At 38.0% G+C, this 72,089-nt stretch overlaps 3 protein-coding genes and 1 long non-coding RNA gene across 5 annotated transcripts; 1 reads left to right on the top strand and 3 right to left on the bottom strand.

The window, feature by feature from the left end:
• Positions 1–17,268: 17,268 nt before the first annotated feature.
• LOC148977530 (uncharacterized) lies at positions 17,269–18,206 on the bottom strand. Its single transcript, XR_016169787.1, has 2 exons — positions 17,704–18,206; positions 17,269–17,620 (listed from the first exon to the last, which is right to left on the bottom strand). It is a non-coding gene; the product is annotated as an uncharacterized LOC148977530 (long non-coding RNA).
• A 7,177-nt stretch (positions 18,207–25,383) lies between these two features.
• On the top strand, positions 25,384–27,064 carry il4 (interleukin 4). Its single transcript, XM_039649181.2, has 4 exons — positions 25,384–25,612; positions 25,689–25,733; positions 25,823–25,921; positions 26,863–27,064. Exons 1-4 carry the CDS (start codon positions 25,472–25,474, stop codon positions 26,977–26,979), a joined length of 402 nt encoding a protein of 133 aa, XP_039505115.2. The 5' UTR covers positions 25,384–25,471; the 3' UTR covers positions 26,980–27,064.
• Positions 27,065–27,105: 41 nt separating this feature from the next.
• kif3a (kinesin family member 3A) lies at positions 27,106–49,706 on the bottom strand. The gene is made up of 17 exons (XM_039648992.2): positions 49,566–49,706; positions 47,435–47,717; positions 47,180–47,324; positions 46,957–47,041; positions 46,404–46,509; positions 45,054–45,193; positions 44,779–44,976; positions 44,480–44,654; positions 43,710–43,808; positions 35,878–36,034; positions 33,943–34,123; positions 33,732–33,842; positions 33,532–33,657; positions 31,827–31,880; positions 31,651–31,719; positions 31,421–31,548; positions 27,106–27,775 (listed from the first exon to the last, which is right to left on the bottom strand). Exons 1-17 carry the CDS (start codon positions 49,569–49,571, stop codon positions 27,727–27,729), a joined length of 2,112 nt encoding a protein of 703 aa, XP_039504926.2. The 5' UTR covers positions 49,572–49,706; the 3' UTR covers positions 27,106–27,726.
• A 379-nt stretch (positions 49,707–50,085) lies between these two features.
• sh3rf2 (SH3 domain containing ring finger 2) lies at positions 50,086–66,609 on the bottom strand. Of its 2 annotated transcripts, none has more exons than XM_089134794.1 (11): positions 66,492–66,609; positions 65,647–66,028; positions 62,862–63,122; positions 62,222–62,317; positions 59,468–59,767; positions 55,261–55,382; positions 54,790–54,960; positions 53,522–53,763; positions 51,671–51,960; positions 51,271–51,554; positions 50,086–51,015 (listed from the first exon to the last, which is right to left on the bottom strand). In XM_089134794.1, the coding sequence occupies exons 2-11, from the start codon at positions 66,004–66,006 to the stop codon at positions 50,835–50,837; spliced, it is 2,307 nt and encodes a 768-aa protein (XP_088990920.1). In that variant the 5' UTR covers positions 66,007–66,028; positions 66,492–66,609; the 3' UTR covers positions 50,086–50,834. The 2 variants fall into 2 exon arrangements, with proteins under 2 accessions (XP_088990920.1, XP_039504883.2); XM_039648949.2 differs by lacking the exon at positions 66,492–66,609 and adding an exon at positions 66,297–66,368.
• Between the last annotated feature and the right edge of the window lie 5,480 nt (positions 66,610–72,089).

The following is a 72,089-nucleotide window of genomic DNA, read 5'->3' as shown; positions in this document are numbered from 1 at the left end:
CCCCTTCCAGAGCTGAGATATCGAAACTCAAAAATTCGGCCCGAAAAAAAAAACGACAGTGGTACCCCTTACGTTTTTTTTTTGGGGCGAAAAATTAAGTTTCTCCAATCTTCCCAAAACTCTGGATTCTGATAGAGGGCCATGAGACTTAGACCTGAGTGCAAAAATGGAGGCTCTAGCCCCTACCAGAGCTGAGATATCGAAACTCAAAAATTCGGCCCGAAAAAAAAAACGACAGTGGTACCCCTTATGTTTTTTTTTTTTGGGCGAAAAATTAAGTTTCTCCAATCTTCCCAGAACTCTGGATTCTGATAGAGGGCCATGAGACTTAGACCTGAGTGCAAAAATGGAGGCTCTAGCCCCTTCCGGAGCTGAGATATCGAAACTCAAAAATTCGGCCCGAAAAAAAAACGACAGTGGTACCCCTTACGGTTTTTTTTTTTTTTGGGCGAAAAATTAAGTTTCTCCAATCTTCCCAAAACTCTGGATTCTGATAGAGGGCCATGAGACTTACACCTGAGTGCAAAAATGGAGGCTCTAGCCCCTTCCAGAGCTGAGATATCGAAACTCAAAAATTCGGCCCGAAAAAAAAACGACAGTGGTACCCCTTACGTTTTTTTTTTGGGGGCGAAAAATTAAGTTTCTCCAATCTTCCCAAAACTCTGGATTCTGATAGAGGGCCATGAGACTTAGAACTGAGTGCAAAAATGGAGGCTCTAGCCCCTTCCAGAGCTGAGATATCGAAACTCAAAAATTCGGCCCGAAAAAAAAAAAACGACTGTGGTACCCCTTATGTTTTTTTTTTTGGGCGAAAAATTAAGTTTCTCCAATCTTCCCAAAACTCTGGATTCTGATAGAGGGCCATGAGACTTACACCTGAGTGCAAAAATGGAGGCTCTAGCCCCTTCCGGAGCTGAGATATCGAAACTCAAAATTTCGGCCCGAAAAAAAAACGACAGTGGTACCCCTTACGTTTTTTTTTTTTGGGCGAAAAATTAAGTTTCTCCAATCTTCCCAAAACTCTGGATTCTGATAGAGGGCCATGAGACTTACACCTGAGTGCAAAAATGGAGGCTCTAGCCCCTTCCGGAGCTGAGATATCGAAACTCAAAAATTCGGCCCGAAAAAAAAACGACAGTGGTACCCCTTACGTTTTTTTTTTTTTTGGCGAAAAATTAAGTTTCTCCAATCTTCCCAAAACTCTGGATTCTGATAGAGGGCCATGAGACTTACACCTGAGTGCAAAAATGGAGGCTCTAGCCCCTTCCAGAGCTGAGATATCGAAACTCAAAAATTCGGCCCGAAAAAAAAAAACGACTGTGGTACCCCTTATGTTTTTTTTTTTGGGCGAAAAATTAAGTTTCTCCAATCTTCCCAAAACTCTGGATTCTGATAGAGGGCCATGAGACTTACACCTGAGTGCAAAAATGGAGGCTCTAGCCCCTTCCGGAGCTGAGATATCGAAACTCAAAAATTCGGCCCGAAAAAAAACGACAGTGGTACCCCTTACGTTTTTTTTTTTTTGGGCGAAAAATTAAGTTTCTCCAATCTTCCCAAAACTCTGGATTCTGATAGAGGGCCATGAGACTTACACCTGAGTGCAAAAATGGAGGCTCTAGCCCCTTCCGGAGCTGAGATATCGAAACTCAAAAATTCGGCCCGAAAAAAAAACGACAGTGGTACCCCTTACGTTTTTTTTTTTTGGCGAAAAATTAAGTTTCTCCAATCTTCCCAAAACTCTGGATTCTGATAGAGGGCCATGAGACTTACACCTGAGTGCAAAAATGGAGGCTCTAGCCCCTTCCAGAGCTGAGATATCGAAACTCAAAAATTCGGCCCGAAAAAAAAAACGACAGTGGTACCCCTTACGTTTTTTTTTGGGGGCGAAAAATTAAGTTTCTCCAATCTTCCCAAAACTCTGGATTCTGATAGAGGGCCATGAGACTTAGACCTGAGTGCAAAAATGGAGGCTCTAGCCCCTACCAGAGCTGAGATATCGAAACTCAAAAATTCGGCCCGAAAAAAAAAAACGACAGTGGTACCCCTTATGTTTTTTTTTTTGGGCGAAAAATTAAGTTTCTCCAATCTTCCCAGAACTCTGGATTCTGATAGAGGGCCATGAGACTTAGACCTGAGTGCAAAAATGGAGGCTCTAGCCCCCTCCGGAGCTGAGATATCGAAACTCAAAAATTCGGCCCGAAAAAAAAACGACAGTGGTACCCCTTACGTTTTTTTTTTTGGGGCGAAAAATTAAGTTTCTCCAATCTTCCCAAAACTCTGGATTCTGATAGAGGGCCATGAGACTTACACCTGAGTGCAAAAATGGAGGCTCTAGCCCCTTCCGGAGCTGAGATATCGAAACTCAAAAATTCGGCCCGAAAAAAAAAAACGACAGTGGTACCCCTTACGTTTTTTTTTTTTTTTGGGTGAAAAATTAAGTTTCTCCAATCTTCCCAAAACTCTGGATTCTGATAGAGGGCCATGAGACTTAGACCTGAGTGCAAAAATGGAGGCTCTAGCCCCTTCCGGAGCTGAGATATCGAAACTCAAAAATTCGGCCCGAAAAAAAAAAACGACAGTGGTACCCCTTACGTTTTTTTTTGTTTTGGGTGAAAAATTAAGTTTCTCCAATCTTCCCAAAACTCTGGATTCTGATAAAGGGCCATGAGACTTACATCTGAGTGCAAAAATGGAGGCTCTAGCCCCTTCCAGAGCTGAGATATCGAAACTCAAAAATTCGGCCCGAAAAAAAAACGACAGTGGTACCCCTTATGTTTTTTTTTTTGGGCGAAAAATTAAGTTTCTCCAATCTTCCCAAAACTCTGAATTCTGATAGAGGACCATGAGACTTAGACCTGAGTGCAAAAATGGAGGCTCTAGCCCCTTCCAGAGCTGAGATATCGAAACTCAAAAATTTGGCCCGAAAAAAAAAACGACAGTGGTACCCCTTACGTTTTTTTTTTTTGGCGAAAAATTAAGTTTCTCCAATCTTCCCAAAACTCTGGATTCTGATAGAGGGCCATGAGACTTACACCTGAGTGCAAAAATGGAGGCTCTAGCCCCTTCCAGAGCTGAGATATCGAAACTCAAAAATTCGGCCCGAAAAAAAAAACGACAGTGGTACCCCTTACGTTTTTTTTTTGGGGCGAAAAATTAAGTTTCTCCAATCTTCCCAAAACTCTGGATTCTGATAGAGGGCCATGAGACTTAGACCTGAGTGCAAAAATGGAGGCTCTAGCCCCTACCAGAGCTGAGATATCGAAACTCAAAAATTCGGCCCGAAAAAAAAAAAACGACAGTGGTACCCCTTATGTTTTTTTTTTTGGGCGAAAAATTAAGTTTCTCCAATCTTCCCAAAACTCTGGATTCTGATAGAGGGCCATGAGACTTAGACCTGAGTGCAAAAATAGAGGCTCTAGCCCCTTCCGGAGCTGAGATATCGAAACTCAAAAATTCGGCCCGAAAAAAAAACGACAGTGGTACCCCTTACGTTTTTTTTTTTTTGGGCGAAAAATTAAGTTTCTCCAATCTTCCCAAAACTCTGGATTCTGATAGAGGGCCATGAGACTTACACCTGAGTGCAAAAATGGAGGCTCTAGCCCCTTCCAGAGCTGAGATATCGAAACTCAAAAATTCGGCCCGAAAAAAAAACGACAGTGGTACCCCTTACGTTTTTTTTTTTTGGGTGAAAAATTAAGTTTCTCCAATCTTCCCAAAACTCTGAATTCTAATAGAGGGCCATGAGACTTAGACCTGAGTGCAAAAATGGAGGCTCTAGCCCCTTCCAGAGCTGAGATATCGAAACTCAAAAATTCGGCCCGAAAAAAAAAACGACAGTGGTACCCCTTATGTTTTTTTTTTTGGGCGAAAAATTTAGTTTCTCCAATCTTCCCAAAACTCTGGATTCTGATAGAGGGCCATGAGACTTACACCTGAGTGCAAAAATGGAGGCTCTAGCCCCTTCCAGAGCTGAGATATCGAAACTCAAAAATTCGGCCCGAAAAAAAAACGACAGTGGTACCCCTTACGTTTTTTTTTTGGGGGCGAAAAATTAAGTTTCTCCAATCTTCCCAAAACTCTGGATTCTGATAGAGGGCCATGAGACTTAGACCTGAGTGCAAAAATGGAGGCTCTAGCCCCTTCCGGAGCTGAGATATCGAAACTCAAAAATTCGGCCCGAAAAAAAAAAACGACAGTGGTACCCCTTACGTTTTTTTTTTTTTTTTGGGTGAAAAATTAAGTTTCTCCAATCTTCCCAAAACTCTGGATTCTGATAGAGGGCCATGAGACTTAGACCTGAGTGCAAAAATGGAGGCTCTAGCCCCTTCCGGAGCTGAGATATCGAAACTCAAAAATTCGGCCCGAAAAAAAAAAACGAGAGTGGTACCCCTTACGTTTTTTTTTTTTTTTTGGGTGAAAAATTAAGTTTCTCCAATCTTCCCAAAACTCTGGATTCTGATAGAGGGCAATGAGACTTAGACCTGAGTGCAAAAATGGAGGCTCTAGCCCCTTCCGGAGCTGAGATATCGAAACTCAAAAATTTGGCCCGAAAAAAAAAAACGACAGTGGTACCCCTTACGTTTTTTTTTGGGGGGCGAAAAATTAAGTTTCTCCAATCTTCCCAAAACTCTGGATTCTGATAGAGGGCCATGAGACTTACACCTGAGTGCAAAAATGGAGGCTCTAGCCCCTTCCGGAGCTGAGATATCGAAACTCAAAAATTCGGCCCGAAAAAAAAAAACGACAGTGGTACCCCTTACGTTTTTTTTTTTTTGGCGAAAAATTAAGTTTCTCCAATCTTCCTAAAACTCTGGATTCTGATAGAGGGCCATGAGACTTACACCTGAGTGCAAAAATGGAGGCTCTAGCCCCTTCCAGAGCTGAGATATCGAAACTCAAAAATTCGGCCCGAAAAAAAAAACGACAGTGGTACCCCTTACGGTTTTTTTTTGGGGCGAAAAATTAAGTTTCTCCAATCTTCCCAAAACTCTGGATTCTGATAGAGGGCCATGAGACTTAGACCTGAGTGCAAAAATGGAGGCTCTAGCCCCTACCAGAGCTGAGATATCGAAACTCAAAAATTCGGCCCGAAAAAAAAAAAACGACAGTGGTACCCCTTATGTTTTTTTTTTTTGGGCGAAAAATTAAGTTTCTCCAATCTTCCCAAAACTCTGGATTCTGATAGAGGGCCATGAGACTTAGACCTGAGTGCAAAAATGGAGGCTCTAGCCCCTTCCGGAGCTGAGATATCGAAACTCAAAAATTCGGCCCGAAAAAAAAAACGACAGTGGTACCCCTTACGTTTTTTTTTTTTGGGGCGAAAAATTAAGTTTCTCCAATCTTCCCAAAACTCTGGATTCTGATAGAGGGCCATGAGACTTACACCTGAGTGCAAAAATGGAGGCTCTAGCTCCTTCCAGAGCTGAGATATCGAAACTCAAAAATTCGGCCCGAAAAAAAAACGACAGTGGTACCCCTTACGTTTTTTTTTTTTTTGGGCGAAAAATTAAGTTTCTCCAATCTTCCCAAAACTCTGAATTCTGATAGAAGACCATGAGACTTAGACCTGAGTGCAAAAATGGAGGCTCTAGCCCCTTCCAGAGCTGAGATATCGAAACTCAAAAATTTGGCCCGAAAAAAAAACGACAGTGGTACCCCTTACGTTTTTTTTTGGGGGGCGAAAAATTAAGTTTCTCCAATCTTCCCAAAACTCTGGATTCTGATAGAGGGCCATGAGACTTACACCAGAGTGCAAAAATGGAGGCTCTAGCCCCTTCCGGAGCTGAGATATCGAAACTCAAAAATTCGGCCCGAAAAAAAAACGACAGTGGTACCCCTTACGTTTTTTTTTTTTTTGGCGAAAAATTAAGTTTCTCCAATCTTCCCAAAACTCTGGATTCTGATAGAGGGCCATGAGACTTACACCTGAGTGCAAAAATGGAGGCTCTAGCCCCTACCAGAGCTGAGATATCGAAACTCAAAAATTCGGCCCGAAAAAAAAAAACGACAGTGGTACCCCTTATGTTTTTTTTTTTGGGCGAAAAATTAAGTTTCTCCAATCTTCCCAAAACTCTGGATTCTGATAGAGGGCCATGAGACTTACATCTGAGTGCAAAATGGAGGCTCTAGCCCCTACCAGAGCTGAGATATCGAAACTCAAAAATTCGGCCCGAAAAAAAAAAACGACAGTGGTACCCCTTATGTTTTTTTTTTTTTGGGCGAAAAATTAAGTTTCTCCAATCTTCCCAAAACTCTGGATTCTGATAGAGGGCCATGAGACTTAGACCTGAGTGCAAAAATGGAGGCTCTAGCCCCTTCCGGAGCTGAGATATCGAAACTCAAAAATTCGGCCCGAAAAAAAAAACGACAGTGGTACCCCTTACGTTTTTTTTTTTTTGGGCGAAAAATTAAGTTTCTCCAATCTTCCCAAAACTCTGGATTCTGATAGAGGGCCATGAGACTTACACCTGACTGCAAAAATGGAGGCTCTAGCCCCTTCCAGAGCTGAGATATCGAAACTCAAAAATTCGGCCCGAAAAAAAAACGACAGTGGTACCCCTTACGTTTTTTTTTTTTTTTTGGGCGAAAAATTAAGTTTCTCCAATCTTCCCAAAACTCTGGATTCTGATAGAGGGCCATGAGACTTAGACCTGAGTGCAAAAATGGAGGCTCTAGCCCCTTCCAGAGCTGATATATCGAAACTCAAAAATTCGGCCCGAAAAAAAAACGACAGTGGTACCCCTTACGTTTTTTTTGTTTTGGGCGAAAAATTAAGTTTCTCCAATCTTCCCAAAACTCTGGATTCTGATAGAGGGCCATGAGACTTACACCTGAGTGCAAAAATGGAGGCTCTAGCCCCTTCCAGAGCTGAGATATCGAAACTCAAAAATTCGGCCCGAAAAAAAAACGACAGTGGTACCCCTTACGTTTTTTTTTTTGGGGCGAAAAATTAAGTTTCTCCAATCTTCCCAAAACTCTGGATTCTGATAGAGGGCCATGAGACTTAGACCTGAGTGCAAAAATGGAGGCTCTAGCCCCTTCCAGAGCTGAGATATCGAAACTCAAATATTTGGCCCGAAAAAAAAACGACAGTGGTACCCCTTACGTTTTTTTTGGGGGGGCGAAAAATTAAGTTTCTCCAATCTTCCCAAAACTCTGGATTCTGATAGAGGGCCATGAGACTTACACCTGAGTGCAAAAATGGAGGCTCTAGCCCCTTCCGGAGCTGAGATATCGAAACTCAAAAATTCGGCCCGAAAAAAAAAAACGACAGTGGTACCCCTTACGTTTTTTTTTTTTGGCGAAAAATTAAGTTTCTCCAATCTTCCCAAAACTCTGGATTCTGATAGAGGGCCATGAGACTTACACCTGAGTGCAAAAATGGAGGCTCTAGCCCCTTCCAGAGCTGAGATATCGAAACTCAAAAATTCGGCCCGAAAAAAAAACGACAGTGGTACCCCTTACGTTTTTTTTTTTTTTTTGGGCGAAAAATTAAGTTTCTCCAATCTTCCCAAAACTCTGGATTCTGATAGAGGGCCATGAGACTTAGACCTGAGTGCAAAAATGGAGGCTCTAGCCCCTTCCAGAGCTGATATATCGAAACTCAAAAATTCGGCCCGAAAAAAAAACGACAGTGGTACCCCTTACGTTTTTTTGGTTTTGGGCGAAAAATTAAGTTTCTCCAATCTTCCCAAAACTCTGGATTCTGATAGAGGGCCATGAGACTTACACCTGAATGCAAAAGTGGAGGCTCTAGCCCCTTCCGGAGCTGAGATATCGAAACTCAAAAATTCGGCCCGAAAAAAAAAAACGACAGTGGTACCCCTTACGTTTTTTTTTTTGGGCGAAAAATTAAGTTTCTCCAATCTTCCCAAAACTCTAGATTCTGATAGAGGGCCATGAGACTTACACCTGAGTGCAAAAATGGAGGCTCTAGCCCCTTCCAGAGCTGAGATATCGAAACTCAAAAATTCGGCCCGAAAAAAAAACGACAGTGGTACCCCTTACGTTTTTTTTTTGGGGGCGAAAAATTAAGTTTCTCCAATCTTCCCAAAACTCTGGATTCTGATAGAGGGCCATGAGACTTAGAACTGAGTGCAAAAATGGAGGCTCTAGCCCCTTCCAGAGCTGAGATATCGAAACTCAAAAATTCGGCCCGAAAAAAAAAAACGACTGTGGTACCCCTTATGTTTTTTTTTTTGGGCGAAAAATTAAGTTTCTCCAATCTTCCCAAAACTCTGGATTCTGATAGAGGGCCATGAGACTTACACCTGAGTGCAAAAATGGAGGCTCTAGCCCCTTCCGGAGCTGAGATATCGAAACTCAAAATTTCGGCCCGAAAAAAAAACGACAGTGGTACCCCTTACGTTTTTTTTTTTTGGGCGAAAAATTAAGTTTCTCCAATCTTCCCAAAACTCTGGATTCTGATAGAGGGCCATGAGACTTACACCTGAGTGCAAAAATGGAGGCTCTAGCCCCTTCCGGAGCTGAGATATCGAAACTCAAAAATTCGGCCCGAAAAAAAAACGACAGTGGTACCCCTTACGTTTTTTTTTTTTTTGGCGAAAAATTAAGTTTCTCCAATCTTCCCAAAACTCTGGATTCTGATAGAGGGCCATGAGACTTACACCTGAGTGCAAAAATGGAGGCTCTAGCCCCTTCCAGAGCTGAGATATCGAAACTCAAAAATTCGGCCCGAAAAAAAAAAAACGACTGTGGTACCCCTTATGTTTTTTTTTTTGGGCGAAAAATTAAGTTTCTCCAATCTTCCCAAAACTCTGGATTCTGATAGAGGGCCATGAGACTTACACCTGAGTGCAAAAATGGAGGCTCTAGCCCCTTCCGGAGCTGAGATATCGAAACTCAAAAATTCGGCCCGAAAAAAAACGACAGTGGTACCCCTTACGTTTTTTTTTTTTTGGGCGAAAAATTAAGTTTCTCCAATCTTCCCAAAACTCTGGATTCTGATAGAGGGCCATGAGACTTACACCTGAGTGCAAAAATGGAGGCTCTAGCCCCTTCCGGAGCTGAGATATCGAAACTCAAAAATTCGGCCCGAAAAAAAAACGACAGTGGTACCCCTTACGTTTTTTTTTTTTGGCGAAAAATTAAGTTTCTCCAATCTTCCCAAAACTCTGGATTCTGATAGAGGGCCATGAGACTTACACCTGAGTGCAAAAATGGAGGCTCTAGCCCCTTCCAGAGCTGAGATATCGAAACTCAAAAATTCGGCCCGAAAAAAAAAACGACAGTGGTACCCCTTACGTTTTTTTTTGGGGGCGAAAAATTAAGTTTCTCCAATCTTCCCAAAACTCTGGATTCTGATAGAGGGCCATGAGACTTAGACCTGAGTGCAAAAATGGAGGCTCTAGCCCCTACCAGAGCTGAGATATCGAAACTCAAAAATTCGGCCCGAAAAAAAAAACGACAGTGGTACCCCTTATGTTTTTTTTTTTGGGCGAAAAATTAAGTTTCTCCAATCTTCCCAGAACTCTGGATTCTGATAGAGGGCCATGAGACTTAGACCTGAGTGCAAAAATGGAGGCTCTAGCCCCCTCCGGAGCTGAGATATCGAAACTCAAAAATTCGGCCCGAAAAAAAAACGACAGTGGTACCCCTTACGTTTTTTTTTTTGGGGCGAAAAATTAAGTTTCTCCAATCTTCCCAAAACTCTGGATTCTGATAGAGGGCCATGAGACTTACACCTGAGTGCAAAAATGGAGGCTCTAGCCCCTTCCGGAGCTGAGATATCGAAACTCAAAAATTCGGCCCGAAAAAAAAAAACGACAGTGGTACCCCTTACGTTTTTTTTTTTTTTTTGGGTGAAAAATTAAGTTTCTCCAATCTTCCCAAAACTCTGGATTCTGATAGAGGGCCATGAGACTTAGACCTGAGTGCAAAAATGGAGGCTCTAGCCCCTTCCGGAGCTGAGATATCGAAACTCAAAAATTCGGCCCGAAAAAAAAAAACGACAGTGGTACCCCTTACGTTTTTTTTTGTTTTGGGTGAAAAATTAAGTTTCTCCAATCTTCCCAAAACTCTGGATTCTGATAAAGGGCCATGAGACTTACATCTGAGTGCAAAAATGGAGGCTCTAGCCCCTTCCAGAGCTGAGATATCGAAACTCAAAAATTCGGCCCGAAAAAAAAACGACAGTGGTACCCCTTATGTTTTTTTTTTTGGGCGAAAAATTAAGTTTCTCCAATCTTCCCAAAACTCTGAATTCTGATAGAGGACCATGAGACTTAGACCTGAGTGCAAAAATGGAGGCTCTAGCCCCTTCCAGAGCTGAGATATCGAAACTCAAAAATTTGGCCCGAAAAAAAAAACGACAGTGGTACCCCTTACGTTTTTTTTTTTTGGCGAAAAATTAAGTTTCTCCAATCTTCCCAAAACTCTGGATTCTGATAGAGGGCCATGAGACTTACACCTGAGTGCAAAAATGGAGGCTCTAGCCCCTTCCAGAGCTGAGATATCGAAACTCAAAAATTCGGCCCGAAAAAAAAAACGACAGTGGTACCCCTTACGTTTTTTTTTTGGGGCGAAAAATTAAGTTTCTCCAATCTTCCCAAAACTCTGGATTCTGATAGAGGGCCATGAGACTTAGACCTGAGTGCAAAAATGGAGGCTCTAGCCCCTACCAGAGCTGAGATATCGAAACTCAAAAATTCGGCCCGAAAAAAAAAAAACGACAGTGGTACCCCTTATGTTTTTTTTTTTGGGCGAAAAATTAAGTTTCTCCAATCTTCCCAAAACTCTGGATTCTGATAGAGGGCCATGAGACTTAGACCTGAGTGCAAAAATAGAGGCTCTAGCCCCTTCCGGAGCTGAGATATCGAAACTCAAAAATTCGGCCCGAAAAAAAAACGACAGTGGTACCCCTTACGTTTTTTTTTTTTTTGGGCGAAAAATTAAGTTTCTCCAATCTTCCCAAAACTCTGGATTCTGATAGAGGGCCATGAGACTTACACCTGAGTGCAAAAATGGAGGCTCTAGCCCCTTCCAGAGCTGAGATATCGAAACTCAAAAATTCGGCCCGAAAAAAAAACGACAGTGGTACCCCTTACGTTTTTTTTTTTTGGGTGAAAAATTAAGTTTCTCCAATCTTCCCAAAACTCTGAATTCTAATAGAGGGCCATGAGACTTAGACCTGAGTGCAAAAATGGAGGCTCTAGCCCCTTCCAGAGCTGAGATATCGAAACTCAAAAATTCGGCCCGAAAAAAAAAACGACAGTGGTACCCCTTATGTTTTTTTTTTTGGGCGAAAAATTTAGTTTCTCCAATCTTCCCAAAACTCTGGATTCTGATAGAGGGCCATGAGACTTACACCTGAGTGCAAAAATGGAGGCTCTAGCCCCTTCCAGAGCTGAGATATCGAAACTCAAAAATTCGGCCCGAAAAAAAAACGACAGTGGTACCCCTTACGTTTTTTTTTTGGGGGCGAAAAATTAAGTTTCTCCAATCTTCCCAAAACTCTGGATTCTGATAGAGGGCCATGAGACTTAGACCTGAGTGCAAAAATGGAGGCTCTAGCCCCTTCCGGAGCTGAGATATCGAAACTCAAAAATTCGGCCCGAAAAAAAAAAACGACAGTGGTACCCCTTACGTTTTTTTTTTTTTTTTGGGTGAAAAATTAAGTTTCTCCAATCTTCCCAAAACTCTGGATTCTGATAGAGGGCCATGAGACTTAGACCTGAGTGCAAAAATGGAGGCTCTAGCCCCTTCCGGAGCTGAGATATCGAAACTCAAAAATTCGGCCCGAAAAAAAAAAACGAGAGTGGTACCCCTTACGTTTTTTTTTTTTTTTTGGGTGAAAAATTAAGTTTCTCCAATCTTCCCAAAACTCTGGATTCTGATAGAGGGCAATGAGACTTAGACCTGAGTGCAAAAATGGAGGCTCTAGCCCCTTCCGGAGCTGAGATATCGAAACTCAAAAATTTGGCCCGAAAAAAAAAAACGACAGTGGTACCCCTTACGTTTTTTTTTGGGGGGCGAAAAATTAAGTTTCTCCAATCTTCCCAAAACTCTGGATTCTGATAGAGGGCCATGAGACTTACACCTGAGTGCAAAAATGGAGGCTCTAGCCCCTTCCGGAGCTGAGATATCGAAACTCAAAAATTCGGCCCGAAAAAAAAAAACGACAGTGGTACCCCTTACGTTTTTTTTTTTTTGGCGAAAAATTAAGTTTCTCCAATCTTCCTAAAACTCTGGATTCTGATAGAGGGCCATGAGACTTACACCTGAGTGCAAAAATGGAGGCTCTAGCCCCTTCCAGAGCTGAGATATCGAAACTCAAAAATTCGGCCCGAAAAAAAAAACGACAGTGGTACCCCTTACGGTTTTTTTTTGGGGCGAAAAATTAAGTTTCTCCAATCTTCCCAAAACTCTGGATTCTGATAGAGGGCCATGAGACTTAGACCTGAGTGCAAAAATGGAGGCTCTAGCCCCTACCAGAGCTGAGATATCGAAACTCAAAAATTCGGCCCGAAAAAAAAAAAACGACAGTGGTACCCCTTATGTTTTTTTTTTTTGGGCGAAAAATTAAGTTTCTCCAATCTTCCCAAAACTCTGGATTCTGATAGAGGGCCATGAGACTTAGACCTGAGTGCAAAAATGGAGGCTCTAGCCCCTTCCGGAGCTGAGATATCGAAACTCAAAAATTCGGCCCGAAAAAAAAAACGACAGTGGTACCCCTTACGTTTTTTTTTTTTGGGGCGAAAAATTAAGTTTCTCCAATCTTCCCAAAACTCTGGATTCTGATAGAGGGCCATGAGACTTACACCTGAGTGCAAAAATGGAGGCTCTAGCTCCTTCCAGAGCTGAGATATCGAAACTCAAAAATTCGGCCCGAAAAAAAAACGACAGTGGTACCCCTTACGTTTTTTTTTTTTTGGGCGAAAAATTAAGTTTCTCCAATCTTCCCAAAACTCTGAATTCTGATAGAAGACCATGAGACTTAGACCTGAGTGCAAAAATGGAGGCTCTAGCCCCTTCCAGAGCTGAGATATCGAAACTCAAAAATTTGGCCCGAAAAAAAAACGACAGTGGTACCCCTTACGTTTTTTTTTGGGGGGCGAAAAATTAAGTTTCTCCAATCTTCCCAAAACTCTGGATTCTGATAGAGGGCCATGAGACTTACACCAGAGTGCAAAAATGGAGGCTCTAGCCCCTTCCGGAGCTGAGATATCGAAACTCAAAAATTCGGCCCGAAAAAAAAACGACAGTGGTACCCCTTACGTTTTTTTTTTTTTTGGCGAAAAATTAAGTTTCTCCAATCTTCCCAAAACTCTGGATTCTGATAGAGGGCCATGAGACTTACACCTGAGTGCAAAAATGGAGGCTCTAGCCCCTACCAGAGCTGAGATATCGAAACTCAAAAATTCGGCCCGAAAAAAAAAAACGACAGTGGTACCCCTTATGTTTTTTTTTTTGGGCGAAAAATTAAGTTTCTCCAATCTTCCCAAAACTCTGGATTCTGATAGAGGGCCATGAGACTTACATCTGAGTGCAAAATGGAGGCTCTAGCCCCTACCAGAGCTGAGATATCGAAACTCAAAAATTCGGCCCGAAAAAAAAAACGACAGTGGTACCCCTTATGTTTTTTTTTTTTTGGGCGAAAAATTAAGTTTCTCCAATCTTCCCAAAACTCTGGATTCTGATAGAGGGCCATGAGACTTAGACCTGAGTGCAAAAATGGAGGCTCTAGCCCCTTCCGGAGCTGAGATATCGAAACTCAAAAATTCGGCCCGAAAAAAAAAACGACAGTGGTACCCCTTACGTTTTTTTTTTTTTGGGCGAAAAATTAAGTTTCTCCAATCTTCCCAAAACTCTGGATTCTGATAGAGGGCCATGAGACTTACACCTGACTGCAAAAATGGAGGCTCTAGCCCCTTCCAGAGCTGAGATATCGAAACTCAAAAATTCGGCCCGAAAAAAAAACGACAGTGGTACCCCTTACGTTTTTTTTTTTTTTTTTGGGCGAAAAATTAAGTTTCTCCAATCTTCCCAAAACTCTGGATTCTGATAGAGGGCCATGAGACTTAGACCTGAGTGCAAAAATGGAGGCTCTAGCCCCTTCCAGAGCTGATATATCGAAACTCAAAAATTCGGCCCGAAAAAAAAACGACAGTGGTACCCCTTACGTTTTTTTTGTTTTGGGCGAAAAATTAAGTTTCTCCAATCTTCCCAAAACTCTGGATTCTGATAGAGGGCCATGAGACTTACACCTGAGTGCAAAAATGGAGGCTCTAGCCCCTTCCAGAGCTGAGATATCGAAACTCAAAAATTCGGCCCGAAAAAAAAACGACAGTGGTACCCCTTACGTTTTTTTTTTTGGGGCGAAAAATTAAGTTTCTCCAATCTTCCCAAAACTCTGGATTCTGATAGAGGGCCATGAGACTTAGACCTGAGTGCAAAAATGGAGGCTCTAGCCCCTTCCAGAGCTGAGATATCGAAACTCAAATATTTGGCCCGAAAAAAAAACGACAGTGGTACCCCTTACGTTTTTTTTGGGGGGGCGAAAAATTAAGTTTCTCCAATCTTCCCAAAACTCTGGATTCTGATAGAGGGCCATGAGACTTACACCTGAGTGCAAAAATGGAGGCTCTAGCCCCTTCCGGAGCTGAGATATCGAAACTCAAAAATTCGGCCCGAAAAAAAAAAACGACAGTGGTACCCCTTACGTTTTTTTTTTTTGGCGAAAAATTAAGTTTCTCCAATCTTCCCAAAACTCTGGATTCTGATAGAGGGCCATGAGACTTACACCTGAGTGCAAAAATGGAGGCTCTAGCCCCTTCCAGAGCTGAGATATCGAAACTCAAAAATTCGGCCCGAAAAAAAAACGACAGTGGTACCCCTTACGTTTTTTTTTTTTTTTTGGGCGAAAAATTAAGTTTCTCCAATCTTCCCAAAACTCTGGATTCTGATAGAGGGCCATGAGACTTAGACCTGAGTGCAAAAATGGAGGCTCTAGCCCCTTCCAGAGCTGATATATCGAAACTCAAAAATTCGGCCCGAAAAAAAAACGACAGTGGTACCCCTTACGTTTTTTTGGTTTTGGGCGAAAAATTAAGTTTCTCCAATCTTCCCAAAACTCTGGATTCTGATAGAGGGCCATGAGACTTACACCTGAATGCAAAAGTGGAGGCTCTAGCCCCTTCCGGAGCTGAGATATCGAAACTCAAAAATTCGGCCCGAAAAAAAAAAACGACAGTGGTACCCCTTACGTTTTTTTTTTTGGGCGAAAAATTAAGTTTCTCCAATCTTCCCAAAACTCTAGATTCTGATAGAGGGCCATGAGACTTACACTTGAGTGCAAAAATGGAGGCTCTAGCCCCTTCCAGAGCTGAGATATCGAAACTCAAAAATTCGGCCCGAAAAAAAAACGACAGTGGTACCCCTTACGTTTTTTTTTTTGGGCGAAAAAGTAAGTTTCTCCAATCTTCCCAAAACTCTGGATTCTGATAGAGGGCCATGAGACTTACACCTGAGTGCAAAAATGGAGGCTCTAGCCCCGTCCAGAGCTGAGATATCGAAACTCAAAAATTCGGCCCGAAAAAAAAACGACAGTGGTACCCCTTAGGTTTTTTTTTTCAGTCGAAAAATTAAGTTTCTCCAATCTTCTCAAAACTCTGGATTCTGATAGAGGGCCATGAGACTTAGACCTGAGTGCAAAAATGGAGGCTCTAGCCCCTTCCAGAGCTGAGATATCGAAACTCAAAAATTCGGCCCGAAAAAAAAACGACAGTGGTACCCCTTACGTTTTTGTTTTTTTTTGGGCGAAAAATTAAGTTTCTCCAATCTTCCCAAAACTCTGGATTCTGATAGAGGGCCATGAGACTTAGACCTGAGTGCAAAAATGGAGGCTCTAGCCCCTTCCAAAGCTGAGATATCGAAACTCAAAAATTCGGCCCGAAAAAAAAACGACAGTGGTACCCCTTACGTTTTTTTTTTTGGGCGAAAAAGTAAGTTTCTCCAATCTTCCCAAAACTCTGGATTCTGATAGAGGGCCATGAGACTTACACCTGAGTGCAAAAATGGAGGCTCTAGCCCCTTCCAGAGCTGAGATATCGAAACTCAAAAATTCGGCCCGAAAAAAAAAAACGACAGTGGTACCCCTTACGTTTTTTTTTTCAGTCGAAAAATTAAGTTTCTCCAATCTTCTCAAAACTCTGGATTCTGATAGAGGGCCATGAGACTTAGACCTGAGTGCAAAAATGGAGGCTCTAGACCCTTCCAGAGCTGAGATATTGAGATATTTATAATGGCATAAATGCTATGTGGGATCTCAATATCTCAGCTCAGGAAGGGTCTAGATACTCCATTTTTGCACTCATGTCTAAGTCTCATGGCCCTCTATCAGAATCCTGAGTCTTGAGAAAATTAATTTTTCACACCGACAAAAAAAAAAAAAAAAAACACACACAGGGGTACCCCTGTCGTTTTTTGTTTGTTTGTTTGTTTGTTTGTTTTTTGGTTGAAATTTTGAGTTTCTCTGATCGTCTTGAAACTCTGGATTCTGATAGAGGGCCATGAGACTTAGACCTGAGTGCAAAAATGGAGGCTCTAGACCCTTCCAGAGCTGAGATATTGAGATCCCATGTAGCATTTGTGCCATTATAAAAACAGTGGGATTGATCTTTTTATTTTCTGTTAGTTTCTGTTTTCTCATTATGATTGTTATATACTATGGTATCATTCCATGATCTTGTATGTAACAAGTTTATATTATATGAGCAGAGCAACAGGTGCACTAACACTTCATAAAATCAGTAATTCGACAGTACAACCTAGAACAGTTTTCCTCTGCTTTTTGTAATGTCTGCACAAAGGAGACAGGCAGAGATCTCTTTTGGAGAAAACTGTTGATTTTATACTAAAAAAAAAAAAATGTAAGTATCACTCCTTAAAAATTAATATTACCTCAGAATGAATTGCATTGTTAGCCCACCCCAAAACTTAAACAAAATAATAATATTAAATGTTGACCAATACTTAATTATATAACTTTTTTATATACTAAAAATATAATTTAATATAACAAGCAAAATGTAATTTATTTTGTCATATGACATAACTTATGCGTGAATACATTTATCTTGCAGTAAATGCAGTGAAACTCAAATGTCAGTCAATCGATGAATAAATGCATACATTAATTAAATAATTACAGTATATTTTATAAACGGACAACAATAAGAAACATGAATAAATGAGTAAAAGAACAAATAAAGTAATCAGCACAATAAACAAATGCATATACAAGTCAACAACACATGAAATAAAGCTTTATTCAAACTACAAGCATGTATTTACAGGCTCTGAACCCCAAACCCAACTGCCATCTTAACTCAGTGGTTCCCATTCTGCGGCTTTATTCTGCTGAATTCACCACAGGTGACTGTGCCTTCGTGCCAGAGCTTGTTGCTAAGCTGTGCTTCACAATCTGAGGCAATAAGGGCAGGTGGAGCGATAGAGGGTCTCGTAAGGGCAAGTGGAGATATGGAGAGTCTCGTAAGGGCAGATGGAGAGATGGAGGGACTCATCCATGGCACCACTTCCAGGATTCAGCTCTGGGCTCCTCATCCTCAGTGCTCACACCAGTCTGCAGACATTTCAGATCCTGCAAAAATGCACAAACATTACACAAAAGCAGTCATTTTAACAGCACAATGTGATTTGATTTATGTATTAAAATAACCTTACTTTATATTTGAGTAAAATCCCTAAAACCTTTTTTCCCTTAACAAATGCTGCATCATCTTTCCTTGCAGGTCCTGCTCCACCACAAAAGCTCTGCAGCAAATGCACAGAAATCAAGACTCAGAAAAGTGTTGTAATTTCTCTGTTTGAAATTACAATAATTCAAATAAATTACAACTTAAGAGATTTTGTTATCCATTTCTGTAGTATACTCAAAGCCTTTGATGACAGCATTCAGCATCATGAGCCTCTCTTCACCGGATAAACACATGCATGTTCTTCTGTGCCTGTAACATACAGACAGATTCACATTTCTTCTGTGATTTATGAGCTCAACACTGCATTTACATGCTGAGGTTGATGTGTTAACTCACTTTTTATCCAACTTAAATGTTCCTCAATATATCAACACTAATAAGGTACAAACTAAATATATGTCATGTTTAGTTACTTTATAGATTTACAAATAACAAATTAGTACGTCACCTTGGTGATTCTCGCCTACAACCCCCCCCCCCCCCCCCCCCAAAAAAAAAAGTGGTACCCCTGTCGTTTTTTTTTGGGGGGGGGGGGGGCGAAAAAATAAGTTTCTCCAATCTTCTTGAAACTCTGGATTCTAATAGAGGGCCATGGGACTTAGACCTGAGTGCAAAAATGGAGGATCTAGACCCTTCCAGAGCTGAGATATTGAGTTATTTATAATGGCATAAATGCTGCATGGGATCTCAATATCTCAGCTCAGGAAGGGTCTAGATACTCCATTTTTGCACTCAGGTCTAAGTCTCATGGCCCTCTATCAGAATCCAGAGTTTCAAGATGATTAGAGAAACTTTGAGATCCCATGCAGCATTGAGATCCCATGCAGCGTTTATGCCATTATAAATAACTCAATATCTCAGCTCTGGAAGGGTCTAGATCCTCCATTTTTTGCACTCAGGTCTAAGTCCCATGGCCCTCTATTAGAATCCAGAGTTTCAAGACGATCAGAGAAACTCAAAATGGGCGGAAAAAATAAGTTTCTCCAATCTTCAATCTTCTACAACATGAAAGCATGGATCCATCCTGCCTTGTATCAACGGTTCAGGCTGGTGGTGGTGTCATGGTGTGGGGAATATTTTCTTGGCACTCTTTGGGCCCCTTGGTACCAATTGAGCATCGTTGCAACGCCACAGCCTACCTGAGTATTGTTGCTGACCATGTCCATCCCTTTATGACCACAATGTACCCAACTTCTGATCGCTACTTTCAGCAGGATAATGCGCCATGTCATAAAGCTGGAATCATCTCAGACTGGTTTCTTGAACATGACAATGAGTTCGCTGTACTCAAATGGCCTCCACAGTCACCAGATCTCAATCCAATAGAGCATCTTTGGGATGTGGTGGAACGGGAGATTCGCATCATGGATGTGCAGCCGACAAATCTGCGGCAACTGTGTGATGCCATCATGTCAATATGGACCAAACTCCCTGAGGAATGCTTCCAGCACCTTGTTGAATCTATGCCACGAAGAATTGAGGCAGTTCTGAAGGCAAAAGGGGGTCCAACCCGTTACTAGCATGGGATACCTAATAAAGTGGCCGGTGAGTGTATGTAACGTGATGCATACATTTTTAAGTAAAGAATGTTGCATGAACTCAAATAATTAAGTACATAAAACAAAGATTTTCTTGTTAATTTTAAGTAAAATTATTCCAAGTTGGGATTACTTAAAAAGTATGATGCAAAAATGGTGCATATATATTTTAAGTAAATTCAACACATCATTTTTTAGTATGGCATAAATGCTACGTGGGATCTCAATATCTCAGCTGAGGAAGGGTCTAGATACTCCATTTTTTTTTTTGCACTCAGGTCTAAGTCCCATGGCCCTCTATCAGAATCCAGAGTTTTGAGAAGATTGGAGAAAATTAATTTTTCGCACCGAAAAAAAAAACAAAAACGACAGATTAAAAAATAAACATGTCGTTTTTTTTTTGTTTTTTTTTTTGGGTCGAAATTTTGAGTTTCTCTGATCTTCTTGAAACTCTGGATTCTGATAGAGGGCCATGGGACTTAGACCTGAGTGCAAAAATGGAGGCTCTAGACCTGTCCAGAGCTGAGATATTGAGATCCCACGTAGCATTAATGTCATTATAAAAATAGTGAAATTTTGGGTCGGCGCTTGGTGCTACGGACCCCGGGGGGCCTGCTGAGTGCAGTAAAATAGTTTTTAACAAGACAGGAACTATAGTTAAAATGTCTACCAAATATACTCGAAACCCCATTAAAAGTCAATCTATCCATGATAAAAGTGCATCTATCCATCATAAAAGTGCATCTATCCATAAAAATATATATATTAATATAAAATATTTAAAATATTCATATTTAAGTTGCGCTTTGGATTTAAGTCAAATCCATAAGTTCTTTTGGCCGGAAGTTATTTTACTTTATAAAGTTTTAAATATGGATATTTTTCTTACATCTCCACCTTCCTCATTACTCCACATAAAGTCAACATCTGAGATATTTTCATCAGCTATATGTTCAAGCACTTCAGAACTGTATATTCTGCACATGAAAAGTTTCAAATATATATATATTCATTTATTATAAAAGAAATTTCAATCAGCATTACTGAAAATGTGACTTCAGTAACAGGCTTTCAAACCTACTGTCCATTCTATTGGACAGACACATTTAAAAAAAATCCTGATTTAAAACTTGCAATTCTACAGTTGATTTTTAACTTTAATTAATAAGTTCAATATTTCTATTTTACATACAAACTATGAAATACTGGCAAAAAATGTAAATACACCTTAGTAAATCTTGCTTGCCTCTGTGTTTGGAGTGCTGCCATGCTTCTCTTCAATGTAGAGTTTATATATATATATATATATATATATATATATATATATATATATAATGACCACATGCAGAGCTTTACTGGCATTTAATGACAAACGTCCAATCTCAAGGACTGCAGGCTTTAAACTAGGTGAAATGATCCAGAAGTTAAAAAAGGGGGGCTGACATGTGATGTCCATTGTAATGGACACAGGGTCCGAATGGGTTAAAAAGTTCTATCAGTGCTACGTATTTGGAACCCCTAAAAGGTTTTAAGGGTTCAATAATAAGAATCCTATAGGGTTTTTTTGTAACCAGGAAAAAGGTTCTATATGAAACCTTTTGGGTTCCTTCATTATCATTTGTTTTGTCCTTTCAGGGTTAAATATTTCATATTACTGACAAACATGAATGCATGTGTATTTATGAATGCATGTGAATGATCACAAAATTCAAGATATGGGGGTTAGAAAATGTATATATTAATATCATTCTATGTACTTAATCAATATCACACGAAGAGTGCCATTTCAGTTTTTCTCCTCCAAAAATCAGCATGATTAAAATGTGATATTAAGTTACTACAACAGTTTAATAAACAATAATTTATTTACAACTACCAAATGTTTCAAAACAATGTAATATATGAATAAATAATAGCCTTTGCGCCAAAAGGGTTCGTTCTTGTTATTATAGAACCTTTTTTAGTATAAAAGGTCATTTGGATTTGAGTAAAGAACCCTATGCTTCATATATGGAACCCCAAAGAACCCTTTTTTCTTAGAGTGTACCAAATAAAGGTTTTAATTGGCATCGATGATTCCATGAAGAATCTTTATCGTTCATGGAACATTTTTATTGCACAAAAGGTTCTTTATAGTGTAAAATGGTTCTTCAAAGTAAGAAAACCATGGTTATTTTAAGAACTGTTTACTCAAAAGTTCTTTGGGGAACCAAAAACAACCTTTGGAACATGTTAAAATGTTCATACTTTATAGATTACACAGAATTTTTTTTTATTGTTTTGGAAATTCAGTTATTCTTGTAAAATATTTTATTCAGTTATTCTTGTATAATATTTTACAAAAGTTATTCTTGTTCCATTTTTTTCTCTTATTATTTCTTTAATTATCTTTTAATTTCTTTGGCTAAACAAAGAGGTGTTTTTTAAATAAATCAACATAGAAATGTATGCTAACGCTTATTAGGCCAAGAGCAAAGTCAGCAGAGAGCATCAATCACACAGGAAACTGCACCGAGCATTTCTAGAAACAGAGATAGTGATCACATTGCAAAGCCACAACTGAGCAAGAACTGTAATACACGTCTGACAAAAAAATGCTGAAGCCTGATTGCATAGACACTTATTAAATACACAGTTATGTTTTCCACTTCACTAATGTCATACAGCTTTATATATATTTTAATAATGCCATGAGTTTTAATGGAAATACACATATTGTCCAGTGAAAGAAGTGCTGTGTGAATTTCTTCTGTGCGCTCATTTTAACAAATATGATTTATAGTTCAAGTCCTGATGGTGTGATATGCAGTTTTCATCAAATGGTGTACACTTATTTTACTACGATTTAACTCTAAAACAGACTCATTCGGGTCATTTGCATTCATGCATACAGCTAAAGAGTACAACTAGATCCCACGTAAAGGGATAAAACTATAAGATCCCGCAAGTTTAGCTTGTAGACTGATAAGCGCGGTTTAGTTCACTCTGGTTTATAATAACTAAAGTATTGATTGTTTTTTTTGTTTTGTTTTTTTGCATACGTGTGTATCTATTCCAAATCAACATTTCAACTCTAAGAATAGTTTTAGAACGTTATGCAATATGGCGATGTTAATGTATTTGGTCTCGGTGGACTAGATCTGCTATGGTGATTGTTGATTATTAATTATTATTATTGACTTGTACTGCTAATAGTCACACTGCTAAGCATGTAAATAGACATAAATCCCATGGCACATCAAGGCAGGTGGAGCTGGGGGAGGTGGAGGGATTCAGAGGAACTCTGGACAGTGTTACAGCAAACACTGAAGCAGACTATTTAAATGTTGAGCCGGCATTGTCTTCGGCTGCAGGATCAGCAGAGGCCAATCAGCTTGCGCCGTGTAGTAATGATGTGATTGCTTGCATGTAAAGGACCTATCAGCTTGCGCCCTCTAGAGTTTTGTGACTGATATAACTACATATTGACTTATTGACTACATATTGAATGTCTACAGCATAAACTTTAAAGTAGACTATTTAAGATGATAGTTTCTCTTTCTTTACAGCCTGAAGACACACCAAGGACTCTCTAAGAGCTCTTTCTAAGATCTTTTAGCTTCTCATAAAGGTTCAACTCTTGTACTTTTGTGACAAAATGTGAAACTTTCACTTGCTGCCCTTTGATGTTAACTCCTTAAATGACTAATGACTTGTACTTTCCTCAAGTTGAAGAGTTAACATAAAAGCATCAATGAAAATGTAAAATATGTGTAATGTTTTTTTTAATTTACTTCAATCATTTGACCCAATGCATTTATTTTATACATGCATCTAAAAAAAATACCTGCATGTAATTACATATGTAACTAATTTCTGTAATTACACCTATAATTACACTGGTGACCCTTCCTCTACCCCTTAACCCACCCTTCAATTCGTATGCTGGGTTGTTTTAACCCAATTTTGGGTCAAATATGGACAAACTAAAACATTGGGTTTAAAATGTAATTTAAAAATGCAACCCAATGGCTGGGTTTGTCCATATTTGACCCAAAATTGGGTTGAAACAACCCAGCATTTTTTAGAGTAGAGTGTACATAACATTTTTATTGAAGTTAAAAACACCTCATATAAACTGATCCTGATAACTGCTTCAGTGTTACACTTATTTTCAGTGTTTCCAAATTAATGTAATAATGACACCAATGTACATTTTTTACAAATTAGAACATGTGTAATACATTTCTAGAGTTGAGAATCTCACACTATCCAGCAGGTGCCAAACTGAACAGAGACAATAGAGCGACAGCACCCCCTGCAGATATACTAGATTTTTAGATCTATTGTCATATAAATACTTAAAATATTTATATAAAAAATATTTAAATTCCCTTTTATACTTAAAGGGACCGACAGACAGATTGAAAAAAAAAGAAAAAAAAAGAAATACTGAGCTTATTTTTGTGCCACACATATCATTACAAGCAAACAAAAATAAAAATGCGTTAAATTTTTAGAATATGAAATATTTGCCATAAGCTAGTGTTATTTCACCAGTATTCCAACGATTAGTGGGATAATCAGTTGCATCGGTCTTTATATTATATTTATTTATACTTTATATTTGAAGAGTTCAGATGCAAAAGCCTCTAAGTGCCATTTGAAATTTTCTTCTAGAATGATCATTTTTATCAAGCTTGTATATTTAAGTTCAGTGATTTCACTTAAATTGCAATGATAATTACCTATTAAATGTTATTTAAGTAAAATTACTGAACTTAAATGTACAAGTTTGATAAAAATCATCATTAAAGAAGAAAATTTCAAATGGCACTTAGAGGCTTTTGCATCTGAACTCTTCATTTATATACAGCTATATTAATATTTTGAATTCGTTTTTATTTTCATATTTCTAGTTTTCGTTAAAAAATCATTTTCATTTTGACATGTTTTAATATTTCTATTTAGATTTATTTTTAGTAATTTTAGCACTTATGTTTTCAGTTAGTTGCCAAGGCAACATTTAAAAAAAATCTTTATTAGTATAAGTTTTCAAAATATGTTTTATTTTATTTGTAATTAAAGAATAATAATCCAGTAACAACACTGCCATAAACTATAGCTAACTCTGTGTGTGCGCCAAACGACTGAAAACAATCTAAATCTAAAAATAGGGGGAAACAAGAGCCCTCAACAAAATATTATCAACACACAATGCTAAATGAAATAAAAAACAAACAAAAAAACAGTTACACTATTTTAAGGTGTCATTGTTACAGTGTAATTACAGTGTAAATACTGCGCAATATGAATTAACATACAATTTAATTAGGGTTAAGGTTTGGTGTATGGGTATTTGTGTGTAATTATGCATAATGCACTGTTATTATTATAGTAAGTACAAGTAAGTGAAAATTAAAATAACAAAAATAATAATTTATCTAATTATTGATATCATCAAAATAAAACCGTAAACTATCAGTAGTTTCCGAAAGTGCTAAATCTGACCTAGATAAGGACGGAAGCCTACATGCAGTTCATCGGGGGTTTTCTGGGCACAGCATGATTAATCAATCATCTGTTGTGGTTTTTGTGGCATCTTCAGAGGACGTGTAAAAAAAAAATGAAAAAAGTTTAATAAACATTTGGATCACTGTATCCTGTCTGATGCACTGTCTCTGCTTAATGTAAAATAAAAGAAGGTCAAAGGGATGTGGGAAACGGATCTTCCAGAAACCCACACATGTATGACAGCATTAATCTGAGACAATCACTGCTTGTGTTGCATTAATCCAATCTCTTGCTGCAACACTGGACATAATTACTTCCTAATTTAAGACAAATTACTAAGAAAAGGTGCCTCCGACACTCTGAAGTAAGAGTGATTTTTTTTTTTAGGCTTAAAACACTGTATTGTTATGTCAAAAGTTATGCAAGATGACTCCAGCTTGTCTTTAGGTATAATATTAGTAATCAAGTCTTCTTTTGAATTCTACTTTGGAACGGAAGTCAACATTCTCTGAAATCTATTAATGATCATGAAGGGGTGTGTGTGTGTGTGTGTGTGTGTGTGTGTGTGTGACGTGTAATCGACTCCATCGCGGAGATTACCTCAGCATCACATCCTCTACACACTATAAGTAGACTGACTGATCAGTGTAGAAGTTATGAAGACCTGCATCTCAGCATCTAGACACCTCAATAGAAACCAACATGGACCCAAGCATGAGGACTTTCTTGCTCTTGGCATTGACGCTTGTGGCCGTTAATGGATCAAAACCCAACGTGGAGAAAGTTCTCTTAAGGGAAATTATAGAGAGCGTGGAAAAGATCCTAAAGAACAGTTCAGCGAAGGTAAGAATCGAAGTCCATCGTTTAGGTCTTGTTGCGATTTCGAAAAGTCTAACAACGTTCAATCTTTCTTCTGTAGATTAACCAATTTGTGGAAGACATATTTCCAAGCAGAAGCTGCTCAGTGAGTTGAATTTTATATCAAACTACAGTATTTAAGAACTGATGATCATGATGGTAAAAATATTCAAAATGACTTTTTTGGTTACATAGAAGGAAAACCTTTGCCAAGCAGAAATGGTCCTGAAGAACACACATCTAAACCAGACCAAGCTACACAGGAACCTGCTTGCCTATGCCAAACACACCGGGGTAGGTCACCGCCCAATATTCATTCATTGAATAAGATGAAAAACAACAGATCATATTTATAACCCATACCATTCTGTGTCTATATTATTGAAGTAGCATTCTGCTTAAACCAATGCTATTCGCTGATAGTATTAGCGTGATCTTTCCATTGAACAAAAGTATCAGTAACAAAAAAGCCAATAAATGTAGTTATAATTGAAAAAAATAAGTTATGAGGTATTGTCAAGTTCATATAACTTAATTTGTCCAATTATGCCCTTTATTACTTAATAATTTTAAGGCAAAAGGTTTCCTTACTTTTTTTAAGTTAAAAAAAAAAATTTGCTGATAATTTACTCACCCCCATGTCATCCAAGATGTCCATGTCTTTCTTTCTTCAGTCGAAAAGAAATTAAGGTTTTTGATGAAAACATTTCAGGATTTTTCTCCATATAATGGACTTCAATGGGAACCAAACGGTTGAAGGTCCAAAAGACAGTTTCAGTGCAAACTGTTCAAAGGGCTTTAAACCATTTCAGACGATAAATAAGGGTCTTATCTAGTGAAACGATCGCTCATTTAAAAAATAAATAACAAAGTTTAAGTTTTATAAGCTCAAATGCTCGCCTTGCTCTGTACTGTGATGCACGTTCGTGACTCTCCTGTTGGAAACTCATTTATCAAAATCAACGAATCTTTTCCCGAGTCAACTCGTTCATTTTGTTTATTGAATGAACCAAATGACACAAAAAAAGATTCATTTTGATGAATGAGTTTGAACAGGAGAGTCACGAACGCGCATCACAGAACAGAGCAAGGTGACCATTTGAGCATGGGGGTGAGTAAATTATCAGCAAAAGTTTTTGAACTACTCCTTTAAGTCAACTGATCACTTTTTACAGTGCCAAGTAAAAGGTTCACTGTAATCTAATATAACTGAATCTGTTTGTTTTTCTCCACAGCACCATAACTGTAGCGTTCACGCTTCAGTCACACATCCGATGAAGGAATTTCTCACAAAAATCAAAAAATGCTGCCAATTTCAACTTAATAACGCACACGTGAACATAAGACATTAGACTTCTTATTCTATATTTTTGTATTTGCTCATATTTATGTCATATTTATTGTATTTATGAATAAACATATATGATTAATTTTTAATTTTGGAATTTGAAATGATTATTTTAAAAACAAAGCCACAATTTTACCTTGTAAAATAATTTAATAATTTAAGGACGAGTACACGAACAAAAAAACAAAACTGTAAATGTAAACATTTTTACAGAATCCATTAGACTAATGGTTGTACTACAGTGCACAGTGAAAATACATTGCAATTAGAGTAAGCTGAGCTAATGGCAAGGGAAGATGGCATGCACATTCTCACTATAAAAAATTAAGTAGCATAGCTTGTGTAGATGGAGCTAAAGCAATTGCACGCTGCCAATTTTATAAAACATTAAGATGAGATTGGTCTCTCAATAGCATATTACCTGTCGGCAAGAGCATCTCTTGTGACAGACCAATAAGCTGCTCAACACATGCCAGCACAGCCATCAGTGTCAAGCCGAATATACAGTAACAGTGTTTATGTGTAAAGGTGAAATGTGCCGTCTGGAGCGCTATCATAATGGACGTTTTACCGCAAACTCTCCTCACCTAAACCCAGCTTTGGAGCAGCTCTGGAGTTTCACACATGATTTCTTTTCATCTACACTTAAGTCAAAGTGCCTTTACGTCACAAGAATTGGTATTCCCTAAGACATATACTGGACTGGCCTTGAAAATGTACAAAATATAGTGGTCTTCATCAGACAACAAGCTCACTGCAGCAGGGATTCAATCACCGCCTCTGGTTTGGAGGAGCGTTTCCTAAAAAAAAAAAAAAAAATTAGTACTTTCATTCATCAAAGTTGCATTCAATTCAAAAGCAACAATGAAGACTTTAACATTGATACAAAAAATAATAATATTTCAAATACATGCTGTTCTTTTGAACTTTCTGATCATCAATGAATCCTGAAACAAAAAACATCACGAAAAATATTTCAAAATGCCATTAATGTTTCAAGAAAAATATTAAGCATCACAACCGGTTTCAACATTGATATTAATAAGTAATGACAGCTGAAAATTCAGCTTTGCCAAAACAGGAATCAATTGCATTTGAAAATTGTTATTTTAAATTGTAATAATATTTCACATTATTACTCATTTTTTTTAGCAGCCTTGGGGAGCGTAAAATACTTTTTTCAAAAACATTAAAATGAATTATTATAAAATTTGACTGGTAGCGTATTAACTTAAAATAACGAAATGTATAAATATTACTGTTTTTATCGTCTATTTTTCTGTCTGTGGTATCACTTTACAATACGGTTTCATTAACAAACTAACAGTGAACTCCTACAGCATTTATTAATTAATATAAACAAAGGTTAATAAATGCTCTAAAAATATGTTGTAGTTCATGTAAGTTACAGCATTAACTAATGTTAATGTAAAGTATATAAAGCTGTGGATTTACTATTTATTAATGACTGTTTATGATCAAATAAATGCAGCCTTGAGCATAATAGACTTCTTTCAAAAACAAACAAATTCAGGCTCCAAGCGCTTGAAAAGTAATGTACAAAACGTGAGACTCAAATCACAGCAAACACTATTGTTAAAGCTTACATTGCTTTGGATAATTTCATTTAAAAACAGTTTAAAAAAAGTTTTTGAATCACTTTTCCATAAAAAATATCATTCTGGACAGAATAATGAGATATACTTTATCCTTATAGTGCCAATTTCAACAATGAATGTACTAATCAATAACACAGACTCGCAATATGATCAATAAGTTATGACAACATACATTTTTATATTGCTTTAACTCATCAGATGCAACAAAATCTGTAAGTTTAATTACTTAAAGTCAGTTTAATTACTAAAAAAATCGTTGATTGTCCTTAAAACATTATAAAAAGTTGATTGTCCTTAAACATTTCATTTTTTTTTTTTTTATTATAGTGCTGTACCTTTAAACAACATCTAAAGTCATACAGCAAATTAATGCACTCAGGGTCATTCCATACTTTTTCAGATCTCATTCCAAACAATTTAACAAAAATGGTCCAGCATTATTTTTGGTAAACAGTAGTTATCTGTAAACACCTTTACATGGTTGAATAATGAGAACCAAACCACCAAACAGCAAAGTGATTTAGATGACTGTTCACTTCTTTATCTGTTTCTGTGTTGAGTGGCTCACACACATTCATTTAGAGACTCGCTTATGGTAAAGATTTTCACAAATCAAAAAAAAAAAAAAAAACACTAAAATTTTATCTTAAAAACTTGTAGCGCAGGGTATTGACAAATTTCACAGTTTGACTTTGGTTCTCAAGAACGTGATTCAATTCAATTGCAATTTTGATTAAATTCCATTGGATATTGATTAATTGAGGCATGTATCAGGTACAGAACAGCAAATTTTCAAGAAAAAAAACCCATCTCATCTAATTCTGTATACTGTTCAGGGAAACCTATTTGGTACATTGGAAAACCATTACAATCTATAATATTATTGTAAAGTTATTAGCCAGTCAGCTTTTTCACTGGCCACAATTTTGGCCCATTTAGATATTTTTTCATATTCATATTCATATTATATATAATTTGGCAGCATGCATATTAGGCTGCTGTCACTTTAAGACCTGACACATAGATCCATTATACTGTTACACGTGTTTTCTTTCTCAACTGTTTATGTTCACTAAAAGACATAACTATACATGAATACTCACCCAGACTGTTTTTTTCTGCATTCTTTTGTTTGTATTTGACTGTTTAATCGCAACAAGCAGAGAAGAAGTACTCAATTTAGTACTGAGACGCGACTTTATGTGTGCGCACTTTGAGGGGAAATCAGGGGGAAAGAGAAAAATGATGTGCAAAACATGGAAATACCATGTTGAAATTCTTCCACAACAAATAAAAATAGTGAGTGGTGTGTCAACTCGCTTTCAGAGGAAACATGAGAGAGCAAGAAAGCACAGCTGGTTTTCTGCCCTACAAAGCAAAAAGGCAGTAACTACGCAGAGTGCAGAACTGAGAAAAATGACTTTTGCTAGGGCTTTTTGCAGTTACTGTACAAACGACTACCATTTTTCTCTAAAACGACACGCATTTAAGATATGTTTTGTCACATAACAAAGGATGTCTTGAATGTCATGAAAATTGTAATAATTAATGCTTTACCAAAACTGCAGTTACTGCCTTTTTGCTTTGTAGGGCAGTATTGTGTATCTATTTTGCATAAAATTAGCATTGGAAGTGCTTCAGATATTTCAGGATCTGTATTGAAAAATCTATATTGTCTTTTTAAAAGAGTGCAAATGTAAAATGTAAATTATATATAAAATTTAACCAGCCAAAGTGGCTAGTAGTCGGGTTGACATGTGTTAATGTCAAGACCTGGTTACAATAACTTTTTAATTGCATTATTATGTTTTTACTTGTTTTTTTGAAATCTAAAAATTTAAATAGTGGCTGTCATAAAATGTATTCAAGCATACATTAAATATTGAACATGTTAAGTAAAAATACAATAAATATGCAATATAGTGTGTATATTTAGCAAAATGCTCCACTCTAGAGTTCATTTTTGTAGCTGCCGAACACGTTTGTGGTTATTGAATGGCTTTTCTGAGGGCTAATCATACGTGGCATTTTGATTACAACAGGGGTCCCCATTCCCATTCCAGGAAATCTATCTACCTGAAGAGTTCAGATCCAACACACCTAATCAAGCTCCAGTCTAAAGATCTTAATTAGCTGGTTCAGTTGTGTTTGACCAGGATTGAAGCTGAACTTTGCAGATCTCCAGCAACGGGATTGGGCACCCCTGGTCTTTTTGATTGAGTGATTACACTAGACATGAAAGGGATTTCAGTAAGATGTACTTTATCTTTTAACATTTCTTCTAAGGTGCTTAGAAGTGCTACAGCGATCGGTCACGCAAAAAAACTGTATTTATTGTTTGAATTTATAATAAAATGTACAGAATTTGAAAGCTGAGACTTTGTTTCATATCAAAAGGTACAAAACTCAAAGCTATTTGCGATTTATTGGACGGGAGGGGCTACAAAGTTTTGTTTATTAATCAACTGCCAAACCGAATAGACAAAAAGATTGATTCTTGGGATTTAAGGATTGATATTGGTTCATAAAAATTAGAATAGATTAAAATCGAGAAATCCTGTGTGATAATCCTACATTTATTTTTTAGAAATATTTAATTTATATTTTAGAAAACTCTGGTCTGGAAACACAAATATGTTGATGATTTTTTTTTTTTTTCCATACTTTTTCAGACCTGGAAATGACAAATCAAATTCCATACTTTAACAAAGTGTGTATGAACCTTGTATGCACTAAAATGAAGGATCATTTAATTGTATACTGTGACTGTGCCTCTGTTGTGCAAAGGTGTGGATCACAAAGTAAGAAAAAAAGGAAACACCTCACCTACGACTAGTTTTCGGCCTGGACTTTCCGCTCTTTGATGTCCGAGGCCTTTCTAGTTTCATTAGGGACTGTCTCATGCTCTCCTCGGTGTACGCCAGATAAACATGGGAGAGGTCTACTTCAAATGGCTGAGTCACGAAAGAGGACAGAGGACAAAAATTAAACATGAAAAGGGAAGAGCATGCATCACGTACGCCACTGGAAAACATTCGATCTGAACCGACACTTACATCTTTTTCTTTCTTGTCTGACACAGGTGTCTGTTTTCTCATGTTGTTGCCTGTATAGGCCACGCATTTCTAAAAAATAGCAAATAGATCAGTTGTATTACACCTTTTCATTGCTCCCAAACATCACGCCAGATTGGAGAATCGTAGAATGAAATATGTAAAAAAAAAAAACTCACCAGCTGCCACTCTCCAATGTCCTCATTCCAGTGCACATAGTTCTCAATCATCTCCTGTACAACAAGACAACAAACAAAATGTTGTTTGCACATTTTTATAGTTGGGAACCTGTAACGCAGAGATAAAATTAAGCTAAGCTCAGATACTCTGGATATTCTTTTGGGGACTTTTAAAAGTCATGAGAATATCACATTTACATTTATTTATTTAGCTGACACTTTTATCCAAAGCGACTTACAATTGCTATATATGTCAGAGGTCACACATCTAGAGCAACTAGGGGTTAAGTGTCTTGCTCAGGGACACATTGATGTCTCACAGTGGATTCAAACCCGGGTATCTCACACCAAAGGCATGTGTCTTATCCACTGTGCCATCACCTTTTAGAGACGGTAAATGCGTAGTTTAAAAAAAAAAAGCTCATTATTTCACTGAACTGCATTTGACTTATTCAGTTCTTAAAGGGATTGTACAGCCAAAATGAAAAATTCGGTCATTTACTCTCCCTCATGTCATTCCAAACCCGATTTTTTTTTTTGTTGTTTTTGGAGAAAAGACAACATATTTGAGCATTCTTCAAAATATCTTCTTCTGTCCTTTTCTCAAAATGTCAAATTTTTGTGTTTCACAGAAAAAGGAAAACTCTTTCTTTCTTTGAAACGACATGAGGGCGAGTAAATGATGACACAATGGTAATTTTTGGGTGTACTTTTTTTCTGTGCATTGTATTTGCCAGCTCAGTTTTGACATTTTTGCCTTAGTAGTGCAAGAGTAGCAGTTCACACTTTATATTATCAGCAAAAATATCAGACTAATCCTGTTAACGGTGGAAAATGCAAAAAAAAAAAAAGAGAAAGATTTGTTAATTTATGCATGTGCTACAGCCTGAAGCTCTGTTTTAGTGCAGGAGAAAAAATAATAATGGCAACTTTTACAAATATTGAAAACTCTAGTAGTACTGTATAAAATTATATACTAATTACTGCAGTGGTTTTATATATATATAGACCATTTCACAAGATGTAAACAACACTGGTCCAGAAACACTTCCTGTTTCAGTTTGTAACTGTTGTCTTTATTTTACATGTAAAGAAAACATCTTAAAGATGTTTGTTTAACTTTTTGATTCAGTTTTAAATGTTCTGTTGGTTGTATTTTATCCCAGCTTTTATGTAGTGTTAAAAAACTGAAACAGGAAGTGCTTCTGGACCAGTGTTGTTTACATCTTGTGAAATGGTCTATAATAAGTACTGAACAAATGTCTTGGGCATGTTAGTATTTTTAAAAAAAGATGACACAAAGTAATAAAAAACTATTTTTTAAAGCATCCAGACTTTTTTTTACAGTACTCGAGCTTTGCAGGGAGGTTTCTTATGTGTATATATGTAGATGCTTTAGATGTATTGTACATTCTAAGTTAATGTTAACTAATGTAGTTAACAAATGAGACCTTATTATAAAGTGTTACCGAAAAAAAATATACAATGTGTCCCTGGGGTTCTTTACAAAACAAAGGTTTTTTTTTTTTAAATGGTTGGAGCAGATATTGTGGGAAGAGCAGTTAATAAGTGTTCAGCATAGATTTCTAATATTAATACATCATGCCAGCTTTTTACAGTTTCACTGTTATTCTAAAATATGTTAACAATAAAGAATGAGTAGCTGTGTCCAAACTTTTGACTGGTAGTGCATGTGCACCAGCACCTGATATTCCTGAGGAATAAAATTATCAATGATGAGCATCTGCAGACGCAGCTCTCGGCTCAGCTGCCGGATGTTTTCCAGCAGGCCTTCGATCTCCCTGTGATGCTCTTGCTGCAGATCCGCCATCTGAAACAGAAGAGACGGAGAAGTTCAATATCATGTCAACTATGCTATTTGAAAGCACAAGAAATGTACCGCACCTCAGATTTTGCTGCCATCAACATGGTCCACACTTTCTTCAGTTTCTTGGTCTTGCCTTGAGCCTCTTCTTGTAAACTGGTGTATTTCTCCTCAATGTCCAAGCGCTCTTGCTGTTTTAGAGACATTTGCAACCATGATCCACTGTGAGATAAAACTATACAAGAATATTGGTCAAGAATGATTATGCTAAAGTCTTATCATCATCTTTACCTCCTTTTCTTCCAGTTCTCTTCGGAGCTGCTCAGCCCTCTTCCTCCTCTCCTCCAGTTCATTGTTGGATTCTTCCAGAAGCTTCTCTTGCTCCTCGGCCTTAGCCAGTAAATCAACCCCACCAACAATAACCCTCTTTTCCAGAGCGGACAGCTTCTCAAGTAATAAGTGATGTTCCTGTCTGAGATACAGAAAATAACACAAAGCATGACACCATTATACCGTACTCATACATAAATTAAATTAATATCTATGTCAGTGTTTCTCAAACGGTGGGTCGCAAGACCAGTGGAGTGTGTAGTCAAAGAAACATCAACAACAGCAACTGTAAATGTGTTTTTTTGTTTGTTTTTTTATGCAAGACTTTTATTTTTTTTAAATAAATGTGAAAGCTATTGACTCTTCTGTCAAACGCAGTTTTAAAAGTGTGCATTTACCCTAACAGAAAATACCCCATTATTTTCACTTTGTGTTTCTATATTTTTGATGACTATGGTGGCTCAAACCAACTTACAAATTGTATTGTATGCAGGACCAGGGAAAGACAATCCAGCACTCTGGGCAAAACAGGAATATGCCACCCCATTTTCATAAAATTTTTACGAAAAAAAGTCTATTTATCACATATTGACCCTTACTGTTGACTTAAGACAGTAATTAATACAGTTGACTCATCATTTAAAAGAGAACCTTTCTTGCTTTGGCTGCTGCAAACTCTTCAATTATATTAAAGTAATCCAATTTGCAACCGATTGGTGCATTTTGATTGATGAATCCAAACGTAGCGTTTACAATGTATTAAACTTAACATGAAAAAGTTAAACTGGGTTGATGTGCGGAATAGATTTTTTGACATGCGCACACAGCACAAAATAGACAGAGTTTCCAGCTTTTTGCATAATAATAACTTTTCTCCTACACAGCTTAATGACTAAAGCCTTGTTCACACTACATGATTTTAAAACGTCGGGCGGAGATGCTGTCCGCTGTGCAGTTCACACTACATGACTTGCTCTCAGTGAAATCAGGAGTGTTCAAGTTGTTTAGCTGTTCACACCACACAACACAACGTGATTGATCCACAACAGGAGGTAACTTACTACACGAGTTGACAACGCACTATATAGAGATATAACCATGATCGGGTGATAAGAGCAAAACATTTTTGACTCTAATGAGAGCTGTTTCAGTACTATGGTACGGTCTGAATCATGAAAATAATCAAATAAATAACGAGTTGACAACAACTCTGTCACCCAATGATTCTATCTTGTCTACAAACCACGTTTTGTCATAAAAAACCATGAAAAACCAGCAATAAAACGAATCAGAAATGATGCGAAACAGCACGTGCGAAGAGAACACATGTGAATATGGACGTCAGACATAAACACTGTTGCTGCACACTGCGCAACGATCTGCTTTGAGGAAAAAAATGCAAAATAAATATAAAAAATAAGATTTCCCTGGTGTCCTCAACCCATGCGTTGCTTTGATTGGCTGTACTCATGACATCACTGAGTTTGAGTCGCGCGACGGCTCTTGATATCCTGCAGGCTAGATATTTTTCTGGGCTCTGCGACGCGTCTGCGAGGCATCTGCGAGCGTTTTCGCTGCGTTGTTGGCTCTTTCATACTAGCAGATTGCCAGGCGTTCATCGTCCGCTAATCCCCCGCGATTTGCACGCGATAACACCCTGACCTGTCGGCGAGCTCAATGATTTCCAAATCGGGCATAAATTGGGCATAAAATCCTGTAGTGTGAACTTGGCTTAAGGGAAAATGGGGGTTCCACAACCAAATGAGTTAATAACCACTGATCTATATTAGACTGCGCCGAAATTTGTGCTGGTAGGTTTAGAGATCACCGTTTCACTGGACAGATCCAAGATGCCAACATCCATTCAATGACTTGTTACACAGTATATCATCTTACTGGGCTTTGAGAAGGTCCTTCTCTCTCTTCTCCAGCTCTGCACGTGCTTTGTTCCTCTCTTCCTCCTCCATGTCCAGTTTGGCCTCCAGCGCCTTCCTTTCCTCTTCTATCTTCGCCTGCATCTCCACCATCTTGTCAGGAGATACCTTCTTTCTTCCTGAGCATGACACATTCAGAAAAGATAAAAAACCTCAGCAGAAACACTTAGCACAAGAAATAACATCACATCAGATCAACATCACATCAGAGCAACACAACCATTTTGTAGCAGCTATATTACCCAGCTTAATTTCATCCCAGTTTCATTGTAAACTGACTAACACTGCTCACACGAATTTCATTTCATGACTATTTGCATAGTAAACTTATTGCTAGTTCAGGCATTTTTCACATGAGGTGTTCAATGGTTAGTGATTAACTGCTGTCATGGGTGAATCTCAGGGAAAAACAAGTGTTTAGGTCTTATTTTAACCCAAAACCAAAAAGAATAAATAAATTATATTTTATATTAAGAAAATGGAACCTGTATTAGTATTTCTAATAAGTTCATGACAGGATTTGAGACATTCACTGGAGGCTGCAATAAATGTCAACACATGTTTCTCATCCTCAATGATAAAGTCCCCCTGGAGTCAATAATTGTATCCCTTAGAACACATCTTTGATAATCAAGATGACATTTTTTTTTTCTGTGAAAATGTCCTCATGGCTTAAAATAGCTTGAATTTGACTCTGCACCCTTGATTAATTAAGTAGTACAAATGGAGCCATGAATATCCGAATTATGCGTAATTACCCTAGGCTCGAGATAACAACACATGACGTTCTATTTGGAACTGTTCAAAAATATTAAAACAATTAAGGGCATTTTCCATCTGTTTCCAATGAGCTAAATGCACAATGGGCATTTTTTAGACATTTTTTTAATTACATTTATCTTATCTAAATGCTGCTTTGTGACCTAAAATGTTAAAATGGTGTTATTTTGTTGTTAAGAGTTTACGCAACACAATGAAGCTTGATTTAAATCATTAACGACAGGCAAACACATGGCTGCTGTCACTTTTAGAGTTAGTGCACGGATCCATGACTGTTTTCATTACCTGAATTTTGACACAATTTAGTGTTTTTTCCCCCGTGTTTTTAAGAAACATAATCTGCGATAAATAACTTATTTTCGAGCGGTTTGTGAGGCGGTATGTGTGCACGCAGAGAAAACCATCTCTCAGAGAGCGCGCGACTGAATAGTTTAAAATCGCTTGAATGTTTAAACTGATAAGTTATAAATAGGGCTTTGGCGTTGTGACATCATTACTTGGCATGGCCGCCATGTTGATTGACTCCTTTACTGCTACTTGGACTACTGCGCACTGTTTATAGACGTACACCTTTCTTAGTCGTGTGTCTTAATTTGATTAATTTGGCATTACTATTTTACACCACAAGCAAGGTACTGTACCGATACTAAAATGTGACATCACTGATTGGTCAGACAGAATCGTCACTACCATTGTATTTGCGAGACATCAAACCCGCTAGATTTAAATAGCCAGTTACACTGCTATAGCAAGTGTTTTAAAACTACTTGCTTGACTTGCTTGAAGGAAAAAAAAGAAAGAAAACTTCCAAAAAAGAAATGGCTGAAGTGCTGACGTTCCTCTCGTGCCGAGGAGGCGCGGATAAACTATAACGGTCAGAATATATAATCCCCCCACTTTGAAGCTGTACTATGCAGTGGAAAAGCAAATCGAACTAAAGCGAACCGAGCCGTGCCGAGCCGTAGCACGCAAAGGAAAAGCAAAGCGAGCCAAACCGTGCTGAACTGTACCGCAGTGGAAAAGCGCCATTTGTTGGAAATTTTATATGGATCCAAACCATTAGTCCCGATTTTTGGTCCACATACCGGTCCCTAGCTTCCCTATTTAACTTTTCTTGGTAAATTCCATATCCTTGTAGGGATTTGAAAACTTTTTTCTTTATTTTCTTTCTCCCGACTTTGCTTCTTCTCCTCGTTCGACTTGGTGCATTTTTACATTCGCAAGGCCATCAAAATGGCCGTCACGTCCCAGAATGCAACGAGGCACCCAAGCCCTATTTACGTTACGAAGCACTACTGGCCCGATTGTGCAAGTGACAATTCCGTCATGTCCTGACTCCTCAACGCGAGAGTGTAGTATCGCCGCCTGCAGCACTTGGCTTGTGCAACCCATTTTAAAGTCCCCATGAATTCAAAATTGACCATACTTACTTTGTTTGCCAAAATTGATCATTTTGTGGTGTACAATTAATCCATGCAAGTCAATCCACAGCCACACAATAAAAAAATTTGGCTTCGTAATCTTTAACGAAAATCTGGAAATTCCCCTCCCCTCTACATTGGAGGACCTTCCCTGATGACGTAGGTTTGACGGTTTGGGTGTCTGCTTAACATCCGTAACCACGCCCCTCCAACTGACAGTAGACAGGCTGCTTGTGTGTTTAAGTTCAAGTTCAAGTTCAAGATCTTTATTTGTCCCCGAGGGACGATTAGTTTTGCAACAGTAACCAAATAAATTAACATGCATTACACGACAACATCAACAACAGTTAAAAATTAAAAAGTTAAAAACATTTAACATTTAAATACAAGTATTGTCAATGTGCAGACAGACATTACCTATTCTTTACAGAGTTAAGCAGAGAGATCGCAGAGGGAACAAAGGAGAATTTAAATCTATTAGTTTTGGCTGGTGGCTGGCTAAAGCGAGAACCAGAAGGCAGCAACTTAAATTCTACGTACAAGGGATGAGAACTATCAGACATGATAGATTCAGCCTTTTTAAGTACATGTCTATTGTATAGTTCAGATAGTTTTGTCTGCTGAATCCCAATGATTTTACTGCTAACTTTATGCACAATTTCTAAAGTGTTTTTCCGCTTTAAACTAAGAGAAGCGTACCAGCAAATACATGAAAAAGTAAAAATAGATTCGATAAAAAATTTATAAAACAGTGTCATTAGGGATCTGTCCACTTGGAACTTAGCCAGCTTTCTCAAACAAAAAAGACGTTGCTGACTTTTCTTACTCAACATTTCTGTGTTCTGTTCAAAGGTCAACTTGTTGTCAATGATAACTCCCAAATACTTGTACGACTCAACAATTTCAACCTCTTTACCATCAATAAAGGTATTTTCAGGAGTCGGCTGATGACGTCTAAAATCAATTATCATTTCCTTAGTCTTTGAGACATTTAATGTTGTGTGTTTCCGAGCATTGATAGCGCGTCAAAGGGGAGATGGCGAGGAGGTGCATTTTTGGTTGTGTGGCACTCATGGGTTAGTGAGTTACACACAGGTTACTATCATAACGGTTAAGGTTGCAGCAGTAATAGCAAATAAAAATAATTTTATAATTCTAATTAGTGTTTCTAGACCCAATCAAGTGCTAGTTGAAAAAAAAATCCACACCTACTATTTTGCCTCATTTAGTATTCCGTTTCTCTCGGAAATACGTCACAACACTGGAGAAAATTCGTTTGCAACTTCCGGTTCATGGGGACTTTAAGAGACAAGATGCATGCGTCATACGTCATTGCGTCGCTATATCATTGATATCGCGATACGACACTTTTTTTATCATGTAAAAATGTATAGTGGACGGTATAAAATGGCACAGCACTACAATGACTACATTACCAAAAAGCTAATAATGTGTTGGCAGTAGAAAAAGGGGCATTTTCAAACCACATTGGTACATTTACACGACACCGACGTACTAAAAATTAAAAAAAGATTTTCCTTTGCGTTTTTTCCGCATACAGACAACGTCGTTGTCAAAACCATCCCAGTTCACACGGATCCGTGAAAATGACTAAAACGCTGTATTATACATGCCAGGCCAGTAGATGACAATGTCACTTTGTAAAGACACTACATACTTATAGACTGAACACATAATCCGCATGACATCACAGTTTTCACAAATGTATTTTTGTTTACACGGAGATGGAAAAAAAAACTGCACTTTTGATACCCGTTTTAAAAAGATTGCGTTTTCAGGCTCCCACAACACTATTCTCATGTAAAAGAATGGCTAATACACTTTTTTTTTTTTCAATTTTTAGTTAAAAATGGTGGCATGTAAACAGTCTTTGGTTCACTGCAGTTTTAAGGAGAAACTACTCAGTAATGACAAATGGTATTGCCAGGGGCGGACTTAACCATTAGGCAAAGGTCGGCAATTGCCTTGGGCCCCGAGCTATCTAGGGGCCCCCAAAATGCGCCATTAAATTATGCTTAAGTTGTTTTTTTTTTCTTTTCGCAAATTATAAACTTTAAAAATAAAGTTTACCATGCATTTCTATTGGAATCCAGAGGAAGCTTATGCAGCCACTGTCTTCTTCAACAACCAGGCACTGCACAATATTTTGTATTGATCAGTAGCTCGATCCGGTTTGTCATCACAAGGTAGGCCTATGTTATTTAGCTATGCGTGTAATGCGCGAATCGGTGGGCGGGGCTAAACTCGCCGTGTTGAAGTAGGCGTTGATCTTCTTCTGCTGGGGTGGTGTTTTATCCTCTTTGACGTCATAGTTCCCCACTTTAAAAACGAGTCGTTTGCTGGGGCTGGTGTCAATAAAAGCTTTTATTGGACTAAAAAGGACGTTTTCAGTTCTGAAACTTACAGGAAATTCTTATAATATGATGACCTCTTAGATGTCAAAAGCTCAAGGAAAATTTGATTTCTCAGTTCATCACCCCTTTAAAAGCGCCATATAAATGAAGGTGACTTGACTTTATGAAACCCACGCACATTGTGCAATAAGAGAAAACACACAAGCACATATCATATCATATCATCATCTAACTGTCTTTTAAAGCAGAATCAAGTCTGCAATTGTGTTGGAGTGAAATGACACAGCAGTGACCTAGCATTAGGCTGATGCAGAAAAACTGAGGTGCACCAGAAAGGAAGACGATAAGCATGAAGTAATCAGATGTGAGTTTCAATGAGAAAGGTGAACCATTTATAGAGTTCCTGTCGGTAGAAGTATAGTGTCCTATATTCAGCTTCTGCTGTGTCACTGGGTCTGCTGCTCCCTACTGATTCAATTTATTTACACATCTGTTTAATGGCACCTAAAATAAAGGCTTGACTTGGTGAATAATAATTCATGTCATTTATTAAATGTTATTAGAAGCTGGCTAGATTTTATGATTAGCAGCCACATTGGAGTTGAGCATTCAAGATTAATTTAAGTTCTTTAAATTTAATTTATATTGTGTTAAACGCACATCTGGGGCTTTGAATACAGTTATGTGCACTACTGTTCACAAGTTTGGAAAGAAATTATTACTTTCATTCAGCAATAACACACTGTGATAGTACCGGTGTTGCTTCTCCATCCCTCAAAATTGTGTTCTTGTTGTTCTTTATATCTTGTACGATATAATTGTTCATGTGGGGTTTTCCGGTTTTTGACATGTTGTTAGAATAGTGTTACTAACCTCTAGGTATGTGTACACCCTGGAGGTGGGGAAAAGCTCATTTTAACTAATTTAAGAAATATCAGTTGTGCAAATGACTTGCGTATTTATTGATTGTGTTTAAACTCATTGTCTTAACAACCATTGAGGGAACTTGCTGGCAGGGGGAACAGAGAGTGGTTTGTGGCTTAATGCAAAGGTTGTTAATTCTGCTTGAGCAAGAAAAACTTCAGTCTCCAACAGTTAGTGAGAGAAGTGGGTGCTAGTATTAGTACCTCAACAGTGCTAGTTTAGACAGTTTTTTGTAACCTTTGTTTTTATTTTAGTTCTTATCCACTGTTGTATGGACCTTTTGCACTTCCTCGCCGTTAAAGTATTAAACTTCTTTTGGCACGACCTTTAAATGGACGCCTGGAGTAATTCTCCTTGTGACGGCTCGGGTCTCTATCACACATTAAATTGATCAAAAGTGACAGTTAAAGGGATAGTTCACTTTGAAATTAATTTTTGATATGTTTTAGCTACCTCAAGGGCATCCAAGATGTAGGTGTCTTTGTTTCCATAGTATTTTCAATTTTGACATTTTTCAGTCAAACCGTTGTTGTCTATCAGTCATACACTGGAGGCTAAGGGGGTCCACCAAAAAGCATGCACAGAGAAGTCAAAATTAAACATGATTTAATGACTCGTAAATGTAAGTACACATTGATGGCCTAAGACACAAAACGAGCGGTTTGTGTGAGAAAACGAACATCATTTATATCGTTTTACCTCTTGTAATCTTTGATCATGCTCTTTGAGGTGAACCGATTGAGGACACCCTTCACCTCCAGTGTATGACTGACAGACAACAACGGTTTGACCAAAAAATGTCAAAATTGAAAATACTATGGAAACAAAGACACCTACATCTTGGATGCCTTTGAGGTAAGCTAAAACATATGAAAAATTAATTTCAAAGCGAACTATCCCTTTAAGACATTTATAATGTAACGGAAGATTTGTATTTCATTGCAGACATTGCGTCCTGAAAAAATGTGTCATGGTTTCCACAAAAATTTGAAGCAGCACAACTGTTTTCAACATTGATAATAATAAGAAATGTTTATTGAGCAGTGAATTAGCATAGTGTGTATTTGGGAAAAGTGATTAGGGGGGCACAAAAGGTGGAAATAACTCGCGTTTTCCATGTGCTGGTCCATCCATCAGTCCTCAAAATGCCACTAGGCGAGCTAAAATGCTCTTTCGATGATTCTCAAATTATGCTGGAGAACATGGACACCGGGTTTACCCTGTGCAGCTTGAATGCTGTTGTCATTAAAGCTACACTATGTGATTTTTACCCCCATCTAGAGGTGAAAAGGTATATGACCATCCAGTGAATATTAGTTTCTGTTCCTCTCAATTCTGATTTCGTTTTAACTCCTACGGTGGCCAGTGCAGTCCAAAATTAACATGGCTTCCAGTTCGACCTCGTCCATGATTGTTAACTCAAACATAAACGCGAAATGCAAGCTTGAATTAACGAGTATGTCCCTCTTTGGCTAATGTACTTTCAAGAAGGAGGGGCAACATGGAGAACCCCTTACCCGTATGTATTTTCAATGGCATATCATACACTCACGAGAATACTTTATTACTTGAACAAAGTAAATATACATTAATGAGCACATGTATTTTTGAAAGAACTAAGTGTTTTTAGCTAAGAATAAACTAAAAGAGTTACACAGTGTAGCTTTAAAGCAGACCAAATACTATCCCGAAATTCATGTTTATTTTTCAAACCAGCTTTTCACTCAAATTGAGGCTGATGATATTATCGAATTATAAAAAAAATTGCATTCATCTGCATTTTTATTAGTGGTCCCAGACTGTTGGGCTGTATGTGGGCACAGTCAGAGTGTAGAGTCATTACCAGGCATTAACAGTTTGCGCTCATGACGCACAATGAAACTACATCTACTTGATCTGATGGTGTAGACAAGCACACCAAAGCCACATTGTCTATTCTTTTCACTGATATGTTGTGATATCCAGAAATTTCAACCAAGATGACGTCAGGGTATGTGCAGTGCATCAGAAGGTTCATAGACATAAATTCCCCAAGTTTATATAAATAAGCAGCTTGAATGAAAGTTTAACCTCTTTATGTTTTCAAATAAAGCAACATTATCTAATGAGGTCAAAGACAAAAATAACAGAACGACCGTGACATGTCATCAGCAGAATATGAAGATGATTTTGTAAGGCAATACTTGTGGTTAAAAAAAAAAGTCAAAACCACAGACTGCATCATCTTTCTAAGAGACCTCTCTGACTAACGTTGTCCAGTCATGAAGTGGAAAAGAAAAAGGGGAAATTCATACCTCTTCGTTTCCTGCGTCTCTCACCACCCTCACCAACTTCATCTTCACCTTCATCCATGTCATCTGATCCACTGCCGTCAGAGCCAGAGATCTCCTCACCTGAACAGTAGTAGCACAGCAATTATCAGCACTGAACATGTGTATATATAACAATACTCTGGCTCTGTAACAAACCCTAACTCAAATTCTCAAATTCTAAAGCAAAATAATGTTTTATTATGAAAATGTATAATATTTTTTAATATTTAATAATATTTTATATAAATTTAGTGAAAACAGTACAGAAAAACATACACAAAGTGTTTTCTTTTTGCAAGAAATTAACAACAAGGATGCATTAAATTGATCAAAAGTGACAGTAAAGACATGTCACAAAAAATGTCTGAGCAGTACAACTTTTTATAATATTGATAATAATATTGAGCAGGATTGGCATATTATATATGGGGTAATGATGCTGAAAATGAAATCACAGGAATAAATTACATTTTTAAATACATTCAAATAGAACAGGTTATGTTATTTCACAATATTACTGTTAAATATAACTTCACCAACATTACCAGCCTTTAACTAATCTACATGCTAACACTATTAGAATCAACTGTGGGTGTTAATTGGGAGTTACATGTGACCGTTAGAAGGTAGTTCCCAATGAAAACAACCTTGTACCCAACGAAGGTTTAGACCACAGGAAATGAGTTACATCCTGAAGACCAACCCTGACATAAAAAAAAGAAAATGACATAGATGAAACCGATGTGTGGTACCTTCTTCCAGTTTTTTCTTGAGCTCTTCAATTTCCTTCTGAAATTGGCGCAACAGCGCATCCTTGGGGTCCTCATTAATTCTGGCCTTATTCTTAATATTTTTGGCACGGTTAGCATAGCGGAGAGTACTGATGGTCTCATCGTAGTTGTAATCTGCTGGGCCGATGTTTGCACACTGCAATGTAACAGATCATCAAAACTATCAGCAATAGTTTGACTGAAATCGCATTCATTTCTACAGAGTTTTAATCATAACTAGTAGAAAAAGCTCATAACTGTGTGCACATCGACTATCGTACCATCATGGTTTTAGAGTTTCCTCCGAGGGAGTCCTGTAACAGTCGGGTGAGTTTTGAGTTCCTGTAGGGCACGTGGGTGCTTTTCCCATCCACTAGTGCAGAGATAACATTTCCCAGGGTGGACAGGGACAGGTTGATTTTTGTGGCTTCTTTAAGACGTTGACCTGTGGCACCTGTTTTTCCTTGTCTTTCAGATCCCTGAGCAATAAAACAATTCAGTCACGGAAAGGAAACCAAAACACTAAAAGTTCACCCACATGATGAGGGTCGCTTACCGCAAGGTCGACCAGGTGAAGCTTGCCCATGCGCACATGTTGATTTCCATCTACACCTTTCTCACTGCACTCAATAGTTATGGTGAAGATGGCATGAGAGCGAGAACTGTGCTCGTTCATATTAGTCGCGCCTACAGAACCTGGACAAAGACAAACAACACGGACTTTGGCTATCTTTGGACTTCCTGTCTAGAAAGCATCCGAACCCAATGCCAAGTAAAGTTGACCCTCGCTCTAATATTCTCCGTTTGGTCAACACATTTTTTTATATTACTATTATAATCAGTTGGGGAAAGTTACTTTTAAAAGTAATGCGTTACAATTAGGGCTGTCAGTTAAACGCGTTATTAACGGCATTAACGCAAACCCATTTTAACGGCGGCAATTTTTTTATCGCGCGATTAACGGTCTTTTTGGCCTAGCAAACTTTGCCGGTTTTTTTTCACATGCTTTTGCAACAGGACGTGCTCTGTGCTATGAAACCTATTCATTTCAATGGCTTGCGCCGCGCAATGACGTTAAGTTGCTTCACCAACCAAAGCGCAAGCAGATCTAGCTAGACCGGAAACAAAACAACAGGCACGTTGGGCAACAACAGGACATACTTGTTTGGGCTTGCGAGCCGGCCAAATAGTTGGTTAACGATACGTTTTGAGTGTATGACGCCGAAATGGATGCCACTAAAATTCTGAATGGAAATTTTACTTTTAAAAGTTGCCAAATGGTTCAATTGACAAGACCAAAGTGATCGGTGTGTTTTGTCATTGTGAACTGAGGTATCATCATCGCAGCACGTCCAGTCAAATACCGCTTATTTATTTAACATTTAATAACTGCAGGTTTCCATAATATTCTGAGTTTGTATATTCTAAATTGTTTTTCAGACTGCAGAATTCATTAAAAGTTGCATTTTCGGTTGGATTTAGAGAAACCACTTTTTGGTTTCTTTGGGTTTTTTTGGAGAAATCACTTTCACATTTGTTGGTTTGAGCTATTTCAATTACTTTTATTTGATTTGTTCATTGTAAACAGCTGAAAGTCTGTAAATTTTTCTAATAAACCTGATTTGAAATGGGAGTTGAATAATTTCGATTACAACTGTACGTAATCTGATTACGTAACTCACATTGCTTGTAATGCGTTACCCCCCAACACTGATTATAATCACTCATTAAAATTTATTTTAGATTTTTGCAACCAATAAATTAATAAAGCAGTCATCCATGCTCATAGAAAAACATACCCATATTTAAGATCTATTGTAAAGACCTATTCAACTCTAAATATTGCTTTGCATTCCGAAAACAACTAGTATGTTTAATTTATTCAGTAAAATAATAATATACTCACGGTTTTTGTGTCCAAGGGTCATAATCCGGTCCATATCGTCAGCATTGTTTACCACATATCCAGAAAGATCCTTGATATAAACTCCTACATCAGGTCTCTCCTTGACCTGTATTATAATATGGCATTCATCATTTGCATATGTGGCCTTCACAATTCTGCATTTAAGTTGCACAACAAATTGCCTCAATTCAATTATAGCTGTAGTTACAGTAAGTTGTTATGAAGTTTTGAAAACATCATCAAATGAAATCCAATATAGACAAATATTAAATTAAACAAACCCAAAGAGTGGGCAATTAACAAATTAGTTTGAATTATCAACTTCTGTTTGACGCGTGTAAATTCAGTGGAAATTGGTGCCGTTTTCTATTGAATTCTGTGGGGGCGGATTTCATGCGGATGTATGCATTAGTCGAGTGCCTCATGGCCTATATTTAGAGTGTTGGATTAATGGCACACCTAGTAAGTGCAATGCTGGGGGGCCCCCAGAAACAGGAGTGAGAAACTCAAGCTCTCAACTATCAGATATGCGGAAATATGTTGCGTTTCTCACCTCCAGCCTCTGCATCTGGTCCTTTCCCAACAGGTCTCGTACCTCCTCATTGTAAATTTCCAAATAGGAAACTCTTACGAGAAACCTGTGGTCAGATTACACATGTCAGCAGAGTTCATCTTATGGTCACATCTCTGATAACGTTGAGAAGATGGATCATAATTAAGAAATCATGAGAATTCATTAATTCAACACATTACCACAAAAACAATCCCCATCTCACCTGGTGTCTCCTTCTGCTTTTGCAATGTGGCCAAATACATGAGCAAATGAATTTGGAATGATGCCTCTGAGTTCAGGCACGGCCCTGACCCCCTCCATGGTGAACGTTTTCCCTGTGCCTGTCTGTCCGTATGCAAATATGGTCCCTGAAAAAAACAAATGAATCATCATTTCAAATGAATCATTTGCAAAAACAGCCAAATAGATAAAAACTTGGCAATCTACGCAATAAATATTGATATTGTCTTTTACTTACCGTTGTAACCCTCTAATACGGAGTCAATGATGGGACGAGCTGTTAAATTATACACATCCAGCTGTTTGCTATCTTGTCCGAACACGGTGTCGAAGGTGAACGTCTTCGGGGGCTCACTAGTTATATCAAGTTTGTTCACAGTAATGGTTCCTCGGATCTCGTCCACAGTGACGGCCTGCTTGTGTGCCATCATCTTCTCCTTCTCGTTGAGGGGTCGACATCTCACCACCACCTTCACGTTATCACTGACCTCCATCTTCTCTGGTTTATCCAGCTTATTACTCTGTACAAATACAAACCAGTTAAAAAAACATTAGGGCGGGACTGTTTGTCAGCAATTGGAGTCGGCCATAAATATGTGAAAATTCATCATAGAAATATTTTTAAAGAATTTTGATTGTAATCGATTTTGTGAAATCTAAACGATAAATAAAATGAACAGACAATTTATAGGTGCGTTCACAACTTGTTGGAATTATCGCAAATACGAGATTCCGACTTGTAAAAAGTGAGAATGTGTTCGTAGAACTCTTAATTTCAATTTATAAACTCTGAATTTGTACCATGTGACCACTGTACTACCTGACTACAGCAGATTCATTTTAACAACTCACAGGTTGCCATCTCGTAATTACGGTAATTAAGACATGGTGTGAACTAGCATATTTCCACTGCATGGTACGGTATGGTTCGGCTCGGTACGGCACGCTTTGGTGCATTTCCACTGCATGGTACGGTACGGTTGGGCTCGGTACAGCTCACTTGTGGCGCTTTTTCACTGCATGGTATGGTACGGTATGGCTCGCTTTGGCTCGCTTTAAATGGTACCTGGTCTGTTGAGGTTCCAACTTCCAAGCGTACCGTACCGGTACTAAATGTGACGTGAAACACTGCAGATCACTGATTGGTCAGACAGAATCGTCAGTACCATATTTGGTTCTGATGATGGTACGTCAGAACCATCGTCAATACAACAGTCATTGTATTTGCGACCATTAGACATCGACATGAGAAACCAAACCCGCTAGATTTAAATAGCGAGTAACAGCCACCGCTGTTATCGAACAGTCTATAATCCCACCCACTTTAAAGCAGTACTAACTGCAGTGGAAAAGCAACCGTGCTAAAATGAACCAAGCCGAGTCGTACCGCGTGCCGTGCCAAGCCGAACCGTACCAGCAGTGGAAAAGCGCCAATAGTTGTGGCATCATTTCTAACCATTTCATTCTTAAAAAGGTTTACAAACAGAATCAGTTAAGAATAAGTTTAAGAAATTTGCTGCAGGGATAATGTTAAAACCCAGAAGATTAATTCGCCACTGGTTCCCTCAAGACATTTCCTATGGGGTTTTATAAAGGGGTTTTTCAATTCATGCACAAAATAAGGTCTAGTAAACATAACTTGACGATATAACTTTCTATATTTCTAGATACTATACATGTGACCTCATTACATCAGTATTACTTTAAACAGTATTATATACTGTTTACATAATTGTTTTATTAGAGTTTATTTACTAAAGTCACAAAGAAAAGAGCCCATAAATAAAGAAAGACAAAATTAAGGTATCTTGGCGTGAGCTATGGGTTATCTTGTAATCTTAACCTTTATTGTATTGTAACGTTAAAGGTCAACGGTTGCTGATGTCTCTGATAGGTGGGGTCAACGCTGTTGCTAAGCAGCGGATATGATCGGCCTGTGTCGAGCTAACGGCTAAATTAATCGACAACAAAAAGGAAAAATCATTTTTGCACGCAGAACATCCCTAGTTATCTGTTATAAGCGGTTTTTAAAATAATGTCTCATGAATCCAAACGTGAATCTGACTAGTTGAGAGATTTTAACATTGTAAAACCCCTTCAATTTGCTATGATGCTAACTAGCTGGCAGCTAGTTTGTGCACAAAACCACTCTAGTCATTAAAAATGACAAAATCATCACACAAGAATTAAATGCATCATAGAAGAGAACGATAACGGCGCGTGCATGCTAGAAAATTCAGTCAAATAACAGTCTGTGAATATTTGCATTAGATTCTGGTTGCAAAGCGAAGGAATGATGGGAAGGTGGGGCATAACAACACACATTATTATGCACAGCGATAAATAAATATAGAAGCTTGCAATCTTACCGGCATTTTAAGATGCGGATATATGGTTCTTTATTAAGACCTCAATAAAAGCGTTTTCTGAGGAATGACATTCGATGAGCTCATTCGGGTGGATGTAGTGTTTTTCCAGTGCCGCCGATCCCAAACTCAGCCTGCCCAGTGCTGCGGTTACTGGACATGCGCAATGAATGCGCGCTCCTGACATCACCCAGACATAAACAAATTATGTATATCAAAAATGTGTATTAGTCTTTCCCAATACCTTTCCTTTCATCCAACTGCATAGTATTATTTTCATATTTTTGCCATCTGATATGCTTTATTATTATCAGTATTATCCCACTGTCACTAAATACGTGATTGTGTGTGTGTGTGTGTGTGTGTGTGTGTGTGTGTGTGTGTGTGTGTGTGTGTGTCATATTACAGTATGTATCTTACTGAAATGGCAATTTATTCACGTGAAGGGGGCAAAATGAGAAATGTTTAGGCAAACAATACCCAATTAAATTCAATAAAAGTCCAAAAGTCCAATAAGAGAAAATTCTTCAAAAAAAGTATTTTTTTGTTTATTATTATATTAGTTTAATCATTTTCACAAAAATAAGGATATACAGTACCTATGACATTTTATACAACAAAACGTTTACTATACCGAGACAAGAGAATTGTGTGCGTGAAAAAGACAATCTTGAGTAAATCGTCATTAGTCCTCCTTCTAAATCCAGCAGTCGTACCCCCGGTTTCACAGACGAGGCGTAAGCTAGTCCCAGACTAAAAAGCATGTTTGAGCTGTTTTAACTGAAAGCAACTTGTACTGACATATCTTAAAACATGTCAGCACCATTGTTTTGTCTCAAAAATGCACACCAGTAATATTGTGTTTTTTTCAAAGGCATGTTTATGAAAGCCACTTAAAAGTCCTAATTGAGCTAAAATTTAATTCTGGCTCAATCTAAACCCTGTCTGTGAAACCAGGCCATAGACTCATAAGCTACTTGGTTCCCAGAATTAACAACCTTCCCCCCCTCTCACCCCATCCAAAAGTGCAAACAGTGATTCAACAAACAGTACAAAAAGGCACATTTTTCAGTCATAACTGACTAATGACGAAGGAAAACCCTACAGGTTTTTGTGCCAAGTGGGTGTGCATGAAAAATGATGCGTTCTGTCATATGTTATACACGGGATATTGCTTTAAATTTCGGTATATTGCACAACAGGCCTAAATGACTTGACTCTAAACACAGCACTGGTCAGAGAACACATACACAACAGAAGAAACTGTGGCTCTCAAAGGACTTTGTCTAGTATTTCCAGAACGCTGATGTAGAAAAGACCCGTTTTCCCACTGATCTCCTGCGTCACCAGAAGCCTCCCGTCTGCTCGAGGCCTTTGAACGACGACTATTTCACCCTCCGTCAGCGTGAGCTCTGCATCTGTTTTAGCGTTGTACCCCTTCATTACCCTATATCTGCAGAAAAATCCATGCGTCAACATCAAAAACAATATCAACTTCTGTCAGAATGCACCAATCATAAAAAGCTTATCTAAATGCTTCTTGACAGGAAATGTTTTTCAGTTAAAAACAGTTTCGGTGTATTATCTCATATCTGCTTAACTGACAATTTTCAGGAGGAAGAGAAAAAAAAATCTGCCACTAATTTCTAGATAATTTTCCCACACATAAGCAATTAGATCAGATAACGCAAAACTCAAGAATACGCACCTACTAGAGCCGGACTGGTTGCTGATCAGTACTGGCTTTATATTTAGTGAGAGGCAGTCCATAGTGGCATGATCCTGACCTGTGCTCTTTCTGGCTGGGAGTGTTTTTGTGTCTTTAAGAACTAATGTATTTCCATCCCGACCCAATATGGCTGAAGGGTTCCAGTGGTCAAGAGCGGAAAGGCCAGACTGGGAACCAGAGGTATGTCCTGCAGATGAGGCGGACGCCATTTTTGATGTTGTCTGAGGAGCATCGTGAGTCAGGAACCGCACTGACTTCACTGGCTAAAAGAATATAAAAAAAAAAAACAAATTCAGCCATTAAAACCATGCTTATGTTATTCTTTTAAACCTGTGCCTTTAAAAATTAGATCCTATTATTCCTGAAACATTTCTTTTACCTTCTCTGCATTGTGCTTATGAGCCTCTGGTTTAACCAGAATGGACTGACGAGCTGTGCTGGCCTCTTTCTGGACAGGGTCCCTGTAGACCGGCTGATGTCCACCAGCAGAGGGTGCTGTTGTTTCATACGCCCAATGCTGCGTCTTAATGGGGTTTGAGAACAATCCGTTTCTCTTTTTGGGAAGAACGGGTGAACGACCGAAAGTATAGATCTGTCCCAAATCTTGAGGAGGAGGAGGCTGAAGGCTTGGGATGGAATGTGAATTGTAGCTTCCGTGGTGAGGCGACCCTAAACAAAAGGTCAAGCAGAAGTGAATCACTGCATCAGACTGAACAAATACACATATATAACACATTCCATGCAAGTTAAAATCTGTATGTCAACTAATATCTAAAAATATATGATGATGAGAGAATAATCCATATATCCTTTTTTCAATCAAAATTAAAGGGATAGTTCACCCCAAAATTAAAAAATGTCATTATTTACATTATATATTATTCACCCTCAAGTTGTTCCAAACCTGTATACAGCAAAAAAAAAAAAAAAAAAAAAAACAATGGAAGTCAATGGGCACTGTCACCTGTTCGATTACATTCTTATATTCAACCTTCTTTAAAATATCTTCTTTTGTTTTCAACAGAAGAAAGAATCTCATCCATATTTGGAACAACATGAGTTGAGTAAATGATTTCCTTTTGGGGTGAATTGAAAATTAATTATGTACACATTTTATTAGGTACACACAAAACGTACCTGTTTTGTAGAGCGGCCCTACAGAGGCACAATTGGTAAAAGGTTTGTAAAAATTATGATTTTTTTTCTTATGCTGTATCAAATATACATTTAAACATTTTAATATTATGATTTTTTTTAAAGATTTCAAATAGCTTTCTTCTAGTTTAATATATTGTGAAGTGTAATTTATTTCTGTGATGCAATGCTTAATTGCTTAATAAAAAGATCACTCGAGTCTTCAGTGTCACATTATCCTTCAGGAATCATTCTAATATGCTGATTTGCTGATTTGCTGATCAATTATTATCGGTTCATATTTTTGTGGAAACTGTGATAAGTTATGTAAGATTCATTGATGAATAGACAGTTCAAAAGAACAGCATTTATTTGAAATACATATATGTTGTAACTAGGGCTGTGCAAAAATTAATTGCGATTAATCGCATCCAAAATAAAAGTCTGTGTTTACATAATATATTTGTGTGTGCTGTATATAATTATTTTGTATATATAAATACACACACATGCATGTATATATTTAAGAAAATGTGTTATTCATATATAAAATATTTATATTTATATAATATTGATTATGTATTTAGAAATATATACAGAATTTAAGCGCAAATAATTCTTAAATATATACATGCATGCATAGGTATTTATATATACAAAATAATTATATACAGCACACACAAATATATTATGTAAACACAGACTTTTATTTTGGATGCGATTAATCGCAATTAACTTTTGCACAGCCCTAGTTGTAACATTATAAATGTCTTCAGTCACAAAACTATTAATTTATTTTAAAAAAATATCTTACTGACCCTTTAACTTTAACTTTTGAAGGGTGAACGACCGAAGACTGTTTCACAACAGTCACAATATCACTGTTTTAACAGTATTTTTGATCAAATTAATGGTATTTTTGATCCAAGCATGAGAAACTTTCAAAAACATAAAAAAACATAATAATTATAAATTGTGACAGGATGAAATGTGCAAATAAAACACAAGTTGGACTAGTTTTTGATTTAGAACAGTTGCAATAGCTATAAAGACTGACTACTGTTGTCGCAGCGTGCTGGGGCTTGTTGGCTCTCACCCCTGTGTGTGGCATGGAAGGTGCGTCTCACTGTGCCCCATCCCTGCTTTCCACCCAGCTGCGGTGCTCTCCCAGGACCGGCAGATGACATCACGGCCATTGTAGCTGATGGGGAGTCGCCGTTTACTCTGTCTAGGGCCAGGACTACAGCCTGCGGCTTGTGTTGGGTGTGTCGTTTTGTTGATACTGTGCTTGTATTAGGAACGGCAGGTTTGGTTTGTTCAAGAAACCTTGCAGATGTTCTGTGAGAAAGTTAGTATATTACTGTAAACTTGATTATCAAGATAATAGGCGTGTGCTCGTAAAAATAAAAAGGTTCCAATTAGAACTTGTGAAATGTTTGCATTCTCTAGTTATTAAAGCTGCAGTCCGTAGCTATTTTTTGGGTTAAAAATGATCCAAAATACATATTTGAGAAAATACAAAACCAGCCAGTGTCTACTATCTGCTTGCCGTAGCTCGATTTAAAGCGGTAAGCTTGTAATGTTTTTAATTCCAGTGGTACTGGTGGATTTCCACGGGAGAATCAAGCATGTCTTTGAGCCATTACGTCACATCTGTACACATAAAGAAGCGTCTCGGCTAGTAAGCTACAGTGTGTGTGAGGATGTTGGAGGTGAAGATTTATAGCCTTTTCTCACCGCACTTGATACAATTAAACGTATCAATTTGATGGCGGATCCAGAAAGGTTCAAACGAAAATCACCAGTGACAACAGATTCACCCGCTGTAAAATACACAAGACTCAGACTTCGGAGTGGCTTATAGAAAAAAAAAAGAGACTGCAACCGGACCCTTGCGAAAACATAAATAAATATCGGAAGGACATTACATGTAGTCACGCAATGCTTGCTTACGTTTTTAACATTAACAATTTGAGAACAAAGTCTAATTTGCACGGTTTTGCATGATATAACTTATAAGCGATTGTTAGATATAATCCGACTGACAGCTGCACACTCTCCTCAAACATTGTGTTCATCCACGCTGTGCCGTGTCGAGGGTGATGAAGTACAACTCGCGTAGAGTTAATAATTCCGCGAATGACTGCAATTGCAGATTTCATACAGAGATGGCGACAAAGAGAAAAATGCCAGACTGCAGCTTTAAGAAAATGTACAGTATAAAGAACCCAAGCACAAATAAACTGATCTAAAGAGCTTACGTCAATATTTTAATAATGTGTTTATCATTAAATGATGTAAGGAGGTGAAGAAGAGAATGAAATTAGTCAACAGGCGTTTTGTTGCAACTGTTTTTCTGCTCACCTGAGTACAGGGGTAACATAGTTGGCTGGCAGGATCCCTACTTTGCCTGTTCTGAGAGACAGTCCACGCAACCATCCCTCTTTGAATTTCCCATAAACCCCCACCATTTCACCCTTCTTCAGTTCCAGCTCCTCAGAGCGATGGGGTGTGTAGGAATACAGCGCTGCACACCTAAACAGGTCATACATCAGGTTGAAGAAATATTTCAGCCAAACACCCGAAAAAGAAAATACTGTCATTATTTACTCACTCAAACACATACTTTTTTTTTTTTGCTTTAAAGGAAAAGAAAGGGTGACCTGTCGCTTTAAAAGCCCAAGGAATTAATTCCTAAACGTCTCTAGGCCACAAAGAGACACATTAACTAAAGATCTTTACAATCTACAAAACATTTTAAATTAATTTTCGCTTCAATGCAAGACAATCTTTAAGGTGTTCTTCAAAGTTACTTATGATCTCAAAAGCACTCACACACTGATGGAGAGCTGCTGTGTGGCAGACATCTTGCTCTCTGATGATACGGGGGACGCCTGGGGGTTAATCAGTGCCATGGTAATGGCTGGCGGACTTTCACCATTCATTGTCCTTTCCCTCTGTAATAGTTAGAAAGTAACTGGTAATTTTTGTCTCTGCACACAAACACTGACAGCAATGTAATGTCTTCAGTACAGGTGTTTGAAAACACTTCAATAGATTTGTTGAACTTCAAACATTCGTGCTAATGTAGACCCTTGACAACATGTCTTTTAACATATGAAAACAATGAGTAGTACTTTATTAAAACAAATTAACAAAACAACAAAAAAAAGACAGACAAGATAAAACAAAACAAGGCAAAGCAAAGATAAGACCAAAAAAATATAAATAAACAAGCCTGAAAGCAAAGCAAAACAAAAACCAAAAGACAAGACCAAAATCAACAGTAAAAACAAAACAAAAAAAAACAAAGTAAGACATGATAAAACAAAACTGCGCAAAACAAAAAGACAAGACAAAAAAAAGAAACAAACCTGAAAACAAAACAAGGCGGAAACAAAGGACAAGACTAAAAACAAAAGTCAACACAAACAAATGACACATAAAATAAGATATTATAAAACAAAAAAAAAGCAAAACAAGACAAAATCTGACAAGAACAAAAATTAAACTAAGACCATGAAGAACTTGAAATATGTGAGTTTAAGAACATAACTATTACTATTGTAGAAAGTCACCCACTTAATTATGTAATAAGAGTCATTTTTGAATAGTTATACACACATCTCTTACATAAACCCAAATGAAATATCTCTGACATCAGCCTCAGAGTGAGATGTTCCCTCACTGATAACAAAAGACTAATATTAAGGCCACAGGCTCCAGGAAGAGTCACATGGACTGTCGGAGAGTCTTTCTCTTAAACCGAGATCCAGTCTAATATTAGTGCATTACAAAAGCATGACGAAACAAGAGACCGATCTGTGAATCCTAGAGAGTTTCTGTAATTTTGACAATTTCCACGCCTCTCTTAAACACTTACACCTACAGTATGTCCCATAATTATCGTAGAGAGAGCAGGTGATTACAGCTTAGTTACATCAGCACTGCCACAGAAGACACAGAAGGCCTAGACAGTACATTAACACATTCGATTTATTCAAAGCGACGTACAAATGAGAAATACAGCACAGGTGATTCATCCTAGCGAGGCGGTAATATTAACATAAGAAGTGCTGCAATCCAAAATTGTACCTTAAAAGAGTACAATAGAGCATTTATTTTAAGAAAGAAAGTTCGGTCCCAGTCTATATCAATGAAAATGAATTGGTGTAGGATTTACTTGGCGATCATATTCACTTTGCAAGTAAATTTTTGACCAAGATAAATTGACCCATTGAATTAAACATGAAATTTGGATGTAGAAAGACTGAAATATTATTCTCTTTGAAAAACAATGTGGGTGTCTTTAATTAGTATGTACTTTGTATAACAGAAAATTGTTAGGTACAATGTACTTAACGTCTTGCTGCTTTTGAGGCGGGATACGGGTAAGGTTAGAGACAGGCTTTATGGTATGGTTAAATCTGGTTAAGGGGGGGGGGGGGGGGTCAACAATTGTAGATGTAATTGCAGAAATTTGTTACAGCTGTGATTACATACAGGTATTTGCTATGCATGTACACTCTAAAAACATTTATGGACACAGAAAAAGCATTGACGTTATTATCACGTTATTAATTTAAATGTTAGTGCATACTATTTAAAGTCAATCCATCTTTTATAACTTTCTTTGAGATGTTTAATACTTGCCTTTTAAGAAATGTAATTAGTTAGTAAGACTTTGCCTATTCAAAATGATCAGGTTTTTGACGACAATATTGCTCTGTTATAACCAACCATGGGAGACCCAACTCATATTTAGATTACCCATTTGCTTTTATCCTTTTATTTGCAACTTCATATTTAAAGTCAGTCTTGCAAGACAGACATCCAGTTATTTCAATCGGAATCAATGCGATTGTGAATTTCACGTCTAAGGGCGAAAGATTTCCCCATGCATATGAGTTCAAGCTGGTCATGTGAACAAAAAGCACCAACCAACAGAAACCAGCTTGGTTTGAAAGTGACTTCTGTGTGAGCTGTGAGCTTCATACATCTACTGACAAAGGACCTTTTTTGCCCTCAAAGTTCTGGCGACTATTTTTATGGTACAGCACCTAACCCGGTTCACTTTTGGCGCTTTTCCACTACACAGTAGCACCTCGACTTGACTCGACTCGACTCGGCTCGCCTTTGTTTGGTTTTCCACTGTGTAAAAGTTGTACCTGTTCATGCTTTCAAGTATTTTTTTTAGTACCACCTCCGGCGTTCTGAGCGAGCTAAGGCGAGCTCCGGTACTAAAATGTGACATGAAAACAATGCCGACTGCTGATTGGTCAGAGAGAATCGTCACCATTCACAGCGTCATCATTACACGCGCCAGATGGAGTATCCAGAATAACCCCGCCATTTTTAAATAGTTTGGCCAGAGATAGTTACTAAACTAACTACTATTATTATTATGGCAACTCGGAAGAATACGACGTGGTCAAACGAGGAGGTGCAGACTTTCCTTTGTTTGGTTGCCGAAGAGAGGATCCTGCGAGAGCTTGATAGGGCAACGAGGAACGAAAGGCGCCGCTATGACGACCGGGTACTATTTGTGGCGGTAATGTCTGCAATGGAAAACAGAGCGAAAAGCGAGCCGAGTCGAGTCGAGCTGGTACTGGTAGACCAAGACCGAGACCAAAAAACAGACTAGTGTTGTTGAAGCTAAGCAATAACTTATAAGATTTTGTTTTGCATTGCCTGTCTATCTCTGCCGATTTCGAAGTCTCCAAATGAATCCATTCTGCAACTTTTAAATACATCAATATTTTTAAAAACGATATTATAAGCTTAAAGGGATACTCCACTTTTTTTGGAAATAGGCTCATTTTACCACTCCCCCAGAGTTAAACAGTTGAGTTTTACCATTTTCGAATGTACTCGAATTGTATATTTAGAAGAATATCAGTAACCAGACAGTTTCTGGTCTCATTGACTTCCATAGTATATTTTTTCCTACATGGAAGTCAATGAGACCAGAAACTGTGTGGTTACTGATATTCTTCTAAATATCAGAAAATCGGCTGAATGGGTTTGAAAACGGTAAAACTCAACTGTTTAACTCGGGGTGAGTGGTAAAATGAGCCTATTTACAAAAAGTGCAGGAACCGAAAGTTGGTTGTACCAAATGTACAAAAAAGTCAGTACCATACTGGTAATAGAAAAGCACTTTAATTCAATGGAAAAGAGCAGCCAGCAGATTCTGCAATATTGTTCTTTTGTGTTCCATCAGAAGCTCATGGAGGGTTTGCACCAACAATGAATTACTAAATAATGACATCAGTTTTATTTTAGGGCGATCTATTGCTTTAAATATCTTCCTTCTATCTGAATGACACTGCTGAGTCAGAAAGAGTGGGCATGTTTCCTATGACTTCACACGGTGTTGCACAATCTGAAGAAAAATCCAGTGTTAACTGACCCCCGAGTGACTCGCCTCGTCTCCATGATGCGATGTTTTCCTCGCCATCTATTAATGACACAACTGATGGCAGGAGGAGAGAGAGAGAGAGTCACTGCTCGGTGGAGAGGAATGAGCCTTTCAACCAGATAAGAGGAAAGTGTTATGTAACCCTATATGAGTCATGAGCTTGTAAAGCTGCAACAGAGAATGGGGCATTTTTAGCTTTAAGGCACGCTGGCTTCCTCTCATACAGAAAAACATCTCACACTGACAGCGGAGAGAAATATTTGTACACAGGAGAAAACATGAAGAAAGTAACTGCTCATTTTAGGTAAATCACGTGATTTCAAAGCATTATGTTTCTAATTAAATCTAATTTTTGCCAAAATCTTGTGAGATTGAAGCAGGCACATTAGCATAATATAAGTATTATTCCTTTTCTATACAAGACGGATCACAGATAACCAAAACAAACATTGCCTCAGCATTAAAAATGAAGATCTCTGACTCATCATCTCTCTCCTTCACCAATAATGAGTAGGATGTTAAACTCAGTGTAGCTAAATGACAAAAACACAACTAATCGCATTATTAACCAATCGTCATTCCTACACAAAGAAATGTGATAAAAATACAGGGACAGCTCACCTTAGGCAAGCTTCTGTGAGAGCTCCTCAGACGCGGTTTGTTAAACGTGCCGAGTTGTGGCGTCTTGCTGGAGGAAGGCTGTGCGGTGGAGCTGATGTGAGGTGGCTGCTGGCTCTGGCTGAGAGGAGGATAGTTCAGGCTGTTCAGGAGACTGACATTTGGAGGCCTGGCCGACTTGTGAGACGCTCCAGCGAGCCGCCTGTGGGCGTCTGCGCTGACCCTGACGGCGCTCCGTGGGTGCGATTCCACTGAGTCCCTCCTCTTGCGTTTCTCCAGAAGCTCGTACGCCGCCGGATTCGGCTACAGCGGAAAGACACAAATCGGGTTAAAAAATAATGCTGCCTCTCATCTGCGTGAGCCACTTTACCTGCTGTGAGTTTGCCAGTAAGAAAAGTGCAAGTTAAAAGCGATTAGTCCCACCTGCTCGCTCCAAACTTCCTAAGAGGCAGCTGGATCTGAGGAACGCACTGTTAAGATGGACTGGTGCAGCACATGTGGGCAGGAGTGACACTCCCCCTCCCTTTTCCCATGATGTGCTGCTCTGCCACCAAAGAAACAGACAGCATTACTGTGCCTTCACGCCTGGCTGGTCACCGCTGAGATGCCCGACTGGCGCTGAGAGGGAGGGAGGCTGGCTCTTTTATCTGACTAACCTCAGATTTAATTCAGCGCATGGATAATGAAAAGCCAGTTGGAGCTTGATTATCATGCGACACATGAGGTTCACTGGAGCAGCAGTGGTGGAAGAATGCACATCTCAGTCACAGAACTGCTGTGTCAGAGATAGCAAGCTCACTAAACACGTCTAAAAGCCCGTTATCACGCTCCGTGAAGTAGCTGCCGACACCACGAGTGCTAAGAGACGAGGGCATATTGTTCGGAATTTAATCGTGACATTAAATTAAGATTTCATGTCACGAAGCAGAGAGTGATGTCATTTTAAATTAGTGTATCATTGCATAATGGCTTAGAAAGAACAAAATAGTCAAAATGTTTAAAATCACAAGAAAAATAGGATATTGCACAAAGAAACCTATTTTTAGGATCATTAAAGGGGTCATGAACTGGCTTTTTACATTTATTATATTGTTGTCTGAGGTCAACTTATGACGTTCGCTTGATTTTTACATAAAAAAACATCAAAATGAATAAGTAATAGACTATTTTCTACCCTAGTTTTGAGCCTACCTCAAAAATGATCGGTTTTTATGGGCGTCTCGCATTGAAGACTTGGAAGGAAACGCCCACTGCTGTGAGTGGATAACAGTTTTGCATATTATAATGAGTTTTGCTCTCGAACTGGTTTGTCATCACAAGGTAGGCCTATGTTATTTAGCTATGCGTGTAATACGCGAATCGGTGGGCGGGGCTAAACTGGCCGTGTTGAAGTAGACGTTGATCTTCTTCTGAGGGGGTGGTGATTTATCCTCTTTGACGGCATAGTTCCCCACTTTTAAAAAGAGTCGTTTGCTGGGGCTGGTGTCAATAAAAGCTTTTATTGGACTAACAAGGACGTTTTCAGTTCTGAAACTTACAGGATATTCTTATAATATGATGACCTCTTAGATGTCAAAAGCCCAAGGAAAATTTGATTTCTCAGTTCATCACCCCTTTAATTTTTTTTTCATGCTGTGACATTATTTTCATGACAATTAAGCAAAAATCCCTCAGTCTCAATGGTCCACAATATTCTCATTATTGTAAATGCTTAAATCGGGGGTCGTCAACAAAAGGTATGGGTCCTGATAGCAAACTCATTTTTGCTGATATGCATTTTATGCATTTCAATATAACTGAAAAAAAAATGCATTTTAAAATATGAAGTGAACTCCAACCGAAGCTAAAGTTCAAGAGTACACTACTACATTCTACATTTAATAAGAGTTGAAGTCGTTTTAGTGTGGTTTGTCACACTGTCCATTAGTTTTGTTTGTTTTCGGAGAGGTTGTTAAAAATCAACAAATCCAAAAAGTTGCTAAAAATCACCAAAAATATTAAGCTAAATTCAGCAACATGCTTCATTATCCCTTCTACATTAAAACTTAAAATGTAATGTACAACTCTATGCACATTTTAAATGATTATTTTAGTTGTTTTCAGTGTAATGTAAGCCTCACAACAAAGTATGTGAATATAGTAATATCACATACTATATACTATGAGCAAGTTATTGTAGGCCACTAACTTTCATAAATATAACCCCTATAAATATAATAAAAAGACCCCTGCTTTAAATTGTAAAGTAGACTTAAAAGTACAATTGAAAGTATCATTATTGTACTGTCTTTTTAATAATGAAAATAACATTGTTTTCAATATTTCACATTACAGTAATGAGGGGGGAATCTACTTAATTTAAAAAAGGCTTTCTTTTCTTTATGCAGAATATTTCTTTTTTTTTGGTAACATTTTACAATAAGGTCATCTGTTAACATTAGTTGATGTAATAACTAACGCATTTTTTCATTTAATATAAATACAGCTGTTCAATGTTTGTTCTTTTTAATATAAATACAGCTGTTCAATGTTTGTTCATTTTACTTCATGGTGAATTAACTAATGTTAAAAAAACTTTTGATTTTGATGTTGAAATGAACATGAACACAGAATAATAAATGCCGTAGAACTGCACTTCACCTTTAGTTTGTGTTAACAAATGAAACCTTATTGTAAAATGTTATGCTTTTTTAAATTTATTCATTCTTTTTTATATTTATTATAGATATTCTCCATGTTTTGAAAATGCTGCCTTACCTCTGTGAGCTGCAAAGGAAAAATCCCAACTTTGTCTCCGAGTTTACCTTCGACCCAATTTTCATTGACTTGTTTAATGAGAGTAATGCTGTCTCCCTGTGGGGGGAAAGAGAGACAGCCGTTAGGCAGCTGAGGGTGCATGGACGTCCCTGAAGACGTTTACTTGGCTCAAATCACTCTACGCTGCAGGCCCATTACACCCTTAACTCAAATCCAGACCCATTTGGACCATCTGCTCTCAAAGAAGAAGAAAAAAAACACTCCAGGAAATGTCCTTTAATGGAAGCTGTGCCTGAGTCAGAACTCTTATATAATTCAAGTCCTGTGGTGTGACTAACAATACTGCTACATAAAAGAGCCCAAAGAAAAGAAATGTATTTGCTTCCCGGTTCCCACTCTATAAATCCCACAAATGGGGCATGTAATACTCAAAATGCTTATGTTTAACATACAATGGCCAAAATAAGTATTTTGTCACTTCAGTCACACATAAAAATCCAATCATTTTAGCAGATGACACTTTTGTTAATATAATGAAACTTTTAGCATGGATTACTGTAAATGTCCAAATGCTTTTCGTGGCCACTGTACCAACAAAACTGAATTGTGGTAGTACACCGATTAAAAAGAAGAGATTGACCTTGAAGAAGGTTAGGCATTCCTTGCTGTCGTCTGGATCCAGATTGTTCGCATTGAAGTCATAAAGTGCTCGGCAGAGGGCCAGCGGCTGCTCACTTATGACTCGCACAACGTTGACTGGTAGCAGACCAGTGCTCTCTTTGCTTTCCCCATAGTACCAGTTATCATCTACTTTCCACCGCAGATAAATGATGTCACCTGACTTCATTGTGATCTCCCCAGGTGCATTCCCCTGGAAGTCATATAAAGCTTGAGCTTGAACCTGAAACAAATAAAAAGGAAGCCTGTCAAGAACACATCTGGGCCATATTTTACATTGTGGCCTTATCAGCATAACAATTAAATACATCTAATTCTTATTACTGCAATGTAATTTTCATTACCGTTTTCATTACCGACATTTCAATTAATTATTACACTGACTTTACGATATAGACTCACCTAAAGGATTATTAGGAACACCATACTAATACTGTGTTTGACCCCCTTTCGCATTCAGAACTGCCTTAATTCTACGTGGCATTGATTCAACAAGGTGCTGAAAGCTTTCTTTAGAAATGTTGGCCCATATTGATAGGATAGCATCTTGCAGTTGATGGAGATTTGTGTTATTTTAGTACAGTGAACTCATTGTAATGTTCAAGAAACCAATTTGAAATGATTCAAGCTTTGTGACATGGTGCATTATTCTGCTGGAAGTAATCATCAGAGGATGTGTACATGGTGGCCATAAAGGGATGGACATGGTCAGAAACAATGTTCAGGTAGGCTGTGGCAAGAAAACATCCCCACACCATTACACCACCACCAGCCTGCACAGTGGTAACAAGGCATGATGGATCCATGTTCTCGTTCTGTTTACGCCAAATTCTAACTCTACCATCTGAATTTCTCAACAGAAATCGAGACTCATCAGACCAGGCGACATTTTTCCAGTCTTCAACTGTCCAATTTTGGTGAACTCTTGCAATTTGAAGCCTCTTTTTCCTATTTGTAGTGGAGATGAGTGGTACCCAGTGGGGTCATCTACTGTTGTAGCCCATCCGCCTCAAGGTTGTGCGTGTTGTGGCTTCACAAATGCTTTGCTGCATACCTCGGTTGCAACGAGTGGTTATTTCAGTCAAAATTGCTCTTCTATCAGCTTGAATCAGTCGGCCCATTCTCCTCTGACCTCTAGCATCAACAAGGCATTTTCGCCCACAGGACTGCCGCATACTGGATGTTTTTCCCTTTTCACACCATTCTTTGTAAACCCTAGAAATGGTTGTGCGTGAAAATCCCAGTAACTGAGCAGATTGTGAAATACTCAGACCGGCCCGTCTGGTACCAACAATCATGCCAAGCTCAAAATTGCTTAAATCAACTTTCTTTCCCATTCTGACATTCAGTTTGGAGTTCAGGAGATTGTCTTGACCAGGACCACACCCCTAAATGCATTGACACAACTGCCATGTGATTAGTTGATTTATTAATGAGAAATTGAACAGGTGTTCCTAATAATCGTTTAGGTGAGTGTATATATGCATATACATGTAAATAACACAGCATCTAACAGCTCTCTTTATTGTATACTATCTCTCTTAACACTTCTAATGCATGTCTACTAAATTAACATGGAATGGGAAATGCAGTATGAAAAGTTTCCCAAGAGCTCAAAAGTATCCCAAGTGTTTAAACAAAGTTACTGTTTGTGGCTGCCAATGCAATGGCTTTTTTCACAACTGAAACTCAAATCCACCGACCTACTTAAACTAAACCAAGGCCCTGTGTGTTTCAGTGGACATTACTAAACACACACACAGAGATAATTGAGCTCTTAAGCAAGTCAGAAAGGCAAACTGACCTCCCATCCATCAATCCCAACACCAAACCTACTGATTTATTTATAAACAAACATTTCATCATAATTTTCACTGTGCAGGATTATTGTTCTATCGAAAAACAAACATCATGTTTGATTTGGCATGACAACAGACACAATTTAATATGATACATTCTGGACAGATTTTTTGGGAAATAATTCATATTTTGAGCACTATTATCAGCATAATGATAAATCTACATCATAAAAAAAAATATTTTGGTCCCACTTTATAGTAAATGCATTGTACTGTATAACATTTACATTATTCACTTGGTACGAAGCATTTATTGTTTATATTTTTACAATGTACTTTTTCAATTTTTTTAAATACCTTCATGTAATGAATTTCTTTACATCTAACTACACTGTCGACCCTTCCCTTACCCGTTAACCCACTCTTAATCTACCCATACCACCAAACTTGTGCCTAACCTTACCCGTATCCAAAAAGCAGCAAAAGTGTTTTGCAATACACTAACAATGTGAATTGATTTTTTTATGCAAGTACACACAGAAGGTTTTTTTAAAGTTGCTGCCTTACATTTTTAAGTACAATGAACTTTAAAGTACAATGAACTTTGAAATCACAATAAACTGACTCAAAAAACTTGTACAGTATAACTTATAATTTTTTTTAAATTGCTTAACTTAATTTTGATGAGTTAAATTAAAAATATGTTTATATACATATATTATACATAACTAATTGATCATATATATATATATATATATATATATAGTGTATATATATAAGGAAAGAAACGCAAACAAGCACATGCATGCAAGACCAACTCAACTGCATGTCAAAAAACAAAAGTAGCAGCTACATACAAAAAAAAGACAAAGAAAGACAAAGGAGCTTTTTAAGTCTGTGCATTATTCTCACTCTAATGCAAGCAACAAAAGTACATGTACTTCTTACCCGCTGTGTGTCCTGCTCCTGTTTGGGCAGATATTGAATATAACTGCCTAAAAGTTTCTCCTGGACTGTAGAGCTCACATATCTGCCGGATCTGTCCCTCGGTGTGCCCAGTGGAACCCGTTCCTGGAGGCTCTCTAGGAGTCTCACTAGCAGCGGATTGGTGGGAAGCTCCTCCACTGATCCTGGAACAGCAGTTCTGCACTCTGGGCAGCACATCTGATGGTGGTGTGATGCCTCGTGCTGCTGAAGGCATGATTTACAAAACGTGTGCTGGCATGGCAAGACCTTGGCAGACACGTCTAAAGGCTCCAAACACAAAGGACACTCCAACAGGTCCAAAACAGCCAGATCCTCCATCATACAGCACTCTCCTCCTGCATACCTGACACAAGATCACAAGCTTTAGCTACGTGGCTCACACAATATTCGATAACAATTTTACCAAAAATACACAATATTATATAATAATTTTGCAAAGTAAACATGTTGCTAATAGCTCGTGTAGCCTACTTCCGTCAACACCAGCTTATCACGTTAGCCTAATATGTAAACAGGTGTGAACGCTGAACACTGCGAACGACATAAAAGGCAGACAGGACACGTGTACATTTTTAGCTTATATATCTATATTATTGCTTAATTACGCTTACATTTTGATACATTTGTGCTATTATGAGAAGATGAGAAGCAAGTTATCATTGAAATCAAGATCGGGCGACTGAGTCGTCAGCACGTGACGTCATGTCACGTCTACCTGGATTAGGCTACTTGAAACACGTCCAAAGCAAAATGAGTTAGATATAAAACTGAACATTGTACTCAAATACAGTTAAATATTCACATACCTTATGGTCACGCAAGAGTAGAAAAAATGATGGGGGGGAAAAGTATTACTGGCGACTGATAGAGCAGGTCTAAACTGGATGTTTGCGGATAGGTGTCAGCTTACACCTCAATGTCAACTGAGATTCAGCCGGAGACAATAATAGACTGAACATGACGGAAACTTCTGAAATCAAATAATGTTTTCATTGCAAATGAATGTTCATAAATATAAATTAAAGAAATAGTTAATCAGTTAATGACGAATTATAGTCAACTTGAGACAGCTATATAGCCTATACATTTAGAAAGATTCATTTTTTCAGTGAAATTAGGCAAGGAAAGGTTGGTCAAACTAAATATTATTTGAGCTGTTTTATTTATATTTATATCTGTTAATTTTCTATAGCCTAGAGTAGGCTACAAAAGCTAAATTTGACAAAATTGCAGTTGTGTTATTTTACAATTTGCAATAATTGGTTACACTTTATTTGGTAGCACTTTATATTACAGTGTCCTTGTTACAAGTTACATGTAGTAGTTAAGCTACTATAGTAATAACTATAAATTATGCATAATTACATGCAACTAACCCTAAACCAAACTTAAACCCTAACCTTATAAATAGTCTAATTAATTTTACAGTACTTAAATGTGTAATTACACTGTAGAGCACCTTAAAATAAAGTGTAACCCTTTATTCTAAGGTTACATTGTACTTACTCAAAGTATATGGAGTAATATTAATTAACTATGTAGGCTAGAGTTACGGTTAGAGTTTGGTTTTGGGTTACTTGTAATTATATAATGCACTGTAATTACTAAGTACATGTTGAAACGTGTAACTATAGTATAAATTCTTACCCAATCATTTACAATTAACAATAAAGATGACAAAATAATCTAATGCAATAAAAATATGTGTTAATTTATCACTGTTAAATATAATGAGCATTTAAAAAATGTTTGAGAATGGCTAACATGGTTGCAAAATGTTGCCATAATAAATCTGTCACCCAGAAGTTAGTTTCTGTGTTAATTCATAGCCTAGTTATTGGTTAACTTATATTTTGTAAATTAATGAAAATGTTTTTTTTTTCAATAACCAAGGGTTGAATGCTTGATAAATGCAGTAAGAATAAATAATAAAGTCGATAATATGCTTGGATTAGGCTATAAAACTGTAAAAAGTGTTTAAGTGAATATCAATTAAAATTAAAACATATCATCAAAATTAAAAAATATGACATTGTGTGAATGACAGTCAAGGTCAAGGCCTCTGAGTTGGGAAGTATTTTAGATAATAATTTTTAAATCGGACTCACTACAAAAATTGGATTTGCTCCTGTAATGGTTTAAAAGATGGGAAACAAAGTTTACTGTACTCGTGGAATCCACCATTCATGAGTTACATGGAAATAAATTTCTAATATTCCAAGTTAATTTTGTAATAATACTGCCGCCCTCTAGTGGTGAACAAAAGCAATTGGATCATGTTTTATAAAAATGTAGCATTGCAATTTCAAGTGTCATCTAGATTTTTCATTGAAACAACCCCACCATGGAGGTTCCTATCTGCATAGCATTTCCCTACATGAATAAGCATATTCTTCAGTCAGACAGATTAATGAGCAGAAGATCTACTGACAGATAAGACAAGCCTAATGATGATTGGAGTTCTGGTAGTGACGACTGCAGCCTTAGTCAATGCATAAATCATCTCCTACTTTACCCTGCAATGAAAAAAATACAGACATCTGTTTTGAATCTATGGGATTTCAAATTCACACATCCCTTAAACCCCAAAGTCCCGTTTTAACATCTCACGGTTAAATTATTCATTAATATTGGCTCTGCGTTCTGCACAAGTTCAGGACATTCACTTAAATTTTTTAAGGGTACATGAATTTTTTATTTGTTTTGTAAGTCTGCAGAATATGGGGAGGTTTTAGACATACTTTAAAATTGATATTAATTTTCGTATGTTTGTGAATTATTGCTGTAGTTTCACGCACGGTTTCCAGTGCTGCATTTCAGATCTATGAATGCTTTTAGTGATTCATGTAATCAGTTAGGTTAGGTTAGGTTAGTTTAACATCCTGACAAAACTCAGAATGAGCCTTTGGCTGCTGTAAAGTTGAGTGTTTGTGATGAGCTGGAGAGAGTATATGCAAAAGTTGGGCCCTTGCTATGTGTTTGTCATTCTTTGTCCTCTTGTCTGATAGAGAGGAGACATCTTGCCAGCAGAGGGAGCAGTTTGTATGTCTACATACAACTGACCAGCCTTTCCTCTCAAATGTTAGCGTTTCCTCTTTACACAAAGATTATCACTGTCTACTAATCACGGTATTCCATTACTTTTCTCATTTCATTTTTCATTGGCCTGGATTGGTTGTTTGATCATTCATTGAGATTTGTGCTTTCACTGCAGTTTGAAGTATAATCAAGTCATCTGAGTTCTGTGGGAATGGGTGTTTATTGGCTTCCATTACAGGCCATCGATTATTCATGGGCTGATTATATGCCTATTGTTTCCTGCCATTATTTCTGAGAGTTTTTATTTATCAAATACACTCTTGCTCAGCTCGGTGCAGAACTTACTTTTGTAACTATAGTCACTTATAATGATCAAAATATTGAACTCTTTGCTGTGTAATCCATGCCAGTGAGCGATCAACAGTAAATCTAAACACTGTTAAGGTGTCTCTAATAAGTAGTGTCATTCACGTTTCCTGCTGGGGGATGTCAATCTGTTGTATCTTCCTTTTCTGGGATACCACAACACCTTCTGTTTGTTTTGCTTCTGGTGTTTTGTTAATTATGGTTACATCTGTTGTACAGTATGTAGCGTGTGGTTGTGCAGAGTTTTTAACAAAGAGCCTGCTGCGCAAGACCAACCGGAATAACAACATTTTTTTAAGGTTAAAAGTCACTCTTGTATTTGTCACGAAATGATTTTTCTTTGCATGGTTGTGTTTATGGGGTGCACTATAACATGTATTTGTCGTTTTTCTTTTTTTAAGTCTTATTTTTAATAAATTTCACCTTTATTGTAAGCTGCTTTCTCCTCTGTCATTTGAACGACTGGTCGACTTCCTGATTCTATGAAACCACTCCCTCAGAAACAGGCAGTGGGCTCAGATTGGTTAGTTTGGGCCGGCGTGTTGTGATTGGCTAAACTGTAATGCTCGTTTTCCGGAAAATTCACTTGCATGTGTTCCTGTCAAATGTAAATAATGGTGTTGATATACTGCAGTATCAGTTTGAGCCAGAATGAGACCCAGAAAGCGGCGATGAAGAGAGTCAAGCAGAACCTCACCACACACGGCTCTTAAAAAACGTTTCTGAATGGTAATTTGCCTATATCTTTTTTTACTTTATACACGTTTGTTTTACACAATAGCATCGGACTGACTGGCTCCTATATACACAAACAGTGTTGGCATTGGTTTACGTTCTTGATCAAATCAAAAAATAACACCATAAATATACATGAAAAATACATTTACAGAATTAGTACATATACAAAATTCAGGTCCATAATGTTTGTATGCGTTTGTCTTAGACACGAAATAGCATAACTAGTAGCGTGGCTATAAAGTCAGCGCTGGCATTTGATAAAACTAAAACACTGAAATTATACTTGCAAATACATTTAAAATGATTAAGTCTTAGGCCGTGTGTCCACCAAAGCGTTTTTCCACGCGCCTGGCGTATGTTTTCAATTGTTTTCAATGGGAGCGCCGCGTTTTTTAAACGCCATGAGTGTACCGAGGCGCTGAGCGTTTTTTTCACGCTGAAGCGCCGAGCGCCCGGCGTTTTTACTGGTCGCCGGGAGTTGAAAAATATTCAACTTTGGATAAAACGCAGCGCTCATCACTGTCACATTTTACCCAGCCGTCCAATCACAGTGGAGGAGGGGCGGGACTAATACCACACCGACCAACTGACAACATTCAAACTGTGCTGCGGGTATTCTGTATCATAGCAACGAAACGTCTCAACGGAAAAACCGCTGCGCTGCCAAAACGCTCTCAAGCGCCCAAAGCACGGCGTCTTCAGCAGAGCGTCTAGCGTTTTCAGCTGGCTAAAAACGTTTTGGTGGACACACGGCCTTAGCCTACTTACAGGTTGTGGCCCAACAACTGCCTCTGGTTTTAAAGTTGGAACTGCTTCATGTTTTAGTTACAGTTTCTTGTTGAATCCGGTGTTGAACTCGTGGAGATTCTGGAAGCTATTTTTCTTAAAATGCGCAGTACAGAGAGCCATGTCATTTTCAGGAACATAATCAAACATAAATTGTATTCATTGTTGACGAACAACAACGTCCGTTGGAAGCTCGAACACAAGACCTGACAGCTGGGAGAACAACACACTCGACGAGCCGCAGAAATATGGCCATGCCCTTTTTTGCATTTTCCGGAGGGAGGGTTGATGCAAATGTGTGGGTTAATGACGTCTAAAACCCAGCTGTAGTCCCAATCGAGTCGTTTTTGTTGGCAATATACTTCCTGATTTTTAAAAGATGATATCTCTGCTTAAACTAAACTTTCAGCGCTGCAACTTTGCAGATACTGTTCATGCACCAACAGCAACATTACACACTATTTAAAATGAAAAAAGTGAAATCGCAATCAACCACCCCTTTAAAACAATTCCCACAGATCACATTGTACATACAAAGTCAAAAACTGAGACTTTATTAGTATAAATAGATTATAGATAGATAGAACTGTCACAAACTAAACTATAGATGGATTATATTATACAGATATGTGTTATTTGTAAAGAAAATACCACGGATCAAAACATTCAACCCCCTACTATGAAACAATGTTGAAAGTCTGTCACATTGGATCAACTTAATTATCCTTGTCTGAATGCCTTGAATCTAATTTGGAAACCAAATGTTAGCTGTTTCAGTAGCAGGTGGTCCCCCTGCCAAATGTCTTTACCATCCATCTGCAGAGCACCTGTGCTCTCGTTCTGCTTATGCTCTGGTTCGGCAGTGAATCATTCACCATTGAGTAATGCATTGTCCCGCTCAGCTCTGGGCATTGACACCAAAACCCACTGTACATTATTGAAGTAATGACTGAACATGTCACTGGATGCTGATACTCCACAGTGATGAGAACATCAAGCCACTGGTTCAGTTCAGTGCTGACCTGATATTGTTGTGCATGTCCATTAAAAAAAAGGCTGTCATCAGTGTGGCATCTGTGATGTTGTGACATTATGCCTGACCTCTAGGCGAGCCATCTAAGGTCCTGTTTGCCTTCTGGACCTGACAGGCCATCATCAGAAATAATCCTCAAGCGCTCTCATTACAGAGGACATTACGTTCATTTGCACACAAATGATCTGATATGTCCTGGATGAGTGTAGTAGTGGTGGGTGTGCATGAAACATCAAGAGCTTTACACCTGGCTGTGAATACTAAAAATGGGCCATGCAAACGGCTCAGACTGAAGCCAGCTTTTAATTGAAGAACACATAAACAGCTGTCAGAACAAGCAAAGGACCTAAATATAGGACACACACACAAACATGCTTGCAAGCCAGCTGCCTCCCTGTTTGTCCTCCTCGAACACTCTATTTTCTGAAAAAAAAAAAAAAAA

This window comes from Pimephales promelas, chromosome 9, assembly GCF_988280905.1.
Source record: "Pimephales promelas chromosome 9, fPimPro1.hap1.1, whole genome shotgun sequence".
NCBI lineage: Eukaryota > Metazoa > Chordata > Actinopteri > Cypriniformes > Leuciscidae > Pimephales > Pimephales promelas.
The sequence above is the reverse complement of the archived record's forward strand: the minus strand, read 5'-3'. Positions and strand labels throughout refer to the sequence as shown.

What these genes read in the sequence shown, in the direction of transcription:
- il4 (XM_039649181.2), top strand. Translation starts at nt 25,472, where the DNA reads ATGGACCCAAGCATGAGGACTTTCTTGCTCTTGGCATTGACGCTTGTG. An exon ending in TAAAGAACAGTTCAGCGAAG is followed by an intron (nt 25,613 to 25,688) that starts GTAAGAATCGAA and finishes TTTCTTCTGTAG; the next exon opens with ATTAACCAATTTGTGGAAGA. An exon ending in TTCCAAGCAGAAGCTGCTCA is followed by an intron (nt 25,734 to 25,822) that starts GTGAGTTGAATT and finishes TTGGTTACATAG; the next exon opens with AAGGAAAACCTTTGCCAAGC.
- kif3a (XM_039648992.2), bottom strand. An exon ending in ACCAGATGCAGAGGCTGGAG is followed by an intron (nt 46,510 to 46,956) that starts GTGAGAAACGCA and finishes ATTATAATACAG; the next exon opens with GTCAAGGAGAGACCTGATGT. An exon ending in TGATGGCAGCAAAATCTGAG is followed by an intron (nt 33,658 to 33,731) that starts GTGCGGTACATT and finishes CTTCTGTTTCAG; the next exon opens with ATGGCGGATCTGCAGCAAGA.
- sh3rf2 (XM_039648949.2), bottom strand. An exon ending in AGGAGCAGGACACACAGCGG is followed by an intron (nt 63,123 to 65,646) that starts GTAAGAAGTACA and finishes TATTTGTTTCAG; the next exon opens with GTTCAAGCTCAAGCTTTATA. An exon ending in ATAAGCACAATGCAGAGAAG is followed by an intron (nt 51,555 to 51,670) that starts GTAAAAGAAATG and finishes ATATTCTTTTAG; the next exon opens with CCAGTGAAGTCAGTGCGGTT.